Source organism: Nesoenas mayeri, assembly GCF_963082525.1.
Source record: "Nesoenas mayeri genome assembly, chromosome: 2".
Classification (NCBI taxonomy): domain Eukaryota; kingdom Metazoa; phylum Chordata; class Aves; order Columbiformes; family Columbidae; genus Nesoenas; species Nesoenas mayeri.
In genome coordinates, this window is record NC_137543.1 from 16,342,850 (window position 1) to 16,414,938 (window position 72,089).

At 40.3% G+C, this 72,089-nt stretch overlaps 1 protein-coding gene across 1 annotated transcript; it reads right to left on the reverse strand.

Annotated features, from left to right (window-relative positions):
• Positions 1 to 24,954: 24,954 nt before the first annotated feature.
• On the reverse strand, positions 24,955 to 47,022 carry SLC30A8 (solute carrier family 30 member 8; the record flags this gene model as incomplete). Its single annotated transcript, XM_080339319.1, has 8 exons — positions 24,955 to 25,100; positions 26,110 to 26,244; positions 28,502 to 28,607; positions 29,011 to 29,200; positions 29,720 to 29,873; positions 33,819 to 33,957; positions 38,214 to 38,418; positions 46,943 to 47,022. The coding sequence occupies 8 exons, from the start codon at positions 47,020 to 47,022 to the stop codon at positions 24,955 to 24,957; spliced, it is 1,155 nt and encodes a 384-aa protein (XP_080195445.1).
• Between the last annotated feature and the right edge of the window lie 25,067 nt (positions 47,023 to 72,089).

A 72,089-nucleotide genomic window follows, 5' to 3' on the forward strand; every position in this document is an offset into this window, starting at 1 on the left:
GGTTTTTTATGCACTGAACACTTCCAGTGGTGGTCGGATCTAAAAATGTATCAGGGTGCCGCTTCTCTTTCCAGAGGAATAAATCAAACGATACTAGCAAATTTTAGACACTGTAATTTAAGAAGAGATACATTTCCAGGAGGAGAGATAAAAGGGAAATTAATACATTTTCTTCATGTCATAAAATAAATTCTGATCTAGACTTAGAATTGATTGTATTTGGCAGAAGAAAAATACTTGTCTTTGCTGCCTGATTCAGGCAGTTGGACAGAAAGCAGTAAGGATTCTGGATGGGGAAAAAAAGCCACTATCTTTTTGATAGCAGTTTCTGTGCTGCAACTGTAATTATCTGTGTAAAACTGCAGCATTACAAAGAAAGGCATTTGGAAAAAAATACAGGCATTCATTTTCAACAAGATTTTAAATTGAGATCCAGTGCAATTTGGTCCTTTCTGTCACAATAATGTGTCTGTTTGTAGCTTCTGCAATGAGTGATCAGATCCTAAAATTGCTTATTGCTATCAGCCAAATTTGTGGTTCATATTATTTCTAGAGAGAACCATGTTTCCCTGAGGAGTTTGTGACCATACAGGTAAAATAAATATGTCCAGGACTGTACTCCAGCAGTGAGGGCAACTGGTATGCCATAGCCTGCACCCATCAGCCCAAACCAGGTTAGTCATGTGCAGGTCACCCATGGGATCGACTACTTGGCCATAACAGCTTTTGAATGTTGCCTTGGAAATATTTAGGAAAGAACTACCTGGTTTGGAGCAAAACCATGCCGCAGTTTGTTCTAAGAGTTTACCACTGTAAATGAATGAGTTATCATTCCCAGGACCTTTGGTAGAGTTTAATTTAGCAGTATAGACATAAACAATGTGGACTAAGTTATTTGAAAAAATACAACATATCTCAGCACTTAGAGGCAGAGAAGGGGAAAGACACTGGGCTGTGTCCAGATGTATTTTGTTTAGATATTTTTTTCTTTCTTCTCCATATCTGCTTCAGTTATATTATTTCCAGAGTGGATATAAGAACATTTACTCTTCCTTTTAACTTTCTTCCAGGAGATTATGTAGGTATTGTTTAGATAATAACTAGATTTTCTCTAATATTAAATCAGACCAAATGTTACTAGGTATAAATTTGATTTTAATAAGAAAATATTTCTATTTCATAGATAGAACCAGCTAATTAGCAGAGGGAATAAGATAGGCAGTACATGTGAGTCCCTTCCTCAGATTTGATTAAATGCTAATTGCAGGACTGCCATTTGCTTATGACAGCTATTTAACCTTGCATGTTTCCTAAAACATTAGGCTTTTCTTATTTTGTTGCTGCTGCATTTCCTTCCAGGCTGATCCTTAGCTACAGGCAGTTAATCTCCATTCGACTGCCTTCATCATTTAACAGAGAAACAAGTGGATCTGGGATTTTTCAGATCTGTATTTGACAATAATTCTTTCTCTGGTTGATAGCCCAAAAAGTGTCCTGAGAGGGATTTGGAGACAAAGGCAATGCTTTGCCTGGGACTGGGGAAATAACGTCTGTTTTCTTTCTTTTTAAATTCCTTTTGTTAATTTGGTCTTTTTAAACGTTCACTCATCCTAAATCACAAATGGGTGGTATTACCGGACTTACGCATCCTTCTGTCTCCTAGTGCCTCGAACAGTTCATAGATGTGCTTTTTAACAGAACAAATCCTTGTTTCATGGTAGTTTTCCTCCAAAATTCACAACATCAGCAACAATGAATGCGTAAAGTACATGCAATTACTAGGTTCCTGTCAGTGATGGGAGCAAAAGGCTCCACGTGTGTGGCAATTAGAACAGCACTAGAAAATATGATTGGCTATAGAAAAAATCTGTTCAATCTCTTCGAGCCGTGTGAGCTGCCAGATATAAAATAACTAATGCAGTTGCCAAGTTACCAGGATCAGGTCATGATTCATACAGCAGACAGCCATATTAGGAAATACCTTTAAATATAAATACCATTTGAAGGAAGGCTGTTTTTATCTATGCTTTCATGACAAAACAATGGGTCTGATTGTTATTTACCCTGAAAAAATTGCTAAAAGACTTCAGCTTTCTGTCAGAATAAAGCAGAATTAATTATGAAGTTATATACGTAGTTAGTTCACAACAGCCATCCATGAATAGAAAACTGACATTGCACAAGGAAACTCAGGTGTCCGAACAAATCTAGTGGAATCCAGCACCTTCCTATTGATTCTTCTACGTCTGGTAAGATTTTTTTGCATGCATATAGATACATAACATCATGGATGTGTCTGCAGACTGAGATTCATTTGTACAAGAGGTACAAGAGAAAAATAACAAACCATTCTGATCATCCTAAAACAAAAGATACATATAGTTAGTCAAGGATTTATAAACAACATGCCAATTCAGTGATCACGTACTGGGAAGCAGATCCATAGCTGCAGTAAAGAACTGCTCAGCAACCTCTTGTGCTGTGGTGCATTAACTAGCTCGAACGCCTGCTGTGCTCAGCTTGGGGATTAATGGCCTTTTGAGATGGCTTCTTGCACTGGTTTGCTGCAGGATCGATGGTGGGTATGGTGACTGTCCCGAAGGTAATGCAGTGGAAGGGCTTGTGAAGTTATGTTTTGAGGTAGCTGAATTAGTAACTGCCCAGACTTTGTAAAAGCAGCTCCCCAGCTACATGGACACTGCCTGGTGAGAAGGTGCCGAGCACAAACAACTGACTGAAGCATTTACAAATGAGGCATTTAGGCAGCTGTTTTTCCCATGGCAAGAGAGAAGCATTGGAAGAAGCTGAGCTGTGCCTTTTTGGTCCTCTCTTGGAACCCTGTCATTGGAGGGAGGAATGAGATGCTGCTCCTGGCCTTAGAGCTGCACAGTCTGCTGGCTGTGGGGTTTGGGGAGGACTGTGGGGAAGTTTGACCACTTACTTGAGCTGTGCTGGTACTTTCCACGTGGCATCTTATGCTGACCACTTCTGGAAGCACAGTACACAACCAGGTGGTCTGTCTGCCTGTGCCTGTCCTTATGTTTTCATTCATTTCTGAATTGCTGCTGGTATTTCTATCTGTTTCCATTGATTTTATATGGCACTGAAGTCACTAGCTTAGACTAGGTGCCTTAGTTCTAGATAAAGTCAAATTATACAAATTCTTCCTTAAAGTACTAACATTTCTACCTCAGGAAAAGCAAACATGCAAAAGGTTTTCACTCCTTGTCCTGCAAGTAAATCTATCACGTCACTGGAACTCAGCATGTGTTTAAAGGTTCATTAGTGCCTTAATAACTAAAATGGTACTGAACCATTTTGGCAATTACGATAACACAACTATGCATGAATAGAATATTTTTCACTACACTGTGGTGTAAGCTACAATATGCTTGCCAAGTAAAACTGCAAATACTTGCTGTTTAGCCTTTCTTATCTCTGAAATTCATAATTAATTAAATCAGAGGGAGTTTTCTGTTTACTTGAACTGGCTTTGATTTGAACAGTAGTTAAGATAGCACTACGCAAATTCATGGCAGATGTGCAGAATATGACTTTTCAGTTGTTAATAATTTTGTCCAATCACTGTCTTCCTAGCCAGTGCAAAAAACCTATTTCCTTTTTAAAGATTACCTTTCCTTTCCCAGCCCCCCAGATACATTGGAAAAGAGTGAGAGGATTTGCTTTTTTCCCTCCCCTACCTCTCAAAACACCTGATATGCTGGTCCCCCAGGTCCCTTTAGAAAGAGTGGGAGATGGAGCCCTCCTTCTCAAGATTTTACACATAAAATTGGCAACTCCTGCTATCTGGTTGTCAGAGACCTGTGCTGCTTCTACAGTTACAACAGTGATGTTGTATCCTGACAAGAAATGTCATTTTCTATTTAGAGCTTGAACAAAAGGTCTAAATTCTGAGTTAGTAATCAAAGAGAGTAGGTCAGAAACTCCTTCATATGATTAGTTTAGGCAGGTAGTCTTCATGGATTTATGTGCAGTTCATACTTACACTACTTAGTATAAATTGTCAGTCAAGGGGAATTAATTCTCAACTATTACTATTAATTGGATAGTTTCATTCTTTAGCTATTTTTTAAATGAATTCCCATATGTCTAGGTAATGAAATGTCATTCTGCCAAACAAAGCAGTTGTTATACTGCAATGCGGTGGAGGAAAAATACAACGTGCTGGTGTAAGGAAAATTTATCTGGCTTCACCTTCCTCTTCCCTCAAAGTTTTGAAAAAATTGCACAACAGTTCTAATAAAACTCCTGGGTCATAATACAGACATAATACCTCCAGGGGTGTTTTCATTTCAGTGTTACAAGTATTAATACATGTGAAATAATTGGAAATCTTGGAAAAAGAAAAACAATTGAGCAGAGATGTGAACTTATTTTGCTTCTATTGGACCTCTCCTCTATGCAAACTTGTATTTTTCGTCCTGCTTTTTCCATGTACACCACAAGAAAATGCCCCTGCAGGATAATCTTTTTCACTGGCCTATTTTCTGCAAGAGTCCTAAGAAGATTCTTTCTGATGTTTCTTCTTTTTTTTAACAAAAATATCTTTCTAGTACAACAGAAACATTTGTGGAAAACATCTGCTTTCCCTCAAAGCCTGTTTTTTGTCCGGAAATGAAATCCACACTCAAAAACCTTTAATCCAGAAATCCAAAGTTCATCTGATTTATGCTGCCATATATTTACACAAAGCTCATATACATAGGTTTAAGACACTGCATAAGCACTCAATATTAATATGTCCCATGAAATTACCAGCCTCATTTCTGTTTATTCATGACACATGGGAATGAGGTGTCTTCACTTCTGCAGCTTCTGTCATTGTAAGCCTCAATTGCTGCTTTCTGCCATATCTTCTTGTTATTTTCTTGCTGTCGTCTATAGTCAACAGTCCATCCATCACCGTTGCTTTGATGATTGCCAGAGCCCCTGCGTCAAGACCACACTGTCAGCTTGATATCTTGCATGTGTAATAACCCTCCCACTGCAGCAGGGATTTCTGGCAGCTCGAGCACTATGGGCACAGTCTATTCTTTGGAGCTGATAAGCATGCAGATGAAAAAAACCTCTTGTCTTCCCTGGTTTTACTATTCTATTTTTGTCTGTTTTGGTTAGTCTTTTTGGTCATTCTGGTTTCTCTTCTATGCTTGTGTTGCTGCTTTGACACAATCCCTTCACAAGGAATACCTTTTGAAAGAACTGAATATGATTTTATTTGCTCCAGTTGACCACAGTTAGCAGGAGTGCAGCACACCATCTGTATCAGGTCTGATTTCTCAGTAAGTACCAGCCAAGTGGTGCTGTGAATGCACTCTCCTGAGTTTTCCTTAGTTTGCACCAAAGCAGTTTTAAACAGCATGTTTTGAACTGGGAAACAGCATGTTTGCTTTCGTCTTTTCCCATATGTGCAAACAGATGTATACCTGCATGTATAAAACTATTGGATTATATACATAAAGGACAGGTTCAAGGCATGAATTGAGATGACATGAAGGTAACCATGCCATATCACATGTCATAGTTTAGCTTTTGAAGTGTCTGTGTGTCCTTGCGTAGCTGGGAATTCCTTGGTGAAGGTAGGTCATGAACACCATCTCTCTACCGTGTTATGCAACCTGGAACTTGCAAGCAGGCTCAGAGGGTTTCCATTTTAATTAGTCATAGTCAGTTAGTATGCTTCTATCTTTCATTACATTATTTGATGAAAAAAAAAACAAACTAGACCTTTTTTTAAGTTATATTTTGAAACAAATTGTGTCCTTTTTCTTCTCCCCAGTGCATAATTGTGCTCTTGAGAGTCTTATCCTGAACAGCATTTTCTTGCACTTAGGGCCTTGTACTACTAAATTGCCTAATTGTTCAGACCCACAGCATGAGAATAAAACATCCCAGAGCACAGGATCCTGCAAAAGATCTGTTTCAAGAGCATCTTCCTTTGTTGCGTATTTATTGTATTTCTCACTGATGTAGGCCATGACTGTTAAGACAACACAAAGTTCCTGTTTTGATGTTTGGGGATATTGCCACAAAGGATTTGCACATTCCCCACTGTAGAGGAGGTTTTCCTGGTTGCAGTTAGCACGATGCTTGCACAACGACGAGGAGTCCTACCGCTTTTCTTACTTCAGAGGAATCAGCTGATGCATGTGAAAAGCAAGGAAGCTTGAACATCTGCTCAGAGATGATAAAAATAAAAGTTATATTGGGATAAGGCTCTGCTTTCTACTTTCTGTTATCAAAAATAATTGTATTTTCAACAAGATATCAGAAGAAAGTCACTCTCCTCATAGTGTTAATGGACAGTATCATCACTAGTGAATCAAATAGTTGCTCATTTTATGGTTTTCCAAGTACATCTGCAAATGAAAAGGACGAGTCCTCCAAGTAACAGAAAGTTTTAAAGAAATTAGTAAGCAGCTTCTGCACAGTCTTGAAGACCATGTTTGACATAGTATAAAGATTAAAACGACCCCAGAATTGGATGAAGAGTATTTTGGAAAGGAGCTTCAATCGAAATGTTGAAAGACACTGTATTATGCAAAGTGCTAATGAAAACAATTTGATATAACTATCAGAAAGGAAAATTGCATTTAATATCTTCATGGGAGAAAGTGCACCAGAAAATAAAGGAAAAACTGCACTTTATTACTGGAAAAATGAGCAGCCATTATTTCCTGAAGGCAATCAGTTCCTGATAACTGCCAGTAGATGACCTACCTGTGCCCATGGCATCTGCTCATGTCAGGAATTCATCAGTTCCTCTCAGAAAGTTTATGACTAACTCTGCCATTGCTTAGTCAGATAAATTCCAATTTTGGTAAATATGTGTCATTCAAACACATGAAATCAACAAAAAAATATAAGCAGCAATAAATTTAAACATGAATATCCAGGATCATAGCTGTCAGTTTTCAGTAAAGATAAATGTTGGACTCTCACAAACCTAATTATGGGCTGCTGTGTCCAATATTGGCTAAATCACCTGTTGTTCTGTGAGGATGGTTCTCAGAATAGTTTAGATGCTTTTTTTTTAGAAGCATGTAAAATACTCTCAAAGGGAAAGTGTTACACAGCCCTGGAGCAGGGATCTACATAGGTGCAAAGGGTGGGAGCAGGGATAGAAGTAGCGAGATGAGGACAACCTCCCACACCACAGCAGAACCAGCCGGTTGTCCCAGCCTGCCCTTGTGTGTAAGCAGAGCTGTGTGGCTAATCAGAAGAAGGAAACTACAAGAAGAGAGGAGAAATGAAATCAGAAGGAAAATGGATACCTCCAGTGCAATTGGCTGGACTTTCCTGGTTCTTTTTAATATAATTGTTACATTAAATGCCTCATGGGCCAAGGATAGACTGCCAACTTGGAAGAGAAATGGCCCTCAGAAGAACCAAAAGGACAGAAGGGCACCACCTTTTTCAAAGAAGACAAGAAGACTTTATTATTGCCCATGCCCAAGTATTCAAAGGTCATGCTCAAGCTCCAAATAGTATGAGATTGGCTTGAAACTCACAAGATTGAATGAAAGTTTAGATTTATTATATTTACTACCTCATTTCCGAGCCTGGTAGTAGGGAGGTATTTGTGTTACATTTTCAAATTTCCCGATGACCATTAGGGTTGGACCTTGTGGCTGTTCTTTTTTCTTTTTTTTAAAAAAAAAAGAAGCTGAGATTGACACTGAGTCATTTATTTCCAGAGGTAAATTTCCAGAGATAAACCATAAACTATTGCAAGAATCAATGAGATACTGGCAGTTGTCAGCTTGAGGTATACTAAAAAGTCAAAGTAATTTGACTTCAGCTTTGCAGGAAAAACAATGATACAAAGTACAATTTCAAAGCAAGCAGGACTGGGGGCAAGACCAGCTTTTGTCAGATTCATGTTCTCATTTCCCTACTGGTCACAGGATTTTTAACGTAATTTGAAGAAGAAAATTCTTCTTTATCAGCAAGTTTTTCTGTCCTGGTGTCTTTCACTGAAGAACTTTTGCAATCTAAAACTTTCTCTGTGTCTACAAAAGTTATCTTACAGAGGAAGATGTTCTGTTTAACATAAATGCTACCACAAACTTCAGAGATTAGGCTTAATTTGGTGTCTAGTAATACAATAATAATGACATTTCCTGGCCTCTAGGACAGCAAGCTGTCATTGTAGAGTAATATCTTTTCCTATTTCCGATTATTTGCCAGATGTGGGCCAAGGTCAGTTTTCAGTGATGGTGGCCCAAGCCAAAAATGGTTTTGCTGAAGTGAAATGCAGTGATGCGCTGATGTGAAGGAAGGCAATTCAGCTCACTTTCCATTCACCTATTAATCTTTCTTTGTTTTTCTCTTTTCAGATACTTGTCAGTGTGTCTAGGGCCTTGTGGAATCCTGCCAATGTGCCATAGCAGGAGTTTCACCAGAGTAGTAACTCTGTATGGCAGAGCCTGGCGAGGCACCGAGGTTCACCCATGTTCCAGCATCAACACCGGCTGAGCTCCCGGCTCCTGTGGACAGGGTCACTCGAAGGGCAAGGCTGAGACAAAAGGTTTATTAAAGTTTAAACAACCTGGTTGCTGTGAAGGTATCTTTCATTTGTTCTGACATCTCCACTGTCAGCTGGAATGACAAAGTGTTTATCACTCGCTTTCTCTAGGACTGAGGGAAATGGAAATCTGGAAGGGTTTAGCTGGGGTGTCCAGCCAAGATGAGCCATGGGGACTGGTGGTGTGATGGCAAATGTTAATGAACAGGCAGGGCAAGTGTTGCCAAGAGGAAGTTTGAAGGACACCAAGACATCTTAATTTCTGATGTCTCCAAGATACCCTTCTTAGGGAATCTGCAGCATGTGGTGAGAGCCTCCAAGCAAGAATCTGTTTTGGATCTGCCAGGAGAGAACGAGCTCTTCAAAAGGCAACCAGATTGGTAATTCTCATTGAAACCTGTGGCTCTGAGGATCAAGACCTGAACCCTCAGTGTTAGGAGAACTTGGAAAGACTGGTTGCATCTGTGAAAGTATAAAACAACATCATTTTTTCATGTCTTCTTCATGCTTTCCCAAATACTCGGTTACCCTAGTGTTACCTCTCTCTCATCGAGTTCCTTGCAAAGAGGTTTTTCTGAGATGCTCAAACACATTCATCAAGCTTTCTGAGGTAGAAATATAAAACTGAGTGTCATCAGGATTCCCTTTAGGCCATGGCTCCTCTGAACTAAATTGAGCATTTGTAAAAGAGAAATTAATCTGCCTTTGTGTTAAGGCTCAGGGGCTGAAGAGGAATTGTCCTGCCTTACCCTCAGGCTTTCTGTCTTCAAGATTCTGCAAGTCAGTAAGTACCACATCACTCCTGGCTCAAAAGTTTTTGCTAGATCAAAGTAAGGACATCTAAGGATTAATAGGAGTTTCCTCATCTCTAGCAAGTGATGCTTCTTGCTGTCAGTCAGACAAACTGACTGGCAGAAACGTGTAGCTTCAGTAAATGGCTGATGACCATCCAAATACAGATGTCAGAGACTGGGACTTGTAAGGCAGAGATCTTCGTTATGAGCTGCTTTTGCTGTGTTTCTCACTAAGTGCCAGTAGTGAAACTACAGCCTTAAATTGATCGATATTTTGCCATCACCTTGAGGAAAGTAAAGATTTCACCTGCAGAGTTTGAGACTTTTCTTCTCTACTAATGTGTGCAGAGAGGGCAAGGGCAGGCCTCCCAGGGAACCGAACTGAAGAAAGGCTTTCCATTAAAAAAAATAAAAAGCTTCCTTTTATAAAGCTAATTTTAGTCTTCTGCTTAACACCCTGTCCAAGGAAAGGACAAGACAGTGACTACTGTCTCTTTAATGTTACTAGTTTAGGACTGAAAAACTTTTGTTAGAAGTAAGTGACTTTAGTCAAGGATTTTTATAGTGATAACAGAGAGTTGTTTGGGATGTATTACAACATTAGGATAAACTTGGATGTTGGCTCTAGATATTTGGCATTGTGAGAGTTAAATAATTTGTTTTTATTCTTTCCTAATCAATAACTAATATTTTGGATTGCATCACAGTTACTGTATGAGCATTGTAGATGACCGTTTTTTCTCTTCATTAAGACTCTGGTCATTTTTTACTGTAACTGATTGAGATCAATAAAAGCTTAATGTGTTAACTTCTCTGTCTAATGTTATGTGACACCTTGCTGAGCCAGTAAAAGGAGTGGAGGACAAATTGGGACGTGCAGTGACATCTGAGAGGTATTTACATACAACAGCTATGGATTTGTGGTGTGCTTGCCAGGATTATTTAAATATTTCCACATTGGTAAGTCCTCTAACTACCTGTCCATAAAATGAAGAAAGGAACATCTTGCAGTTCAAATGCAGAACTTGGTTTCAATAGGTCAGGATTTAGTTCCTATTCATGCCATAGATTTTGACCGTGACCTTGGGCAAATCACTTACTCTCTTTGCCTCTCACATCTCTGTAAACTGAAGTAGGGACAGTAACTCCTTAAAGGTGAGAATGAACGTGTCTGTGTCCATGTGGCAATCCCACTGTTACTCAGCTCAGGGTCCTACCTCTGCCTTGAGCCAAGATGGAAGTGATCAAGTTGTATTTTACTCACAGTTTGAAACAAAGTTAATGTTTTTCTCTTTTAATGTTTAGACAGAGACCTAGGTGGTGACTGGGCTGAGACTGTTTGAAAACAGTTGGTCTCTACCCTGACAGATTTGAAGACTTTGTTCACTCTGTCTTTGGTGCAGACTCCCTTGTCCTTCCCCAAATGTTTAGTCAGATTCTGCTTTGATCTAACTCATTTCAGAAGCTATAGGCTTTCTGGGTACCCAGAATTGCCACATAGTCAGTGGCAGAACTTTATCAGTGTAATAAGGCACAGTTGGAAGGTAAAGAGGACCCTGGATAAAGAATTTTTTGTTTTCCTTTGGTATAAGTTATACATCGATAATGGTTTACATAATTCAGCCTGATCTACAGCATGCTAGGGGCATGATATCTGCCTATCTGCACAGCAGTTAGCCAAGGTAGCCAGCAAACATGTCATTCAGTTGTGTTTTGTTAACAATGAAGGTTTAATCATCTTGCAGAACACTTCGGATACCCAAAAGTTTTCTGTTGAAAAGATTGTCAAAAGGCCTTTGCATAGCTGTGGTGCGTTATATGTAATCACCACAGTGGTGTGGTTCTCTGCCATTTACAGCTGTTGTGAGCTCATCATCTGTCTTCCCTTTACACAAAGTGGTCTTCATGATCCTGTGCATCTGGCGCAGGACTTGTTAAGTGTCAGTATGTCACAGGGCATGGAAGTGGAAGAGACATCCGAAAGTTCATAGCTGTGCCCTTCCCTCCCTTTCTTTTCCCATAGTCAACAAATGGCTCACACAGATTGCTTCTTTTTTCCTTCCCCAATGAACATGTTTCAAGAGTCATATGGGCAAAATCAGCAAATTTTCCCCATGGTTCCAGGGTCCTAACCCCCTTTTGCGTGATTACTGCAGGTTACAAGGCACAGCAAAGCCCTAGATTTGCCATATGCCATTGCCTATCAGTGATGGTTAGATGCAGTGATAAAGCAAAAATTACGATGTTAAGTGTTCTTCATTTAAAATCCCAGAAAGCATCCGCAGCAGTAGGAAACATGCCACTCTGATCCTGTGCACAAAGTAATTGCCATCTCCTCTCCATCACAAATGCCAAATCACTCTGGCTACCCATTGTGTCAGTCCTCATGCGACCTGAGGTGCTAGCAATTAAAATCACCATGCTCTGAACTGCAGTGAAGTTGCCTTTCTCTTAATGCCAGAAGAAAGAAAAAAGAAATAAAAAAAATCAGAAGTCATACTGAATCCACCAGCCAGCCTTTGAATATAAGTACACAGAAAACTCCCAATAGATATGGGATCAGTGCAGAGAACAGAACTGGAATTACTGAATATAGCTGGCAAACTATAAAAAAGAAAAATAAGAATGAGTTCCGTCTGTGTTATCTCAGATGAAACCATCTTTTCTATTGAGAAACAAACTATCTTAAAATGAAAACAAAGATAAAAAAGATATATTGGGCGAGAAATGGGCACCATTCTTTTAAGTTGTGTCAAGCATACTTCATTCTGAAATGGAAACCATGATAGATAATTGTTTGTTACTGGTAGCTTGAGTTTTTAAATTAGAATCAAAATCCCATTTTGTTGGATTTATAAAGGGTAGCAGAGATCTTAGAGCTGTCCTGAGGCATTGCTGTGGTCTGGAGTGCCTCTGGGAACCCTTTAAAACTGCCCTTAACATTAAAGAGAAAAATACTTCCACAGAGAGTGTTTTTTACGCAGGAGGGGACAAATGGCATGTTGAAACTCTTCAAATTTAGAGAATACAGTGTAAAAGAAAAGGCCATGAAAACCAAATGTGAACTAACAGGCACAGTTTACCAAGGGGGAACTAGATGTTTGGTCAGCTTCAGCCTGTGCCAGGACCCTCAGAGAGGCATTCCCTACATCCTTTTGTGTTCCTGAAGCCATCACACATAACAGTGACCTTGCTACCTACATGTAAGCTGCACATGGATGAAATTGCTAATGGTATTAGTGAGAAAAGTCAAACCAGCATCCTCTGAACAGGCACCCTTCAAAATCAGCCTTTGGCTTACAAAGCAGACACAGCACGTACACTGCATCAGGCCCCTTCTAGTCCCTTCAGCAAATTTGTGACTGGAAAAGGCTCTGCCCTCATCTGTGAATAGGTTGCCTCAGTTGAGCTTGGAAGAATAGAGATAATGAAGCTCTGTGTGCATGTTGTGTCCCCTGAGGGAGAAGGGCCGATTCATATAAGAGGATTAGAGAAACAACTTCAGTTAATTGATGTGGCTTATGTTCATCTTTATATTTAACTTCATATTAAGACCCTAATTTCAGCTCCCGATGAGAATTCATGGGTAAGATTGTTGTTTCTTGAAAGTCTATGCTGCAAAGTGACGAACATTCATCTTAACCTGTAAAGATCTTAGTCCTAAAATGTATATGACTTGATATAAGACTAAAGAAAATTCTGACACTGGACCCCAAAGTTCCTGCTGAAACTTCATCCTTCTTTAGAGGCTCATTCCTTTGGTGAAGGACTTGTTTGTGATTATGATTTCAGACTCCTCCATACAAGAAGACATTGACAGACTGGAATGAGTCAATGCACAGGCCACCAATACCTTCAGGGGCTTGAGCATGGGTTGTAGGAATAGAGGCTGAGGGCTGGATTTGTTGAGCTGGGAGAAGAGACAGCTCAGGGAGATCTTATTGCTGTCTGCAACTGCCTAATGGGAGGATAAAGAGAAGACAGAGACAGGCTCTTCTCAGAGGTGCACAGGGACAAGTCAGAGGGCAGTAGACCCAATAAGAAATTCAGGAAATTCCTCTTTGATATAAAGAAAACTTTTACTGTGACAGTGATCAAACATTGCAATAAGTTGCCTGGAGAGATTGTGAAGAGATCTAAAACTCAACCAGAGTTGAGCAATCTACTCTAATTAGGCCTGCATTGAGCAGTAGGTTGGACTAGGTGACCTCCACAGATCCCTTTCAACCTAAATTATTCCGTGAGTTTATGAGTCAGGTCAACAATATGTTTTCATTGGTTGATTCAATGACTTGTGATCTCTACACCTTGAGACAGTCTCTTTCTGAAGTGTCAGCAGAGAGGAAATGGGAGGGGGGAGAAGCAAGCCTTGCTCCCAGCTTCTGCTACAGTGACCTGCTTGGCTCTTGTTAGCCTTGAGCAATACCCAGACCACACTCAGGCAAAAGGAAGAGACTGAGCGGCCAAACCACTGGTGATGGCTAAATCCAGCATTTGAAGCATAAAAGGTTTGTTTCTGTGCTATGATCCTTAAGGTTTATGGGTTTTTTCAAGTGAAGGGGTAAGGTCTTTGGAGGTTTTGGGAAATGCTGCGTGTTTCAGCTGCAGCTGCTGGTTCAGACCCCTAGGAGTAATAGAGAAACCGGCTAAGGCCATTTCGTGCAACCATAAAAAAAAAAAGAAAATTATAAAAATTCTGCTGCCACCAATCCTACTTCTTCTGAAGTCAGAGGGAAATATATCAATGAGGTAAATGGGGGTAGATAAGGCTTGAGAGAATTTCACCTGGATTTTCTTTTAAGAACTAAGCACTACTCTGTTTTTCAGATTAATCTCGGTGCAATGTCATTCCACACTGGCATGCTAGCAGCTGAAGGAAATATTTATACAGCAGAATAATTCACAGCACTCTTTTCCCTCCTGTATGAACCTATTTCTTATTTTATTCTGTTTCTCCACACTACCCATACACGTTCACCAGCCCAAATTATGTTTGTTACATAAGCTGTCAAGTTATCTGTGCAATGTTGTGTTAGGGATTTAGCTAGAGAAACATATTCCCTTGGTGTGCAAGTAAGATTAGAACACCATGTGTATGTGATGGATTTGTGGACTGAAAACTCATTCAATTTTAGTTTGATTATGTAGGCAAGGTTAAATGAGAACAATATTAACAGAAGTATAGGCCTGACTCTTCAAAAACCCATGAACTTCAAAATCTCTGCAAAACTCCGGTGCAGGAACATCTCATTAAAGTTGGCATGTCCCTCTTTCGTTTCTATATCTTCCCTTAAGCAACAAAAATTGCTAAGTACTTCACTAATCGGCTTTCCTAGCACCACTTATTTTTCTCAAGGCCAAATCTTCTGGATGCCCTTATAAGAAGAGTACTCTCAGGTTTATGAGTGCTTTCTGCAAGAGCACAGAGACCAAGACACATCTCTCACTGATGCTACAACTTGGTGATACCGTTGCCACAGAGGCACACTGAAACAGGCCCAGGAGCACTGCATGCTTTGCTATCTCATCTGGACATGGCAAAAACATAGAGCCAAGCTTGGATTTGATTTCAGCATAGAAAAAAGTAGGTATGGATAGGTCATTTTAAAGAGACCCTTTCACACAACCATCATCAATCAATCCAATCTGATGGCTGTTGTTACTGAAGTTACTTTCTGCTAGGTGTTTACCTCTAAATAGCAGTATGTATTTCACTGCTAGAGAGTAATGCTAACAATTCAATTGACTTCAAATATCTTCCACATATTCCACTACAAGAATAGTAAGTAAATAAATCAGAGCTTATGACCTGACCATGGCTTATTGCCTTTCCTGTGTATACACTTGTTAGTGACCAGCAGAATCACAGATACACAATCAGCGAGCAAGTTGAGTCCTGAAGTCTTGTACCTGCAAATCTTCTCCCTGGGTTTCTGTGGGGACTAGACACACAAACACTACATTGAGCTCTTTGGCTATTGGAATAAAAGCCAACATCATTTGAAGGTGCAGTTCTAACCATGCCAGTCAGGGGAGTCAGAGAAGTTGGCAAGACTACACTGAAAGGTTAGATCTGTTACAATGCTTTTTATCTTCTGCTCTTGTGGTGCAAGGAGTTGTTTGTAAACCAAAACTGAACATTGGCAGCCCCAAAATTTCTGTCCAGTATGCTAAATGCTTTGCCTCCTATCTGTGTCCAGTGATGGCAGAGATTTCAGTCTCTCCTGTTTGTCAGAAAGTTCAGTCGTCTACAGAGACAGAAAGACGTGAGTTACACTTCAATGCAGATCTACTGTTATTTCATGTGACAAAGCGCTGAGTTTTGAAATACCACCTCTATGTCCTGGAGGTTGAGGACAGCTTCGCACATCTTCATATTACAGACTGTGCCTAGATAAAGAAGCTTTGTTAAACATGGTATTTTAGCAGAGCATGTGCAACTGTGACTAGTACAGATGTTCTACCAAGTGGGGTAAGTGCTGAGCATCAGGGGAGCAAAGCCTGCACTGAAACAACTGTCTGTCCCCAAGAGATGCGAGTTTCTTCAAGGTCTGTTACACACCTGGGAGATGCTAAAAGCAAGAGAAAGTTCTGTCTGATGTCTCAGATACTGACAATTGCAAGACAGATGAAACAGATTTTCCAGGTCATCTGACTGAACACTGAAAGGTAGCTTGGCACATAACTTGAAGCTCCAGTATCATCAAAAGTGAAACTACAAAAACATCACTTTGAGAACCAAAGACCTAGAACGCAGCCCCACTCATCTGTATGGTTTTTCCTTGTTACTAGCGAAAAATAGACTTAGTTCCTGTAATGAACTGATCAAAGTTTAAGAAATGTTAAAATCTCAACAGCTGTTCAAGATATTAGTGTATAAACCATAATAAGTTGTCCAATTTCAGTCTCTTCTGGTCAGCCTTATACTCTAGTAAGACTATGAGAATTCAAGGACTCATGAGCAGAGCCTGTCAACAGCACGCAGGGGTTGTTTTTGAGTAGTATGACAGAATTCAGAGACGCAGGCTACTTTTGGTTCGAGAAATAAAAGCAAGACTAGGTTATACTTTCTCAGTTTATCAGAGGGTTTATAAACCTCCAGAGAACTAAAGGCAAAGGTGCTGCTGGAATGCAGAGGACGTTTCTCTGTATTGTATGTTTTAATACAACAAAGCAAAGCCCCAATCTAATCAAAAACTGCAAGTAAAAAAATCTCTCCCTTATTTAACTGAAGGTGCCTCCCGTGGTACTAGTAATGTTATAGTCCTGTTTATTCTCCAGTGAGTTTAATTTGTAGATTATTTTAGGGAAGAAAAAAAAAAGGAAAAAAAAAAGGAAAAAAAAAAGACTTTTCTAAAGTAAAAATAAAACCCAGAGGGAAAACTCCACCTTTTTATTCGCTAAACAAAAAAAGATAACAGATTTCTTTCCTTTTGCAAATCCTCTTTGAAATAACCCAATGAATTCAAATGGTTTAATTGTTCAAACTGAGAACAAATATATACCCATTTACTCTTCTGAAAGAACATGTAAAACATAGAGCTATGGTGATACGGTAAGGTTACTGAGGCATTTTGTACTTACCAGAGCTTTAGTTTCTATTACTTGAGGGACTCCTAACCAGCTTTGACTTTTCATTGACTTTCCTCACCTTTAATTTAAGACTGCATTGACTTTTCTTGTCACCTTAATCCATTTCTAGCATTAAATTGCTGCACAGCTAGCTATAATGATACTCAGTATTGATTATATTCTTTCCTCTCAATAATGTTTTGTTACATAAATTGAAAAATAATCAAAGAAGCTTCCTAGTGCTTTGCCAGTTTTTAGTAGTTAATAATTCCACTGATTTTTTTAAAAAATGTTTTCATCAGTGCTTCATTGCTCAATTAACCCTGTTTTGGAGAAAGGAAGGCTGTAAATGAGATGCTGTGCAGTGGCTATGCAGAACATATTTGATCCCTGGTGTTCGCTGTAAATGACATCCTCACGAGAAGGAATCCTTACCAGGTGCCGGTGGAGGCTTTCCAAGGAGCTGAAACCTCATCTCATGGCTGATGCTCAGGTAGTTTCCAAGCAGGGTAACCACAAAAGGAGAGGGGTGACAAGGAGGAATAAAAGCTGCTGTGCTCTCAGGATTTCCCAACTGTACAACCACTAACAGGGAAACACAACCCCCCTGGGGATTTGAGGCTCAAAGTACAGACACCTGACTGAGCCCACAGCTAATGACCAGCTACAGGTGAGCTCCTCAGGGACATGAGACTTGGGCCATGAGTGATGTTTGCGAAGACAGGATCTGGAAAGCTAGGACTAATTTCCTCTATGCCCTTGTCCAAAAATGGTGGGAATATTTCCTTTTCATGCACTCCTCTCTTGCAGGGAATGTGGGGATTTACGCCAAGTTGGTCAGCGGGGATTCACCTCCATTACAATAACCCAGGCCTGATTAAAAGGTTTTTCTGTGTTACAGAAGAATTGGAATTACAGAAGTGAAAATATGAAACAAAATATAGTATTGTACAGGCAAATATTGTTTGGAATAACACTGTGTTAGCTGAGCCTTAAAATACTCTGGGGAAATTTAAAAGTTACTTGAAGAATTACATCAGGAAAGATAAAATCTTTCTTTCTAGCCTTGGGATTTAAGCTTGAATTTATTGTTCCATGACAGGGTGTGTCCTCTCACCATTTAGTGAATCATAAAAAGAAAACTTCATTTTTCTTGTTTATAGTCAAAAAAGTGACTAATATTTGCAGCCCAGGCTCAGAATATGTGCCTGGCTGGGTAGGTCTTCAACACTTTTTTTGCTAGAGGAGGGAAGGGACATAACCATGATAATATAACACGGTTTTTATATTGTTTGGATGAAGACAAATACCATGTTTGTTCCTCTCTGTCTCCCTGACTAGCCATGTTGTCACTATGCAGGCTCACTCCTTTGCTTGGACATTATATTGGAGATGTAACACAGCGATCGTGGACAGTAAATCTGTTCTCCTGTTAGACTACTTTCTCCTCCAAGGCAAAAAGGCACACCTTTGGTTGTCCTCAAAGTCAGTCTGCTGAAGTGGACATGTCACTAAAAAATAGAGTTTCAGGGCAATTAAGGTCATGTTGTCCAATACACACTTCTAGCAGCAGCTTTATAAGAGGCTTTTTCTTTTTTTTTCCTCCACGTGTCTTGTGTTTGATGTCTTTTTTTTTTCTTTCTTTTTTTTTTTTTTAATTAAGGGTATATCCTCTCTGATTTTCCTGTCTTCTTTCCCATAATATTAAAGAAACTGTTCAGTGCAACCCAGTCTGTATAGGTAAGTGCTAATGGGTATGTGATTGTGTGTCTGTTCCTGGGCAGGGCATTAGAGCACGCACAGAGAAAGGTGGTTTTCCTAACAGCCTCCAGCATGGACCTCAAATGTGACTGTAACAAAATCACTCTGACTTTCCCCATAATTTTTCCTCTCTGGTCCCTGTTCTGCCCAGTCCAGGTAGAACAGACCACCCCTTTCCATAGGAACCTGAGCTGTGCCTGCTACAAACTCTGTGTGCTAGGAGAATACATATTAATGACATTAAACTACTGTTGAAAAGCCTTATTGACTCACGTCTTTTATACAATATTGAAGCCTATATGGTTCTTAAGCCTCTCTGTCACAGCTAATACCAGCTTTCAGTCATATCTTTTCAACTGAAACTCAGTGGCGGACTAATGGATGACCAACTATTTTCTGCTAATACACAGTAGAAATGAGTGTGCCTGATCGATTCTTAAGAACACTCACAGTGAAGAAAGTACTTAGAGAATGTCAAAACTCTATTCTTTTTAAGAGAACATTTTTTTTTATGATCCCTGATTCTACATTTAATTCTGGAAGTGTAGTTTAAAGGGCAGAGGGAGCTGTTAAATTTCATTTCACATTCCTGCTCCTCTCCCATTGGCACTCCTGCAGAATTGTTACTGATGCTCATGCATATTGAGGGGGAAGGCATCCCTTTGCAGGCAGAGTACCGCTCTTCAGCTCGTTCCCAGCCATTTCCCAGGTGCTTGGCACAGTGATAGCATTGAAACCCACAGGATTTCCCATTCATGTTCTTATCATTCTTTTCTTGCTTCCTACAAAGGATCTGCTTTTGCAAAAGCGTCTCTATGGCAGAGGAGGGCTAGATGCGATGTCCTCATAAGCTAAGTTTCTGCTGTTCCTTCAAAGTGCACCACATCCTTCAAAGCACAGAACATCCTTCAAAGCATTTCTATCACTTGTCTGTCAGCAAATGAGAAAGCAGGGCAGGAGCCAAAAGTTAAAGATCCAGGTTGAACACTGCTGCTGGGAAGCGCACCAGTTCCAAGCGGTTTGACATCAGAATTACTGCCTAGTCCAGGAGCTAGCCCAGAGTGCCTCGTGCCTTTCTGTGGACTAGCAAGTTGTGCCATGATTAATGAAATCCTGCTCTTTCTCTTTTAGACAGAAGCTCCACAAACTGTTCCAGTCAGCTTCGGTCTCCAATAAGAAAATTAGTACGTAATATAACTACACAGCAGGAAAAAATAAATGCTTCACTGAAAGCTGGATAATCATTCTGCCCATGCAATTCAGGAGGAGTCCCCATAGCTGATAAGCTCACAGCTATAGCATGCAACGAGTCATATGGCATCTGTCACAGCAGGACACCTTACATTGCATGTCATGGCAGCTTCTCTGGTGTGTGGTAAGGAGAGGCAGCACCTCGTGGCAGAGCATGAGGCAGGTAGTGAGCCCTGCTGTCAGAGGAGAGTGCAAGCCATGGGGTAAAAGGCCTCTGATGCCACCAGAAATATTTCACAATGCAAACTTTCTAACTTCTATTCATTCATTTATTTTCATACTTTTTTTTCTTTTTTTTTTCAATTAAATGTCAAACCCCAAGATTTTAGTGAAAAGCAGACATGTTTCTCATCAACATAAAAACTGTGATGGAAAATTCTGAACGATGTGAAAAAATCCTCTGTCGTGCTTCCATTCCAGCCACTGTTCTGGTTGGGCTGCTCCCCAACGCTTCCTCCTGCTGGACACCGATGGTCTGAGGCTAAGTCCAAGCAGAGAGAAGTCAAAGGAGGCAGTTAAGCAACTGGATGTCTCTAATTCCTTGCTTGCTTAAACTGTGTATACTCAGGTGGGAAAGGATTTTATTTTTCGTAGCTGAAAGAGATTATCAGCAGGCTTGAGAACATGAAAGAGTACCTTAAGCTGGAGCTAGCTCAGATAATTTTTTGGCTGTGAAAGTTCTAAATAACTTTAATACAAAGTAAATATATAGTAGTGCTTGACATGGGCCAATATGTGATGTTTGGAATGGCTGTTTTTTTTTTTTTGTTAAGTCCCTGTTATTATTGTAGAGTCAAACGAAAAAGATGGTTCATTATACCATGTTTTCAACAAACATGGAGCAAAAGGCAGTTTATTTCTGAGGAGCTTTTATCTAACCACCCAGGCTGAAGGAGAATGGGAAGGGCTGTAAGCAGAAAGGATATGTGATAAATATCATGCTGGCATTGAAATTTGAATAGGCAGCCAGTTGAGGCATTGCTGAAAAAAAGACAAATGGGGAAAAATAGGAGAGCAGAGACTAGAAGGGGAAAATAGTCAAAGGGGATGAAAAAGCTACAGCTGAAGGAAAGGCACTGAGGAAGCTAGCTTTTACAACAGAGGAGAAAACAGAGCCAAAATTGTTTGATACAACCTCATGACACTGTTAAAAATGATATTGTAGGCCTACACAGTCCTTGTTGCTTAGGCTATCGTTTGCTGCCATGGGCAGGACTTGCTTGGCCTTCCTCTGGAGATGCTGAATTACTGTCCTGATGTCTCACAGTAAGCAGGTAATATAATCCTCATTCTCATAATCACTTCCCATTTCAGACAGGAGAACATAGGACGATGTCTACAACTGTAGTTACATTGAGGGATTATTCTGTTGATGTAATGACATATTTGTGCCTTAACTGTTTCTAGTTTGAATAATTATAAATATTTCTGTCATTTTTGATGGTCATCTCAGCCTAATATTGGCACTTAGGCTCTTAGTGCTGAATGAGGAAAGTCTGGCTTTGCATTTTCCTGTTTCATGGTTTCTACTCCAAAGGTTTTGAGCTTCTACAAACTCCTTATCCTCATACTCTGATCAATGTGTTAGATTTTGTGTGGAAAGTGAAAAAGAGAGAGTGCTTTTTGGGAAATGGAGAACTATATAATTTACAAGCTGCAAAATGGCTACATTAAAATTTAGAGGAAGACAAATATACTTATGTACATAAAATTCCAGTGTTAGCCAGTAAACCCATGTGAACTGAACTCCAGCGAAAAATGGTCAGATGTGGAAAACAGGTCAGACATGGAAAACAGACCACTTATGTGACAAATATTTTTCTGTTTCACAGAGTGAAACAAGAATGATTTAGAGATAGCAATTTTTTGTCAATTTTCTTATAGTTATTCTGCAGAAAATCAAAAGGATGTAAAGTTAATAAACACAGAGAGTTCTAGAAGTTTCTCAGCTCTGGCCTCTGTATATCGCAGTATCATTTCTGCAGAAATCCTCAACAGCCAGTCAGACAGTATTCTGAAAACAACCTCATACCAAGATAATATCCCCGAAAATCAGACTAGATGGGGATGAAGAACAAATATACATTTTATATTCATATACATTGTGGAAACATTAAAGAGTCAGCTCCTTATAGCAATATTTGTAACTGCAGGTAAATATTTGCTCTAAATTAATCTTCAATCTATCTTATTTAGGTAAAATTCCCTTAGGTTTTCATAAGCCATTGCAGTGTTTTTGCTAAAGTGGCCTGCTAGAGTAAATTCCATGACAGAAAGTAGAGACGCCTGCACGGTCTCTAGATTTTGCTAAAGATACATGGTTAAATTCTTTCACCTGAAATACAAGGTCTACTGCTTCTAACAAACCCAAACTTCTCCCCTTCCTCCTCATTCCTGCTCTGACCTCTACTGGTTACATACCCAAGATACTTCTCTGAGGGTCTCGTGGATCATTGGGATTACTGTGGATGGCAGCTGCTACCCCACTTCCTTCTTAAATCTTCCTTTCTTTACAACATTCCCTCCCTCCCTTTTATTAAGAAACATTATTTTAGATTCACTCCTTCTTTTCCCATGTCTCTATACTTCACTGTTCCTTTTTCCAAAATGGAACGAAAGACTTCCCCATCCTTTCAATTCATTTGGACAACAGCCTTATCAGTCCTGGTCACGGTTGCTGAATCTTCTTTCTTCCAGCCCCTCTTGTGTTGTTCTTTCCATCCAGCTTTTTCACACTCTGCTACTCAGCATAGATTTCTTGGTGGACCATGTCACTTATCTGTTTAAATTTCTTCCACGATCAATATTTACTCTTAAATTTCTGGTCTTTATCTTCACCTCAGCCTAAATCTCAGAACTGAATCTGTGTTCTATATGGATGCTTCTGTTACCCACTCATTATCTTTTAAATTGTCCTTGACCATAAAACTGTCCCCCAAAATTCCCTATTCCCTATTCCCAGGTCTGTCCTCATTCAAAACATTTTGAAACACTTTTTTTCATATGAGGGCCACACTATCAATTTGTCCTCTCTAACTAATGAAAAGGATGCTCAGGTTACCTAACAAGTACAGCTGAATTGCTTCTGGTAGGGTGCAACTGTGCTAAATTATACCATCAGAGAAACTGGCCAAAATGCAAGTTAATTTATTCATTTAGGGTTTCTTACAGTGCTTTGATTTATTGGTGTCTTGTCTTCTGGAGTTTCTGCTGTAAAGGGCAAGAATTGTGTTTATCACTGTACTGAACACCACTGCTATGTTCTCAGTTCTTTCAAGCCAGTAAATAATGAGATACTCATGAAATTCTTAGCGGGTGTTGTGCTTTAATACCTTATCTGATTTCAGTGGGAGGTTTACCTGACTAAGATCTTCTGGGATGCCTTCACAAGGCAGAATAATTTCTTGTTCCCCCTACCAGGTAACAAATGCCAGCTTAATACATCAATCTATCATCGCATAGTTATGTATTATCCATAGCCAAAAGCCCCTAATATAATAATAAATTCTAATCTCCTTAGGATGATAAAGTAGAAAACTAATGTGAACCTATTGCAAATAAAACTGAATTCCCTAAAAAGCAAGGCCTCTTTATAACCCTAATAACACAATGCTCTTTCCAGCTGTCAGCCTAGAAACTCAGTACCGCTCGGTATCACATACTTTATTCTGTTCTAACAAACCTGTTAATAAAATATGCCCTACAGCTGTGGGAGTGAGGAGAGTGGAGTGGGAAAACATTACATCTAGTTCTGCATGGAAAGTGAAGCTGCACTATTATGGCCAAGGGCAGAACTGAAGCTGTTTTGTGCAGAAGCAGTCAAGCACACATTTTGAAGTGCAACCCTTGGTTTTGTGAACAGGTGAGAGTTTAATTCTGTTGGTTGGGCAAAAATAGAGGCACTGCAGCAAGGCCTGACTCTTTGTTCCCAGTTCTGCAGTAACCATTGCCAGATATGCAGAAGAGGAAGATTTAAATCATCCTATTAATGAATCTGGGAATTAGCTGGCTGAAGAAGAGGCATATCCCTTCCCTGTACAGTGATTGACTGTGTGATATGCCAAGGGGTTTTTTAACTATCTGATATAACTCCAGGGATGTAGCATTACTGGGTTACAGTCCACAAGCCATACTACAAAGGACACTAGATGTGATGTCCACAATGGCCCACAGTCTTTCCTTGTCCTATTTTGTTTTGTTTTGGTTTGGTTTTCCTTTTCTAGGAGTATCTGATCTATTTTGTCAGGATCCAGTGGTACTTTGTGACACAGAGACCCAAAAATCCACTACAAATGTTCCATCACAACTTATCATGCAGTGTGATATGATTTATGGGTTGTCTTGATAGTGGAGAATTCTGCCCGTGTCTGGTAGAAAAGGGTTTGGCTGAGGGCTAGCTGAAAAACAGATGGGGCTAGCTAAAAACCAAAGACCTATTTGCCAAATGTGAACCCTTTTGTGATTCACACAGCAGAATATGGTGCACATTGGATATTTCCTTTAATATGCAGGAGGAGGAGTGTCTGCCAAAAGGCAGGGAAAGCACAGGCCACCATGTCTTTCTTTCCCAGATTCCTTCATCCCTTGTACTAATTTAAATTTTCTTTTATCCTGAGTAAATATTGAGCTTTGCTAACAACTAACTTACATTTCATTACATTTTGTGATAATTGGTCTGCTGGTAATCTGAAGGTTGATTAGTTTTTTGTTACCTGTGATTACAAACAGGCACTCTTAAGTGTTGCTTTAGTGCCAATCTGCTGCTCTAGTCAAGAATAATTTGGTACTTTCTCTTGTAATTGAAAGTAACTGTTGATGGACAGGTAATCTAGCTAATGGATGGGCCTAATATGTGTTCTTTCCTGGTAGATGGTTCCAACAAATAAAGGACCATGCACTGCTCCCAGAGGCAAGGCCTTTCAGTTCAGTTAATTACCATTTGTTGTTAATCAATTACATGCAACCAACTCGTACAGTCTCCATTGACCTGTAAGAGGGGTGATCGTTATTTGGCACAGCAAACTGCTCCCTTTAATCCCTGGGTTCTTGGCAGAAGACACAGTCTTGTTTCTGATCCTCTCCAGATTCAATCTGAATGGTGATGGAGTGGAAGCTGTAGTGCTCAAACAGGGCTTGAGTAACGTCTTTTAAAATCTTCTGGCTGTCCGCTGTGTTAGCTATAGATAGCAAGCAGAAAATAATCAAAATGCATATGATATAATACAATACTTTATAGAATAGTAAGTGTTTACTGGCAGAAATGATTTGTAAACTTCAAACGAGAAGTTTGTTTAGAGAAGTGTTTCTTGTCCTTTTTTTCTTCCTTTTGGGAACCTGCATGTCAGCGAGAGTTTGTTCATTCAAATGTGGTTGGAATATACAATTTTGGCAAGAGCTGAGCTAAGATCAGTCACCAAATAAGTGCAGTTTGGCAGAAGACTGGAGGAAAACTATAATACTCAATGGAGATTAGTTCATCCAGTCAGGCAGTAACAATGCCAAGCGTTTAGCAGGGCCAACAGACCCACTGTATTTGGGAAGCAGGAGCTCCATGAAGGACTTGGCCTCTGAATCTGTTCTTGGCCAAATACAGGTGGATTTTTTTCCTTAAAAAAACCTAACATGTACAAAGAAAACAGATAAGAAAATTGATTTGAGTAGTGGACAATTTGTCAACAGGGATAAGGACTACATTAAAAAAAACCCCTGAAGATGAGCTGTTCCCCTGGAGTTACCTCTACCCTCCACGCTATGCTTTAAAGATTGTTTTTCAGCTAGAGATGCATCAGAAATGAAGATTTTTCCTGCATGGTTTTCTCATATGGGTCAACAGTTTTCAAGTCTGACAAATCCGCTCCCAAATTTATTTGATAGCATGAGAAAAGTCCAGACTGGGTCTAATTCTTCTAATGTATTTAAAATATCTTGTAGTTTACTTCCTTGCTTCACAACATTTACAGTTTTCAAGTTTTGGGCTAAGTAGAGGTATCTGTTTTGTTGGCAAGATTTCTGAGAGGAGGATTTGAGAGATTTTGTTGTTGTTGTTGTTTATATTGTTCCAACAAAATGATGACATTTGTTTTAACAAGCAACAAATATACAGGCAGTTGTATCCCAGTCAGGAGAGACTGACCTTTACTCGGCAGCAGCTGAGTACTTACTCCCTATTCACAGAAATTTACTGACCTGTGGCAACATGAGCAGATAGAATAGTTTGATTCATTGTCAGAGACCAAAGATGAAGGTTGTGAACAGACTCCACCTTCTCCACTGCTAAAATTCTTGCTTTCACTGCATCATAAGCAAATCCTTTTGATGTTCCTTAGAAGGAGAAATTGGTGGAAAAAATATTTTAAAGATATAAGAATTAGGATCATTAGAGTAAAATGCATAATGAACCTTTATTTGGTTATAGTATAATTCTTATAAAAATACTCAATGCTTTGGAAAGCCTCTCTATTTCAGAGTTCACTGTGAAATGTAAACTTATCCCTTGTTTTATACTCCTCCATCGAAGAATGAGACTCATGCATGTCTTAGGATATATTCTGAAGGTCCAGTTTACACAGGGAAGTGAGCTGTTTAGCCAGATCACATCCTACTTTTGCACCAACATCTTTTGTGAGTGCAGATTTTATAGCATCACCTGAGCACCTCTGAGAGATTATCCTCAAAACATTTACACAATACAGAAGTACCTGTTTAGCAGAGGGAAAGACAAACATAAAGATTAAAATTATTTGACTCAGGAATCTTAGATGAGATCAGATCCCAGACCTAATTACTGAGCAGATCGGTGAATGTGTTCCTAGGTAAGCCTTCTTACAAAAAATTATTATGGTGATGACCCTTATTCAGAATGAGGACAATTGCAATAGGGTGAGCTGCAATGTGAAATTCAGAGTTTAATCTAAATGCAAATTTGACCCGGGAGTGGGATGTGGGAGTTTGGAAATGCACCTCTATGCCCACCTGAACAGCTATCCTCATCATACTTCACTAGGATCAGTAAACCAAAAAATCATCTTTAATACCACCATTTATGAAGTATAATAATGATAAGCACAGTATTAGTTAATTTCATCTTTGATACCATAACTGATAATTATTTGTAATAGTTAATGACCTCAGTGTTGTATGCTTTGTCCTATCCATTTATTACAAGAATGATATGCTATATGGAGTACTGACTTAGTAGAATATGATGCTGACATGCACACACTTTTCAGAGAAAACCATGGACAGTCAATGCCTGTGTGACACAGTCAGCCACAGGGGCAGTGGGGCTGACACCCCGGGACAGACGGGATGCACGGGGTGACAGCCACCTCCAATATCTGCTCCAACATCCAGTTTCTCTTTAGAAAATACTGGGCAGAATATGCTACCTAGGAGGCAGGAGACTCACTTCAGAAACCTCCCCAGCAGGACAGCGTGACATGGCTTGTGGCAGAAGGGAATAGAGCATTCCCGATTTTGGCACGTCAGCACCGCCTACAGAATTTGGGAATCACCACTCTGAGAAAGAGACCCCTGAGTGCCAGGGGCTGCCAGGCCTTCTTGGTAGTTTGATGTTTTTTCAGTAATCAAGAGATCTTATTTTTTCAGCAGCCAAGATACAGTCGGTTGCGGTGTTCTGTCTAGGTACACTTCCACACAAATGTGTCTCTATCTCACAATCACTGAAAGCAAACCAACTCTAGAATGAAGCCTTACTGTAAAACAAAACTGGAAATTTTCTTTCTTGAAACAGAAGTAGGTGCAAAGAGAGAAGTAATTAGCCATGCAGTTTTGCTATGTAACCTGTATCTATTCAAAACCTACACTCTTAGAGCTAGTTTTCATTTTAATCCTTACATCTTCATAGCTCAGAAAGAGGTTGCACTATATTATTCAGTGTAAGGAAGGCAAGAACATGTATCTATGACTGCTCAAGTCATTTGGCCTTGCAAATCAAATGTTCAGGCCTGCAGCTGACAGGATTAAAAATTGCTAAGCCCAGTTCTTCTTGCCGCTGGTGTCCTGAGAACTGTTTATTCCCTCACACCTGAACACAACTGGAAAGGTCCATTGGCTTATTTTTCTGGATTGGCATAACTAAAAATCTTTTAAACTTCTGCTTCTTGCACTCAACCTATTTCACAGATACAGTTCAACGCACAGTCTTTTCCTTTTTTTTTTTTTCTTTTACCTTTTCTTTTTTTTTTTTGGCAAAGGCTGGTATTTCACATGGGTAAAGGAATTACACAATGAACAAAGTGAGTAGACTTCTTATATGTGAAAGGGGTGATAAAAAGCAATGCTACACAGACAAAAAACAAAAGCAACTCAGTTTTAGTTAACACAGTACATAGATTTTTATGAAAGCTGGCATATGTATAAATCTCTTATTGCAATGGTAGAAAACAGTATTGATTAAAATTGTGATTAGGTTTAAAGTATGATCAGAATTATGAAAATATTGGAAACTGATAGAGAAGTGTGCTATTATACTTCTGTCATTGAGTATAAGCATTATAGAATAAGACAGAGATAAAAACCAAAATATAGCTGTACTGATTCTGGAATCAGGTCCTACCTTCCATTAACACAATCAAAATATCCCTTAAAATGGTGATGGTGGTTGCCAAAACAAAGATGGAAAACACAAATGTGCAGATTGGGTCAGCTATTTTGTATTCTGGCTAGAAAAATATGAACACATCACTTTGTTAATTTCAGTATTGTTGGTTATTGCCATTTGTAATTAGTTAATCTCAAAGAGTAACATATTCATTCCTGTAGTACAGAATGAGCACTGACCTCCTTTGCCAGTGAGGGAGCCTCAGCACAGGGAATGAAGGGGCTACAGACAAAGAAATGGAGACACAACAAAGTATCCTCCTTGCCGTTGAAACATCAAGAGGCAAGTGTTACACTCCCACCAGTCATTTCAGTTCCCAAGAATAAGTATAATTGTCTTTGACTCAATTATAATGTTTATCATTAAGACCGAGAAAATATTTACGTGGTACATAGTGTCACAATGCTATGAAAATAACCGTTATCCTTAATTGCAAGGAAGACGAGTAAACTAATAAAACTAACCTTAAAGAAGATGATAAGCGCACTAATTAGCACACTAATACTCTGGAACAGATCTCCGATGGCGTGCACAAAGGCTGCCCGCAGACTGGCATTGCTCAGAGCTGCTTTTTCCAGAGGGGCCATCACATGTTCCCTGGCTTGTGCCCCATGGCCGTGCCCATGGCCGGTCTGGTGCAGAATCAGGCTTAGTCTGCAAGAGATGAAAAGCTGAAAATATCAGTGGGGTTATTGCATTCCTGAAAGCAGTGGTGTCGCACGCGTTGCCAGTCCTCTCACTTCTGAATGCTGAGCAGTATAATCAGAAACATTAGGTAAAAATACAGGGTGACTAAGTCGATAATTCCTAGGTGATTTAGTGTTTTTTATACAAACAAAAAGGTCTGTGAAGTGGGAAATGAATGAGGCCTCACTTTCTATAGAGTTCTTGAATGTTCTGACACGTACTAAAAACTGAGATGGAGATTAATCTTCCTGGAGTTTGTGCATTTATAATTTCCCTTCCCAGTGTGGCAGCTAACAGAAAGAAAGAGAGCAACTGCAGCCTTGAGTGAGAAGCAGAATGTCTCTTCTTTACCCCTTTCCATATTCTCATGAAACTCATAAATACTTAATATTTTTGAGGCCAATATCTCTCTATCGTATCTTATTGAAATGCAGCAGCTGGTTCAAGGTTCAAAAGTTATATGGAGAGGAAAACAAAGTAACTTACAGGATGTTGGCGAGCACGGCGCAAGCAGAGGTAATGAGCATCACTGTAGCATCAATATCATAACCAGGGTGTAGCAGCCTCATGCTGGCCAAATACGTCAACACACCAGTAACCATCCAAATGATTATCATAGATATCAAAGCTCCAAGAATTTCTAGAAATTACAAAATCTGATTTTAACAGGAGTCATAACAGAAATGCAAGAAATATTAAGGGATTGATGGTAATGGTTCCATCTTCATGAGCTTTACAGCCAGCAGAATTATTTCTTGCATATTGGCAACCTTGATGCTTACAAAGAATGAGCAAAATCCCTTTCCGGTCATAGCAAATCCAGTGGCTGCCCAGGGCAGCCGTATGCATGTGGTAGCCTGACCCTGTTCTACCTGCTCCTGCTTTTGTGCCCATTCCGGTCTTGAGTTCATGCGGCATTTGGAGAAATTCAAGAGATGAAAAAGATCATTTTAGGAGTTTTGGGAGGAGCAAAAGGAGTTGTAAAGGTAAGGGAGGATAAAAAAGCAATTCTTTTACACCTTACATAGTTGACTGGCCCTGTCAGTGTGGTTTGAAGGCCCAGGAACCACCCTCCTCCCCCAACAAGATTATCTTGGTCACAGGAGCAGAGGCTGGAGGGAATAAGAGAAGCACAGCTCACCCAAATCTGCTGGCAGACATAATCCCTCTCTAATTACCTCCCTTGTTTATGCACATCTCTCATCACATCACACTTCATAAGGGTAGTGACAGCCCTTGACGAGGTCCTGCCAGCAAAACCTCTCCTTCTTCACCCCTGGGACTCATCCTGCCAGTGCCACAAAATATTTTTTGTGCCACCAGCAGCATTGAGGACAAAAGAAGATGTCTTTTCCTGGGGCAGCAAAATCTAATTTTGTCTCTGTTGGCTCTGAGTTGGGCTCAAATAAATCCAGTCCCCAAGGCCACCTTTTATTGCACTGCCATAGGCAAGGTCCGGAAATGTTCATATGAATGTGCAGCATGTTTTTAATAGGATGTGGGACTAGTAATTGTTATGTGACTTGAATGGGTAAATGTGGCACTTTATGAGTATGACTGAAACAATACCAAGGAAAATGATAGGTCACAGTAACGTGAAAGGCAGTAGATAGCCTGAAAGAGCAAAGCACTTGCACAGACCTGCACTGCCAGTTCATGCAAGCAGCTGAAACTCAACATATTATTTTGAATATATTTTTATGTGTGCCACACATTTAGCTGCAGCCCAGGATCCGGATGCTTATCAAAATAACTATTTTGTCTAAAACTGACAAATAATGAATGGAAGTGCACTGACAGGGAAATCCAGTTCGGCTTGAAAGTAGATAGAAGCTAACCATGGTGTTTACATTGTCAGATAAACCTGGTGTTTATATTTTCTGCAAGTTACAGGTCAAAACCCTGCAAACCTGGCCCAGCTGAAGGTGCTGATGGCTGTGCTGGCATTGCTATGACGGGAGCAAACAGATTTTGGCACGGCTGCATGAATGTCTGTGTGAGTGCGTGCATATACTCCACAGCTGAAAATGTTAGAGATCTTCTTTACCTACATAGGTGAAAATGCATATTACTTTTCAATGCAGTATATTTGTAAAAGTTTAGCTAAGCTTACAGACCAGTTCAGCAGTAGTACTAAATGTTTTACTCAAGATGCTCTCAGCTTCATGTCTTCGGAACCTCTAACACTAACAGCACAGCAACCAATAGTACAGGATTGATTGGGAAACTCCGAATCATATCAGAGATAAAGAAATTGAGGTTGAAGAGACCTCTCCTACCTGGAAGTAGATCTGGCTCATTCTATCAGTCTCCTTCAACATTACATTTCTAGCCATGTTGCTGAAAGTAGCTGCACATCCAAAGGATTGTGTTTAACTGCTGTCTTGACTGATTCCGCTGCCTGGTTCTGGCTTAGGAGACAAGAGGCATTCAAATGGCTCCTGCTAAACCTGAACCTGTCACACACAGGCTTCGTATGACAAACCCTATCTATCAGTCTGAGAAAAGCAGGGAAAAACAGCTTCCAGTGTCATGGAGGGCTGCAGCTGCAAGACTTCGGTAGTCAGCACACGATGACTCTGCCACCCACCTGACTGCCCTCAGCTACTCTGTTAAGGCACCCACCTGTGTATTAAACTGGAAATATGGCTGGAGAAAACTAAACAATCCAATACAAAACAAGCACACAGCCAACCACCACCAAAACCCAAGAAACCGGATAACTGTCATGGAATGCAATTAAATAGCCACTGACCATTGATGCAGGGCTCTCTTTGCTATCAGGATAAAAGGCATTTAAAGATTGGGTTTGAAGTTTTGCATTGCAATGGCAAAAAAACTAAAAAACCGAACACAGATCGAGGGTGAAATTACATGAGATACCTGAACCTGCCTACTATCTTGTCAGTAAGAGTCGCTCTTTCACTTTCATTTATTCTCAGACTAAGAAAGCATAAACACAAAAAGTAATTATGCATCAACTGATGGTAAGTAGTAGTTTGCTAAGGCTGCAAAATTCAGCTGTGTGTTGGCAACATAATGCTAGCCACACTTCAGTCATAATAAACCTCCCCCTCATCCAGCAGCCTGTTCCCAGCAGAGCTGGTAGAATATATTCAGGGAATATAAATAGAAAATAAAGATGGGATGAGGTTGGCAAATGTCTTCTCTGGTACATTCTGCAGCTACAGGCAACCTTGGCCTGCAGACATACCAAGTCAGAAGCTGCTTCTGGACATTCGTGCTCAACATCCTTGAAGCTTTTATCATTTGAGTCCTCAGTTCAGGTGGTAGGTGATTAAAGCCATCTGAGATACACTGACAACTCCATGTATGACTTGACACAAGATGCACAGATGACTCATAGACTTGTAAAGTGGCAGTTGGAGACTTTGTAGAATACATTATGACATTTGAAATAGCACCGATTCCTTACATATGAGCAAATAAATGGAGCCTGAAGACATCCAGTGTGGGATTTGTTTCCAGACAGAGGTAACTAAATTAAAATGTCTACATGTAGGTGTGAGCTAGGTGTCTAAGCTCCCCTTGTGGACAGTGGACATCAAATTAATGGTGATTCATACAGGCCCTTCTTCATTGACTGACTGGAAACACATCTTAGTTTCTTAAGTACGAGTGTCTGGTGGCATTTGAGATGCCCTGATCTTGTGCTGGGCATCCTGTGTGGTTTCCTGTGGGTCTTGTGCCATAGCTGCCGTTCCCATGCATAAGTGTCAGACACCCTAGCATTGTAGCACTAGACCTCTGTTTAGATAGCTGAACATAGCCTAGATTTCTGTTGAAAGTATCAGAAACTTGGACCCTGTGCTTATATGCACTCACTTATGTGTAGACATCGATATTTATATTATGTCTAAATCTTGAACAGAATCATACCACCAGAATGTTTTTCCCATAGTTAATCTTTTGCTGATGTCCTGTCTTTTGTAAAAGCACTTGTGTTTGATTTTAAGGCTTTTGGTATTAGGTGTCATCTGTAAATATATGGATTTTGGTTGAGGACAAAGAACTTTCAAAACCTACCAGTGCTTCCATCTGATAAAAACCAACATTGATAAAGAAATATATAGGAAGAGGATTTAGAAGTGGGTGAATCTTAGAGGCTCTCACTTTTCTGCAAATATAATATGGCTGTCTTTTAAAAATAATTTACTTATTTGGTTTATCATTCTATAAATGGAGTACATCCTCATTTTCATGGGTATTGCTGCTTTTATATAAACTTATATTTCATAGTAGATTGAGTACTCAGTACTTCTCATGCTCAGGTGACTGAAGAACATTACTGTTATCTATTTCAACCAAAGTTAGCACCAGTCCTAAACCATATTAGATAATTAACTGTAAGACACGTTTGTAGCTCAGAGATTAGTGTGATTTTTATTTCTTTGAAGCTCAATGGCTTGATCAGTTTGTCATGTGTCCTGGGGCCTTTGAGAGCATTAGTGTACTGTCTCTAGACTTCTGTAAAATACATTGGACATTGGCATGTTTTGCAGTCCCTGTCTACAATGACTCCCTTTTCCCCTTCTACATTTTCATACTGTGACATGTTTCCTACCTGCTCGGTGCCACCCAAAAGTGAGCTGCTTGGTGGGAGGTTTGGAGGCAAGCCACAGCGAGAAAAGGCTGATCAGGAAGCTGGTCAGGTCCACCAGGATGTGCGCCGCATCAGTGATCACCGCCAGGCTCCCGGCGATCTGCCCACCTGTGTGAAACACGTGTCCACATCATGGCTCTGTTCGGAAGTTTGAGCTGATCAAATCAAACTCAAGACTTGCTTTGCTGCGAATCAAAGGGAACATTCAGTTTTCAGTGGTAATATACGATTCAAAACCCTTCAAAGTTAGTTTCATTAGTACCTCCCTCATGCAGTGAAAGGTATGAATTAATAGAAAGAAACAAGTTAAACTTCTTTGTCTGACAGAGCCCTAAGGACAATAAGTCTTGTGATATATTAGTTCTGAGGTTATACTTCTTTTGGACTGTTTTATCGGAACTATTTTAATATCAAATTTCTTGATGAAAAGCAGTATTAGTGATCACATTTCAGGTATCCTCCCACTATTTCTTCACAGATCACTAATATTTTAATGTATGTACAAATACTCAGACTCTTAATTTATGGGATTCATTTCCTATTTATTATAGGAAAATATGCATGTTCTTCCTGAGTTTTAGATGGCTGGATGCCCAACTTTTTATTTGTCACAGGCAACACTAAAACAGGAGTAAAAGGAAAGGTCCCAGTAGAAGAGCTGTGATAAACAACCAGCCATTTTTGTGAAGGCATAGAGAAAAATGTGCTGTTTGCAGCACTAATCTATCATTTTGCATCTGTAATGCATGATTTAATTTTGTTGCTAGAGCAGGAAAAATGTAACTGAATATCAAAACCCTACTTTGGAGGGGTTTGGTTTTATGTGAAATCTAAAAAAAAAAAAAAGAAAAAGAAAAAAAAAGAAAAAGCGCACCATTTTAGACTATCTGAAACTGCAATATCGTTATTTTGCCACATTCTTGTAACCATGATGTCTCAGGGCTAAAGGCAAATCCAAAGAAACTTAAAGGTTGCTCTAAACTACCCCAGCTGCTGGTGGCTGGAGGAGAAGGCAAGGATCACAGGCAGGAAGATGTCCTGCCAACTTCTTATAGCAGGGGAATCCTTTCATCAGAGTGGAAATGTAGAAAAATGGGGATTTGAAATAACAGAGCCAAAATATCAAGCTTTTGTGTTTAGCAATATCTTTCCCTCCTTCTTCAGTAATTTAATTAATTTCAGCTCACCTGTTTCTTCTGATTACAACCCATATGAGAATGAATGAATCCTGGAAAACATCATAGATGTCTCATTAAAGCCTTTGGCAAAATACTACTGACAAAGGGAAATGTAGACACATCTTTTGTTTCCTTTTAGATGGAAAGTCTTCATGCCGGCGGGATGGACTCTTTGTTTAATTTCCTCCCATATGTAGATTTTACATTGGAATACCTAATACTGCATGATTTGTCACTGCAGGAAAATGCATATTGCACATTTAGGGCATATATTATTTTTTTCTGTTGCCATCCCATTTACAGCTGCCTGAAAGTTACTTCCCAAAAGGGAGCAGGCGTGACTGCATAATTTGGAGGCATCTCATTCCTTACAGTAGAACGAAAAATTCAACAGAATGGGGATTTTCCAGAACATAAGCGAGTGTAAATACACATACACTTTTTGGTCATAACATAGCTTCTAGACCTTCACTGTTTGCAGGGTAGCTGTTTCCCAAGTGGGACGCAATTTTGCACAGCAGAGGGAAGCAGGCTTGTCTGGCAGTGCACAGATGTTAACAACCAAGGCATCAGCAATCTTTCAGCAAACAAATATGCAGAGCACAAGCTGCCTACAAAAGCCTATTGCATTTTAGATACTGTATTTCCATGTTATGTAGGACAGCATTGTAAAAGCTTGTTTCTAGCCTACTCTCCTTGAAAACTTTGACAGATTAATACATATTGCTGGCATAACTAATGCCTTGGGTGAGTTTCTGAGACCTCAGCCTGCTTATCTTAGCAACATGGTCAAGTTTCAGCCTGGAGAAGGCTCTGGGAAGACCTTAATTGTGGCCTTTCAGTGCTTAAAAGAGGCTTGTGAGAAAGACAGGGACAGGCTTTCTAGCAAGGTTTGTTACACAGGACCAGAGGTAATGGTTTTAAACTAAAAGAGGGGAGATTCAGGCTAGATGTGAGGAAATTTTTTACAATGAAGGTGGTGAAACACTAGCTCAAGTTGCCCAGAGAGGTGGTAGATGCCCCATCCCCAGAGACATTCAAGGCCAGGCTGGGCAGGGCTCTGAGCAACCTGATCTGGTTGAAGATGTCCCTGCTCATCGCAGGCGGATTGGACTAGAAGACCTTGGAAGGTCCCTTCCAACCCAAACTATTCTATGATACTATGTCTTCATATTCCCTTTGACATGATGACACATGCTGGGTTTGTCTCTCTTTCTAGTGCCCAAATGAAAATGAAGTACTTTGAAATTCACATTTGGTCCTTAGCCACTAGAAATCCTTGGGAAGCACTTTATATCAGGGCTGTACATAGGGTATCATCTGTTTGACTGATATCTCCAAATCTATGGAGATTGTGATGGATCTGCATTAGAAAAGGAGAAGATCGGAGACAGTTGGTGTATCAGACTCAGCCAACAGTACCCCTTTTGGGAAAGCACTGAAGGCCAGCACAGATGGTTTGAGCAAAAATATCACAGGAAAGATGTACAGATGCAAAGAAGCACAACTTTTGAGAGTGATGCCGCTTGGTTTCTTCTGTTTAGCATAATAATGCCCATGGAAGCTGTTTGCCCTTAAGAGGAGAAAGAAAGAGAGCATGTTCTTTATTTGCAAGAATAAAGCCTCTGTAGCAGTTATAGGCTTTTATTGCTCCGTATCAATACTCTCAACAAGTGGCCTTTATGACTTACCATTACCCACAATGGATGTCTATAGCTTTGCCTACCACAAAGCAGTAGAAACTGTCAGTCACTCAATGGTCAATCATCAGGCACAGTCTGTCTAGCCTGATGATTAAAAAAATTAAATGTATGGTTCATAATTACAAAAATCTCCATAGACTGCTGTCTGTAACTGCAGTTAATAACTGGTTTGTCAAAGTTTAATGGTCTGAAGCAAAATGGTCCTCAAGCCTGTTACTTAAGCTGTCACTGCAAAAAAGCTGTATGATTCATTAAGCAAAATGAAACATTTAGTTAACATATCATCTGTCCTTCCAATTATCCTCTAGCACTGCTGCATTCACCGGGCTTAAGCCTACTGATTATACGGTTTCGTTAATAATGCATTACTTCTGGCTCTGGAAATCACTGCATGGAGATTAGTGGTTTGCACTGATTTTCGTGGGGGATATGCACGCGACCTACAAACAATGGGGCTTCACGCGGATAAAGTGCTCAGGAGGAAAGAGATGGAGAAGTCCTTGCTGGGTTTGGCAGCCAGGAAAGAAGGCAGAAATGCAGTGGCTCTTTCATTGCCTCCACTTGTCACCTGTGGGGAAGACAAAGCCTTTCTATTTCATTTTCATGGGGTTCCAGAGATGCCAAAGCAGGGAAAACATGGGTTTCAGAGGCCTTCTAGGCTAATTTTTGTTACATCCCCTGGGGCACATATGGCAAAAGCTTGTGGGGTTCCTCATGCCTTACCTCACCTCACCGTAGAGAAAGGGAAATTAAAGAGCCAGGAACTATCAGGTGGGTACAAATACCATAGAAGCCATGCAGAGAGCAGATTGGTAGGACAGAACAAAAGCTAATGCTCTATGAGTGAGCCAAAAACTTATATTGGATATTGTAGGATGGTTCCAGAAGTGAAGGCTAATTAGGCAAGGGAATAATCTTCCATTGATCCAGAGACACACCAGCAGAACAGCTTAAAAGATAAACGTGCCCTGGTATAAATACATTGACTTAACTGAAGAAAAGCAGATGGTGATTCTGGCAGTGAATTTCCCTGGATTTTGTAAATGCCATTGCATTTAATATCAGATCTTGCTGCTAGCAGCCTTCATCAGGGCTGAGGTCTCACCAGCCTGGATAAACATGTAAAATCTTTTAATCTTTTCCAAAAAATGTAACATGGTTTATTAGAAACCTTTTGTGACATGACGCTAAGACATGCTAGCCACTTTTAGCCAAGCTTAAAGACCTGGGAGAACAGACTATTAAATGATCCTTGTATTCCTACTCAGATGCAATCGATAAATGAATATATGAAAATATTTTTATGATTTCACTTAAAAAAAAACAAACCCACAATTCTTTTAAGGATTGCAGAGAGAGTTATTTTACCCCAGGTGGGTTCACCTCTGTGTGTCATGGGTCACTGCGCTCAGAGCAGGTGCAAAAGGACATGAATACGGCTGTGCTGGGCACCAAACTGAGATGTCTGAGCAAACATACTCCCCTGTAATCTCAGCAGTCATGAAGAAGATGCAAATTACTGAAGCTACACAGAGCTTCCTCCTGGCTTGATGCTGCTCCCTTTTTCTGTCCTCGTAGGCCTGTGAGTAGCCGTGACAGTGATACGCTGGATTAGCTTCAGTATCTTCTACTTCCTGCTGCTGCCTCAGTTCATTTAAATTCTTCTGATGTCGGCTCATCCTTCAGGATTGAAAGAAACAGAAGGTCAAAAAAGAAAAACCCTGGTTATTTGGGAGTCTAGCCCTGCAGCCCCAGAAAGTATGTAATTAATGTTTTCGAAGTATAAAAGCAGCATTGGGAGCAGTGGAGCAGGTCGTAGAAGAGGTTTGCAGACACAAGCAGGGCTCTGCAGGAGGGAGCTGCAGATGAAATGACTGCTCTGGCTGTGTTTCCCAACTCTTTGGGCTCTCCTACATTATTTAGCAGTTCTTGAAGCACAGGGAGACTTTCTTGGGCTGTGTATTTTAGGCACACTGTATGATTTTCAGAAAGTCATATCTCATGCAGATAGTAACCAAATTCAGCATAGCATGGACACAATTCTATAGAAAATTTCAGTTTTTAATTCTCAGCAGCTTTATCAGAAACACTATTTAAAAAATCTTGTTTTTCTTAAATATAATTGACTAAAGATTTTTCTGTTCTCTCTTTGCATGCATATGTATAAATTCTATTAATCTCCCAGCAAGGCCTGAGCATAGAAAATAATAGCCCTGAAGTTTCAAAGGCACTTAAAAAAAACAAAGAAATCAGTTCTCTATAGTATTCTGACCCCTTTGTGCCACTGATTCCATTAAAAGGTGAGAAGTTCGGCAGAAGAGGCTCTTTGAGCACTGCTCCATCACAAGATTATTTCCCAGCCAAATCTGCTGTGTCACAAAACCTCAGTGCTCTCCTTCTTGGGGTTCCTGCATAGACAACGTGGGATGGGTGTAGAGAGGTCCAGGACTGAGCACATTGCATTGTAAGTGCGGGAGCTCCCGGATGACCACGACACCTGGTGCTTTCAGTAGAGAAGCCAAAAGACTCCCCTAGGGGAGACCTCAAGGTGGTTTGGTAAGAAACAACATTCCCTCCTCCTTCCCTCTCAACTGAAAAGAGCCCAAACGGCAAAAATAACCCTTAAACCCTGCCACAGGAGACTCAACCAAAACCAGTTATGTCTCCCCAGACACAACATTTGTTGCCACAACCGCTCCTAATGTGTTATCCCCATTGGTAAAACATCCCCTGCCAGGTACTTGTGGGAGCACACTGTGGCATCAAAAGCCAAATTCTTCCCAGGTGCAAGTGTGTAACATCTGTATAACCACGTTACAGTTACTTGATGGCTGTATGTGCAGGGCTATAGTTTGCAAGCCTGTATGGGAACACAGCAAACCCCACTGCTGTTTCCAAATCTGAAATCAGCCTGGGGGCAAGATGTGGGGTTAGTTATCCCCAATATAACAGCCTCTTTTCCTCACTCTGGCTAAGGACTTTCCTTTTGGACCAGGAAGAGTTGTTTATTCAGTTGCATGAAGGAGAGCTGTGCCTGGGGAGGTACATGTATCTTGGAGTAGGATTTGTGCACTGTTTATGGAAGTGTCAAGATGCTTCAAATCTTGCTGGAAAGAAATCATGCCAGTGGCTGCCAGCCTGCAGCGGCTGGTGTCAAGAAAAAAAAATGCACTGAAGACAGAAGCTTTTTCCAGCTGCCTTTTTGGGCAGCCAGAGGGGTCTGCAGCTGCTCAGCGAGTCCCAAGCCCTACCAGGTGCCCTGCTCCCCACTGATGGGAGAGATACCTCAGCCCCTCGTTGTGTTCATCAGCACCACAGAGGCAATGGCAAAAGGAGAAGAGCTGACCCACCTTGGCAGTCAAGCCTTGCAACTGTAGATAATCAGTGTGTAAATATTATTGAGATGTTCCAGGGATACAACATGTTCCCCTGAGTCAGCTTGTTTCCCAGCCAGGTGAGCATGTGGTCTCTGTTTGCTCAACGGTTCCTCCTGTACGTGAGGAGCTTGCTTGAAAGAGCAACTGGTCAGATTGAATACCTGATGCCTGGAGACAGTGAGTTTTCTAAGTCCTTTTATCAGTGTGTTATTTTCATCACAACTACAAATAAATGGGAGCTGGACCACCTGGGGAACGGGCTGCCCATCTGCCTGCCGGGGTACCCGCTAGCCAGTCCTTCTCCAGTCCTTTAGTTTTACATTCATCAGGCTCCTCATGTGCACTGTGTCACTTAGGTACAATATTTTCCTGATGAATTAGACTCAGAAGGTACCACAAATTGATTCCTTCCAGATGGCTGAATAAAATACTGTAGTTCTCTCGCTCTGCCCTGGACATGAGGGCATGCAAGTTTTTCTTCCTTGTGCTCCCTCTCCGGAGTTAACATCCGATGTTTTTCTACAGTTTGCATGTAAAATTAATTTCCCTTTAACTCAATTTTCATCAGCTGCCATTGAATGTTAAAATCACCTTAACAACGTGAGTCATGATCAGCTCAACAGCCTGTCAGGGCAGGGATACCAAAATTATCCCTGCAGATTTCTGAGCCACCAAATCCTTTCCTTGCTGTTAACAAAATAGGTTGCTTTGTGACCCCCCTCCATTTTTTTAATCTCAAAGTCTCTCCATCAGCTAACAAAACCTCAGAGTACCGCCGAGGGATACGAAAGCACTGTCCACAGATCTCATAGAACAGATGCAAAAGCAAACAGAGACAATGTAAACCCACAAATGTCACATTTTTCTGTCTAAAGGGTACCTAAATAAAAGTGGCCTGGTTGTCAGAGGTGGTGAGCATTCACTACTCCCTTTGAACTCACAAAGCAGCATCTGCCCCAATCGGTGAGGAAGACTCCTGCCAGCTCCTCTGCCTAACCGTTTTTTTTCCTTCCAAGAGCAGCCTGCCACTAATTAAAAGAATCTAAGAGACAGTTTTATAAATGTGTGAATCAAAAGCTTAAGGTGCAGAGATCAGCTCTGTCAAACCATAAACCCTTTCTGAGTGTGCTAGAGCAAGATGTAGCCTTTGAGCATCAGACGTCTGCACCAGCACACTGCAAGCAGAGTCCTAGATTAAAAAATAATCTTTTCTCCATTTCAAATTCTCTTTCCTTTCTAAAAAGACAGTCGGGGGAATGTCACAGAAAGGCTCCTACTGACTCATGCCCAGAAGGGGGGAAGGAGGAAATATTAATATATATTGCAGGTTCCACACAAATCATTAGCAAAAGCTTTTGATTGCAACTTCCTTTTGTTTGTTTTCACTTGATCTGTTGGGTGCCTTGATCTGCAGGCTGATGGGAATAACTGCCATCCTCCTAGACCATTATGAGATCCCCAGTCAAAAGAGCAAAATGCAGAATCACTGCACTTCCCACAGGAGATCATCTCCTTCACAAGGGAAAATAGTAATTTTTCTGGTGCCTGAAAGGATAATGAAACTGCTTTCAGAGAAAAAAAATATCAAAGTCATAGTCACGTCCCTTATGTTGGCACCACTCCGATTCCAACTGATGTACCAATCTCGAATATTTCCGAGATGTTTCAGACCCTGTTTATAGCCTGGCTGTCCAGATTCCCCTTTTCCTTATTGTCGCCACAAAACAAAGGCAAATATTTATATATTTGCTAACATTTAGAGGTTTAGTAGATGGAAATTTGTCCTATGGTTATTTTATTTAGTCTCATTTTGAGGGCCTGGCCATGTGTGCATAACTGTATAGTCAATAAATTTCCTTCTGCATAACAGTATAACAATAGATATGTAGAGTTAGACCAAAGTTGCGTGAAGTCAAGTATCCAAACTTCATCATAAGCACAGGGGAATACATTAGAACATGGTACCAAAAAGGAACATGTCCACTGAGGTGTTGCTCACCAGTTGCACAAGTCTGGGGGCTTGGATGTGGCTGAACCAGAGTTTGTTTCTAATAGTCATTTACAGATCTTTCTTCCACAAACCTGGCTGATGTGAAAGTGTTGAGCTCCAAAGTTTAATTATGATTTGTGTAAAAATAATGCATCCTTTGTTACTCTTAAGCTGTCTGCCTGATAAGTTAATTAGTTCTTTTACTGTTAGAAATAATGAATGACCATTCCCTGTTTACCTTCATCACATCATTCACGATTTTATGTATCATTGTTATATCCCTGAACCATCAATTCCCTGTGCTGATGTCCTAGTTATTCAATTTGTGTTTCAGACATCTTACTATCTTGGTTCTAATATTGTTTCGGTGATGAAGTGGGCATCATGGAGATGAGGTATGGCCAGTACTGGGCAGACACAGTCCTTTCTACAGGGTCCTCATGTCACCTAACATGAGAGCAAAAGCAATGGGATGGGTTTTGCTCAGTCTCCGAAGATACTGGGTGCTCCTGGGACAGCTGACAAAATGGCAAAAAGGAGACGTAACCACAGGCCCCACAGCTAAAACCCTTTGGAAGTCACAAGAAACACCTGAAGTTTTCCTGAGTATTGACTTCTACAAAGCACAGTGAGTGGTGAAAAGCCTTTCTTTGATCAGGACTCTGATCCCATCAGAGTTTTCATATCACCTGCAAGAGGGCAGAAAAAGAAGAAAATATTCCCTACATGCTTGTTATAGAAAAATCAATCTCCACCTCAAGAAATCATCTCCCAGGCTCATTTCAAACTTTTTGTCTGCTGGTATGAACCTGTCAGACAGGAATCAATTACAAGCCTAAGGCTTCACTGATAGATAGAAGTAACTACAGGTCACATTAATGCTCCACGTTAAAAACTTTTACATGAAGACAAGCACTACGGTTTTAACACATCTTTCTTGCTTTCAGCATTGCTCCCTCCCCCCCTTTTTTTTTTCTGTTATCTCTTGTCTCAGAGACAAAATAAAACCAAAAACCTCAAGACTAGAAGCCATCACTTGTGTGATGGTATTCAACATCCCACTATAGTGACACACGAAGAACATGTTCAGAAATCCACACTGGACCAAGCAAAAATCTAGTTCACAGTGTAGTTGGTACAATCTGATGCAAACCTACTAATTTATGAAGTTAGTTATTGAATATTTCTGGTCAATATTACTCTGATCTACTGTCAGCAAGAAGTAAAATCATCTTGCCTGTCTTCATTGGTGGCAACTTGAGCAATCTGTTTAGGATACTCCCTAGTCTTTGATAAATGGTTATCTCAATCACTAAACAGGTGACAACAAACAAAAAAATAACAAATGATTAATCATCTGAAGAATTCATCCTCTCATACCACCACCGTTGACTGTAAAAAGACCATATAAAACTATCTTAGACACTTAATTCGGACCTAAGCTAAAGAGAAGTGTTATGAATCACACTTGATATGCCTTACAAACAACATTTTTGCATAAGGCAGGAGGTTCTGTGTGCTCAGCTTCATACTGTTATGATTATGATGCATACCCTTCCTGGAGGCTGCTGAGAAGCGATGTCCTGTCATGGGACCACACCTGTGTACTATCTTTGCCCATTACCTGGAGGAGAAGGTGGTGAAGTGCACCCTGATCAAGTTGGCAGATGATGCCAAGCTGAGGGTGCAGCTGATATATTGGAGGGCAAGGCTGCAACAGGCAGGCTGGAGGAGGGGGCCAACAGAGACCTTATGAAATTCAACAAGGAATGCAAAGTCCCGCACCTGGGACAGACTTCTGAGACAACATCTATAATATAGTGTCCAGTTTTAGAGCCCCCAGCAGATGAGAGATCAATAAACTGGCACAGGTTCAGCAGAGGGCCATCAGGATGGTTGAAGGCTGGAGCCCTGAGTCCATCCTAGAGAAGAGGTAGTTTCAGGGTTACTAAACAGCAACCTGCCAATAATTTTTAGGAGGTTGTTGTGAAGATGAAGCATCCTTGCTGTGCATGGAGGAAGGATAAAGACAATGGTAATAAATTGAAACTAGAAAGGTTCAGCTTTAATACAAGAAGAAAAAGATTGACTGTGAGAATAATTCAGTATTGGAGCAGTTTGCCCAGATATGTAGTTCAGTCTCCATCCTGAGAGAATTTTTTCAAGACTAGACCAGACAAAGATCTGAGTAACCTTGTTTGATCTCTTGGCTGACCCGACTTTGAGCAGGAGGTTGGACCAGAGACCTCCTGAGGTCCCTTCCAACCTGAATTATCCTACAAGCCTACAGCTGACCTGATTTTCAGAGAGCTCAGCTAAAGCCAACCCCCTTGTAAGCATTTCAAGTTTGGCATGGGAGACCTCAGCACATCTAAACCTGCCAGTGACTACAGACCAACTTGGCATGATCAAAACACTCTCCCCCACAGCCTTGTGTGCAGGGAATGGGGCCTGTATTCAGACTTCCTACTCACATGGTGAAGATAAAACTAGTTTTGTTCCCTGTGTATTGTAATAATGGCATTTATTAAAAAGAAAGAGGCTGGGGGATAACAAAGAAATAGGCAATCTGTGTGCATAATAAATTCTGTTGAAAGCATTAGAGCTGTTCATTAAGCCTCCACACAGGGAATGGAAAAATGTGGTAATTTATACCAAAGGCTAAGATGAGCTTATTGCTACTGATCGGCTTAAGACACCTGAAGCTGTGCATGCAGCTGGTCTGTGCAAGCCCAAGCCCAGCAGGCAGCGTCCCCACCGCCACACTGGCTCTGGTCCCCATGCTGGCTCTGGTCCCCAGGCTGGCACCCCGGGTTGCTGGGCTGGCTCTGGTCCCCGGGCTGGGGGTTGCTGGCAGTGGGGCGAGGTCTCCCCTCGAGCTGACAGATGTTCTGAATGGGGGAGAGACCCCAGCTCTCGACCCCCATTTCTGGTCATTGCAGGGACGGAGTACTTAGATCGAGCAGTTAATAAAACTTCACCTGGCAGGAAAAGCTGAGAGGAGGGGCAGCACAAATGCTACATGTCTGGAAGACAAGTCCTCCTCCTCTCGGTGAGCTGTGTTACCAACTGCCATAACTCAGCCATCTCAGGACCTGGCCTTCAAGCTCCGGGGCTGCTGGGTATATCTGCAGCAGTCAGCCCAACAATTGCATTTGTTGCAGTGATTCACCCCAAACAACTTTGATCCTAATTCAGACATTTTAGCAGGGCCTGTTGTGATAGAATAAGGGGTAATAGTTTTAAACTAAAGGAGGGGAGATTCAGGCTAGACATGAGGAAGAAATTTTTTACAATGTGGGTGGTGAAACACTGGCCCAGGTTGCCCAGAGAGGTGGTAGATGCCCCATCCCTGGAGACATTCAAGGCCAGGCTGGATGGGGCTTTGAGCAACCTGATCTGGTTGAAGATGTCCCTGCTCATTGCAGGGGGTTGGACTAGATGAACTTTGAAGGTCCTTTCCAACCCAAACTGTTGTATGATTCTAAATCAAGAAATAATTATTGGAAAGAAATTGACTCCTCTAGGAGATGAGTCAGCTCTTAGATGGGAGGATCAGCTGCTGGGTATACTTGCCCCCAGGGTGCATCCTACCTCTCTTCTCATGGGGAATATTCCCTGTTCCTGGTGATCCAGGGAAAACGAGGGCTTCCTCACAAGGCAGCCTAATGACTATCCCTGTCTCAGGACATCCCTTCCCACACCATGTAAAGGGTTCGTCCAGAAATGTTTTTGTGTCCATAGGTGGCAAGGGGCCAAAGGACCTCAGCCACAGAAGCTGTGCCCACAAAATTGCAAACTGTCAAAAAAGCTGTGAGTTCTTCAGTAACTAAAATAATTGTAGAATCAGATGGGATCATTTTAAAATATAAATATTACCACAAAAGTCATTTTGGTCAGTGTCATGTGTATTTATGGAGCCATGTAATAATATTTAAATAATAACCCAGACACTCAGATGACTAAAATACGATGGCAATGACCCCAGTATAAGAACATGGAGAGACAGATTTCCATTTGAACTGACAGTGTTTATGCCAAGTTTCTGTCCGACATGTTTTAAGAGAGCCAAGCAATAAATAACCTGAAAACCAATGAGATAATGGAAATGTCAAGAGGTGCTAAGCTGTAACTGAGCAGCTATTTTCTTTTAAAAATGCTTGCTGGTCTGAGTCAAGAGGAAGAATTAAAATAAGTTCAACTGCAAAACTATTTTGTGATGGACTTTTATATTCATTTTTTAACCCAAGCTACAGCACAACATATGTTTTCAGAGGGTCTTTCCTCATTCAGGCAAGCATCTATTTGCAGGACCTCTGGCACACAAGAGGTACATCAGCTTCCAGTCTGATAGGCTATCTACTTGAATAATTTTGCAGGATCAAGTACTTAACAGCATCACATTTCTTTCACAGCAAATAGATTATTTAGACATTCAAGCATGAAGGAGCCTTGAATTAAACATGGTATCAATAGCACTATTATAATTCAGCCTAAAATTGCAGCATAATCCATGAGGTTTTGCATCCTACAATAAATCTGCAAAGCTTATAAAATACATAGCGGGAGACACTTGCTTCAACAGTAGATTGGTTCAATCCATCACAGATGCAGACATATGAGGCTGCTGTCTAGTAAATGCATCAAACATTTAATAAGAAAGTTTGGAAAGGAAAAAAATAAAACAAAATATTTTGAAAGTAGTGAAATATGTCCCCAGTATGCACTGTGAAACTCCCTGTACTTTGACTCCAGCAGCTCAGCGGCACATCAGGGATCTCATATTGCTCTCAAAGAAGACAAAGCAATGGAAGTGAAGGAAATAGAGTTGTTTTACCTGTTCAGAGCCAAGGAGTACTTCTTGGTGTCCCTCTCACTCACAAGGCAAGCTCTTTCAAGACCCTTTTTGGCAGCCATGAGGAAAGTCGGTGGGGTTTTGCTTGAGTTTTTGCCCTGTTAAACTCTCCTTTCTCTGTTGGAACCAGATGCATGCAAGAGTGATCTCCCAACTTAGGCAGAAGCTTATGCCAAATATTTTTAAATGAAAAGGTTTTAATAATCTTCTCAATAAGCGCACTGGGTGAGAAAGCTGCTTTCCTAGTGCTGGTGGCGTCACTAACATGCCAAACAGCAACCTGCTGAGCATGTCAGGTTGGGGGTTTGGGGCCTCCCTCTCTGTTTTTTTCTTTTCCCCCTCCATGTTTGATGCTGTGATATGCTCTTTGGAAGGTGATTAAAACAGCCTGAATTGCCTGGAAACAGTCACACTCCTGTTTGCCTTTCTGCTTACTGGGCTTGGGAGGACAGCACACGTCCCTTACCACCGCTCAGCACAAGCCTCTTTAATCTAAGCAATGGCTGTAAAGACTTATTTCTACCCCTAGCACGTTTGCTCCTAATGGTTTGAAACAGAAGAGATTGCTTACTATTGCCGTTTGCGACACAGGTTATTGAAATCTTCATTCCACCAGGAAGGACTGCGGGTTGTTATTTCTGCTTTATTCAGTTTGTTAGTTGTGTGGACAGCCGTGGTCCCTGGAGGGGAGGAGAAGACCTCCAGCCTCACCTCTTTCACAGCCTGGCCTCAGACACGCTCTTTGTCACTAATGGGAAATTTTGCATCCGGACTGTATGTGTTCTACTGTATTGACAGAAAAAGACTGTGATTGACATCCCTACCTATGCACTGCCTTGCAGGAGAGGTTAGAAATAGGCAGTGAGGGAATGCTGGGTGCTGCATTTAAATTCTGCAGCTTTTTTAACCATGGGTAGCCTAATATATATATGATAAGCTGGGATCTCCCATCCCTTCCCTGAGCTTGCAGAATATGTACTTTATCTGAGATTCATGGGGGTAGGAGGGTATGTTTGTACATCATATGAATGCAAAAAATTGGTTTTATGCCAATAGAGATCCACATGTTGCCTCCCACATGTCAGCTGTGCAAACACTTCCCTGGAGCCTGTGAGCCAAGGAGCCGATGCTATCTCAAACGTATTTCCGAACAGCCACCAGCAAGCAGCAGAAATACATCTTTTTTCCACAATATGTTGTTATTTTTACACCTCTAATGTCCTTTTCTCAAGAGCCTTTTCCCAGGTGCTTATACCCAGCTATGCACCTTTATAAACTCCTTGGGTGGAACAGATTGATTTTCTGACTCATTCCTGAGACTTTCTAGCTTATTCTGGACATTAAAAGTTGCTCTTCAATGTGTTTTTGAAGTTGCAACCACTTACTGGGACCTGACACTTAATGTGGATGGCTGCCTTTGAGAAGAGACTCGGGTCTGAGGATGAGTAGTATGGACCCAGGGCATTGGCAGAAATCTCACAAAACAGAAGTACCACATCACTTACCATCCCAGAAGTGCCATTAAGTAGCAATTTTATTCTGCAGCCAAGAATAAGGAAGGAAAGACAAAGAAGGCAGCCTTTTCAAATGTACACCCTGGAACCTGACACAGACTTATAATTCATACTCAACAAGGGCTTCTGCTGGCTCCCCATCCCATAAATACCATCATTGTTACAGTGTCCTTGTGTGCTTCTCAACCCATCTTTCCTTTAGAAATTACCCAACATCAACATCCTGTCACAGACCAGGGATACCTGAAGAAATGAACCTGCCCTGGGGCCTGATTTACAGTGGGTCTTATTTTTTCTAAGGCACTAAGCCAAAGTATCATGTCTAAGCACCCTTAATTTAAGGAAAATTCAAAATCCACCTCAGGAGACTACAGGTTAATGCTGTTTCTGTTTCAAATCACTGGAAGCATCTAACTTCTGTTAGTGACATAGATGAGTTTCCATCATCTTGCAAAAGGTTCTTGAGCTTCACGTGCATACCAGCAAACAAAGCCGTAGATCATTCTCAGCAGTTAATCTAGACCTTTGTTCTGTGTTTATTGTTGTCAGTGTTGACGGTTGTGCTTCTCAGCAGACAGGCTGTGAGGCAGGTTAGAAAGAAATCACTTCAGAGCTTTCCACAAAGACTTGGCTTTCCTCTTTATACAGACTCTGAAACTCATTAAGGGAGAGACAGCAGCTGTCTGTGGAATTTCTGCTTCAGAGAAATTATTCAGACCATCTTGATAAATTAATCTTCAGCTTTCAATAATAAAGCAGTTTATTTCTGAGTCTACATTAAAAATGCCCTATATCCAATCATACTGGTTCTAATGTCCCTAGTCAAGGACATTTCTCAAAATTTGCATCCCATGCAGATATGTGAGGCATCACACTGGCTTTCGCAAATGAAAGCCCCTCGTCATTATTATCCAAAATCTCAATCAGTGAAAAAGCATATCCTTGATCCCGTTTCAACCCTAATCAGGCACACTTTAAAAATGAAAAAATAAAAACCCTCATCCTGTCATTAAGGGAGTAGATACTGACAGCTTAAATGTACAGAGGGAAATTCAGTACATCTACTAATTGAAAATGTCAGTGAAGTCAGTCAGTTTTACCAGGCATGAGACATCTTAGAGATCATCTGCAAAGTTCTTCTCCGTCTTCCTCTGGCGTCAGCTCTGGTAGCTCTGTGCTGCACTGCCTGCAACCTGGGGATCCAGACCCTTGTGATTGCTGGGGCTTCATTATTACAGTTCTTGCATTGATAGTGAGGATATGCTTTTTCACCCAATGGAGCTCCAGTGCCTTTGACTGGAACCTCTCCAGACATCTGTCATTTGGGGATCCAAGGCTGGAGGCAAGAAAATTGAGAGAAAAAGCACTTCTCTCTTCTTGCGAAACTAGTAATGCAGTAACCTTTTACAAGTTACTGTCAAAAGGAAAATATCTGCTCTGATTTAGAGCCAGTCTAAAAATCATTAAAAGGATGTTAATGTTCAATATTTTAAAATACTGAATTTTTAAACTTCAATATTTTTACCTTGGGTTTGATGCCAATATTTCAAAAGAACAGAGACTTTTGATAGCCACTGACTATCTCTTTACCGAGGTGTAGAAGTCTTCTGCAATATCTTAGATGGGTATTTCAAATTACACAAAGTAGTTGAGGAGAAAAAGACTTTACTTTTAGGGCCTTTGGCAAAGAAATTTGACTTTGTATTGGATGTGAGAGTGCAGCAGGAACATAGAGTGGTACCATTTTGTGGTGTGCACCATTACCTTCAACAGTAAAAGTCTATGCTGCTATCAAGTGGGAAGAATTCTAAGGAAGCTGGAGCCTCAGGTCAGGAGTATCAGACACCTACTCCCCATGTGGGGAAGTGTTTCTCTTAGGCTCCTGCTGAAGCCAATGGTGTGAGACAGCCCTTCCCAAGACAGGTGGCTCTGAAGGAGCTCAGGACCTTGTGAGAGAACCCAGGGTGCCCAGGCTAGGCAGGGACCACACTGGTGAGTACGTCAAGACATGTGGGATGAATATGGACCACAGCATGTGAGTCCTGAAAGACATCACAGACGTGACCCTTGCACAGCTACAAACTTCACATGGCCTCTTGAAGGTTTTGTTTCTTTGAGGTGTGAATGAATATGGGTCTAATCTGTATGGTCACAGAAAAAGTGAAATTTAGCACTTTTTCTCCTTTTAAAATTTTATTTATTCAAACTTTTCTTTTTTCTTTTTCTTTTTTTTTTTTTTTTAATCTTATTTTCTTAGGGCAAACATTTTGGAAGTACTCTGAATCAGCTTCCCAGCGTCTCAGCTGTCATGGTTGAATCCACATTGTCCGAATAACCCAACTCTCATTAAGTTCCTTGGAGGCACCAGAACTTCAAGAGTAAGCAATGCCAAGAAATGTTATTTTGATACAGCTGCTTTGCTTTTCTGAGAGTCTGGCAAGCTACCCTGGTGTCTGAGTGTCCCAAAAGTCCCGTTCAGGAGTAGCACAGAGTCTACCCTTAGCAGAGGTTTTTCATTATATGCTGTAGCTTCAAAGGAAAAGACAGTACAGTTGAAAAACAAATGCTAATGACTTCTCAAATGTTATTGTCAAGGAGTGTGTCAGCTTTTGTTATAAAAATATATTATTATCTTCCTCTGAACACTTAGTGTTTTTCTGTCTCTTTTCTATTGCAATTGCAAAGGGCTTCTGCTTGTTTTTGTTTTTATGATGTCTGAAGTTGGTTGGGGAATTAAGCCTGTAATTGCATTGCTAACAAGTATTTCTTAGATACACTTATTTTTCCTTTGGGAAAGAGACTGTTAGGAAGAGAGTACACATATTTTGGCAGCAAAAGAGACAGCTATGACATTTGGTTCCTAAATTACTACCTGGATATCATTTTAATTGTTCTCCTCTACTAATAAAATATAGTAACTTTACTGCATTAGTTCCTTTATTATACTTCCAACATACATTTCATTGTCATACTCTTCCTAAGTATATTTGGGTCATGAAGATACATTACAATACATATTGAGAGCCAGTTTGTCAAAGACACAAGGAGTTCTGCATTATTTCTCCCCATTGCAAAACTAATTGTTTTTTTCCCAGCTACTGCATATATATTTCTTTTCCATTTTATCATCCTTATAATTGCAGTTTGAATTAGGAAAAGGACAGGGCAACCTGGTAAAAGCATTTGCAGGGGCACCCTGCGTAAAGGCTTCCCAGCAACCAGGATTTCTCAAGCCTGTCAAATTACAGTCGGTGTTCAAACAGCACTCACGTCCTTCTTGCCTGTGCCATGCAAGCACTGGCCATTGCTTAAGTACTTTTTCTTCCCTCCAGGACTTCTGAAGTTTTCTTTGCACTAGTGCGTAATATTACACGAGGTAGGAAACAAGGGCTTACCAATCAAATGCTCAAGAACTGTGAGACTTAGAAAAGGTGAGCAGGTTTTCTTTACTCCCTTTCCAGTTTCTGCATACATATAATGTGCTGAGGCATCAACACCAGGTGCACCCTAGTTGCAGCACGGGGGTTCCCCAGCCACACCAGCACCCTTGTGTCATGGCACAGGGATGGCATGCCCAAAACTTATGGGTGAAATGCAGCCCACACTACTCTGTCTCCTGAAAACTATTACCTGGGTAAGATTTTCTCTGCAGCCACATATTTTCCCTCTTTTTTCTGCTAAAGAAAAACTGGAAAGTTCAGTATAAGCCCAGAGCTGGGACTTCAAAGATTGCTACTCTTGCACTGTACTCTGACATGCAGTGATGCACCCCTGTAAGGGATCCAAACAGGTCTCAGCAGCTGTATTTCAAGGCAAGCAACACCACGGGATCCTGGATCTGGCATCTCAGAGGTACTGCACATATGTGATCCCCAGGCGGTGCCCACCTGGGCTCCCAGCCACCTAATCAGGATGAAAGGACATCAACCTTGCAGCCTGAAGTTCTCAAGCTGCAGAAATGGTTGAAATGTTTCTGGTTTAGGGAAGTAAAATGCACTGGATAAGCTGTCATTTTAATGGCATTTTCCACACATGATCTGAGCTGCCTACCATAAGCTTGTTTCCTGCCTGAGTTCTCTGGATACCTTTTATATGATGCGTATACAGCATCTGGAAATTAAATGAAGAGTTAAATAATGTCTCTCTCGTGTACAGGGCACAGTAAAAATTGCACAGTGAGTTTTTATAACTTTTTTAATATAATAAAGTTAAAGAGACTGAATGCTGGTTTTATGACATGAGAATTCCAGATTGCTCCCAAGTCAGCAACAAGGTATTAATAATCTTTTATTATAGCATTGTCATGGTGACTGTAATCAAATCCCTGAGCTACCTGATGATACCAGGGGTAATGTGAAGCTAGTAAATACTGATAAGTTTGCATTTAATATGACATTTAAGGAGTCTGGCTCTTGCTTTTTCTAATATTAGAAGCCTACTGATAAATTTGGATCTACTTTCCACTTTTAAAAGTATCTGGGTTTTGGAGGTATATTTAGGTATCTTTCAGGTATTTTTTTGGATATCTTTTTTTAGGTATATATTTTTTTAGACATCTGTAAGTATCTTTAGGATACCAACATGGTTTTAAACTAAAGGATGGGAGATTCAGGCTAGACATAGGAAGAAATTTTTTACTATGAGTGTGGTAAAATACTTGAGCAGGTTGCCCAGAGAGGTGGTAGATGCCCCATCCCTGGAGACATTCAAGGCCAGGCTGGACAGGGCTCTAAGCAACCTGATTTAGTTCAAGATGTCCCTTCTCATGGCAGGGGGGTTGGGCTAGGTGTCCTTGGAAGGTTCTTTCCAACCAAAACTATTCTATGATTCTATATGAGCTGATTTGGCAAAACATGAGTTAGAGTTCCTACTATAAAAACTTTGCCAGCCTCTCACTTCACTCCACAACTGTCTAGAGCTTTCAAACACTAACTAAAAATTTGATCTAAGCAAAATCTGGCAGGAAGACATCCAAGTAAGATCATGCTGGTTATTACAAAGGTTGGTTGCACTCCCCCGCCAGGCTTTTTCCTGCATATAAATACCAGTACATCTCAATGTCATCTGGATCCCAATTCCTGCAGAGCATCTAGGCCAACCTCATACCAAGAGGTGAATCAGAGGCTTTGCTTTGATGCCCTTTTACATGTGTTCCTAATATTTAGAGATACCATCTGTAAAAATAGGCCTTCTATTGGGGTTTGCACACATCAATAAATGAAGTACTTGCTCTGAGTCACCTGTGTGCTAGTGCTACACAGACAACAGCATATCACAGCCGTGAGATTTGCATTTAGAAAGTGTAAATCTTCTCCACTTGCTAGCACCAAAATCAGAACAGGTCTTCCTCCTTTTCAGCCTCATGGCTGGACTGCCTATTTCTGTACACTTCACACACACTTTTCTAGCCTCTACTTATAAGCCTCCAATGATGGATATTCCTCATGCAGTCTATTTCTGTGCTTAATTACCTTTGCTATTAGAAAGCTTTTCCTAATGCCTAACTTAAACCTCACTGTAATTTAAAACATTATTTCATAATGGAGAATTAATTCCTTCCCTCTCTACAGCTGACTTTTATGTGTTAGAAGCCGCAGTCGTGCCTCTCTGTTCTTTTCCTGTTAGCAAATGGCTCCAGTTTCTTCGGGCTGTGGTTTTGGACCATTCTCCCCTGGACACTCACCAGCAGCTGCTTTGCTTCTGAGCGGCAGTGGCTGGGCACATGCTCCAGCTGGGGCCATGCCAATGCTGAAAGGAGAAAGATTTCCACTACGTGTCACACAGACAAAATCCAGTTTATATATCTCATGGCGATAGATACTTCTCTGGAAAGAGTATAATATTGCTGACTTTGGTTCACCTTGTGATTTACTAAGTGCCCGCCCAGCCAGATCTTCTCCTGTAATTCTGGTACTTACCTGACTTTGGCTATTGCATATTGAGTAGATGATTATCACTACCTGTGTATAAAAACCTTTCATTAGATCTGATTGGATTGCATCTCTTTTTTTTTTTTTGTTTTCATCATTTATTCAATTTGTCAAAAGTATTCAGAATTCTAATCCTATTTTTCAGTCCTCCAGGTAACCCTTTCCAGATTGGAGTAATGTGAAAAATTAATAAACATTCTATATGCCTCTGTCCATAGCAATAATGAAAATACTGAATAATGCTGGTGAAGGACAGACCACAATGAAATCCTGACTTGATGAATTAAAGTGCATTGAAGTACACAATTTGCAATTGATTTAGCACAGATGTGGGTGTCTACCTACATTTTCTGTGATCACTATAGCGATGCTGTAATATGGTAATATAGAGTCTCAACTCTGGCAGAAGCAATGATAGTACAGTGAAAAACTTTGGAAGTTATCCTTATTTTCTATCAGGAGTATAAATTATTTCTGGAACCTCTCTTTAACCACAATATTAGATGGTGTCCTGGAAAAAGTATTGAGGATTTTCTTTAACTCCTGTGCCCAAGAACATGGGAAAATGTTAGTCTGTATCTGATATTTTTCTGAAACTTTGCCCTTCACATTTGCCACATGGAAATGACCTAGGTCAAGGCCTCAAGAGTGGATTAATTGTGGGGATTTGGTGGCTGCAGGTCTCCACCAAAAGCCTCCTCAGTAGTGAACACACATTCCTGCTCTCGTGCCTCTGCAGGGTCCCCACTTATACCAGGCTTCCCTCTGCCCTGAAACTCACAGGATCCTTCACCTTTTCTACAGGCTCTGCAGGAAGGTTCATTTGTTTCAAAAGAATTATACTTTAACCAACACTAAAATGCATTTTTTATTTTTATATATCATGAATCATGTTAAATAATGAAAAAAATATCTCTGAAGAACTTTTTTCTGTTTAAATGAATGAAAGAGGAAAAAGAATTGTTACAAAAACCATATCTATTTTTGTTGCAAGGATTTTTTTTTTTTTTTTAACAGAAGTTTCAGAAAAAATTTCAAGTGGTTCTATGCAATGTCATGTCATCTGCCTCTGAAATCCCTGTAATGACCTTTGCTGTGGCAGGTCTTGATTAGTCAACAGCATCTAATGGCTTAACACATGAACTGAAGCAGTATCGAAATCAAGGTGCAATCATCTTTGGAAGGCAAAATGTCACAAGGAAGGCATCAACCAGCAGGAGTGAATTCAGCTGAGGATCAGTGAGATGCTCAGGGTGGGAGCACTTGCCCTGTGAGCAAGTGCTGAGGCGCTGGTTCACCCTGGAGAACGGATGGCGTGGAGGGATCTAACCACAGCCCCACGGCCCACGAGTCGGTCATCAAGGAGACGGAGTCAGGCTCTTCACAGCTGTGCCTGGTGGGATGATAAGAGATGATGGGCCTACAATGAACACAAGAGAAATTCAGACTGGATAGAAGGATAGACTTTTTCCCCGTGAGGACAGTTGGGCACTGGAGCAGGTTGTGCAGAGAGGCTGGACCATCTCCACTGGGGACGTGTTTCAAACTCTGACTTGATATAGCCCTGAGCAACCTGGTCTGAGCTCAGAGCTGACCCTGCTTTGCACAGCAAATTGGGCTACAGACCTCCTGAGGTCCCTTCCAGAGTGAATTTTCCATGCCCGTATGACTTGTACACTTAGCAGGACAAGCCACAGCGGTGATTTTAACTTCAGCTTTGAATCTACTCGTGCCTTTACCTCTGGATCACACACATAGTCACATATGTTATTTAGTGTTTCTCATGCCGTAAATAAACTGAGCAGCACCTTTATCACCCAGTGAGGAGACACTGTTTATAATGTAGAAGTAAACGGCCCACTTTAAGAGAGAGAAATATATCATGCTGTCTGAGGAAACATCTGCAATTAAAATAATTGCTGTGCTGGAATACGGCTTTTATTCAGGAAGAGCCATACGTAGGTACTAATGGTCATAATGTATCGTTCTCCTAGCACCAAATCTACTGTAGTTTTACACTGCAGATTTGCAGTTTAAAACTTTCAAGTGCAGTGTAGGAAGATTTATCTGATCTATATGGCACAGTTCAAATGTTCTGTGATAAAAATGAGCTATTGATCTCAGGAGATTCTAATTTAGATCAGTTCACTTGAAAAGAGTAATAAACTGAAACAGTCCGGGAAGCTTATGTTTCGAATGACGTATCAAGGAGTTAAAAAATTTAGTAACCTGAGCCAGCAATAACTTTAACAGTAGTCAGAGCCCCAGATTTTACTGAGCCAAACTTTTTTGAACTATTCACACAAGTATATAGTGAACAGCTATTTATATTATGCTGATACCCAGAGAGATGCTAATTTGTAGCATCTTATAAAAACAGATAAAAAGTAGGAGACATTCTGGAAAGCTCAAGGCATAACCTTAGCGGTGATACTGATTAATGGCTTTTTGGGCATAACACCTTTTAAGTACAGTATGAGGAGATCAGTCCTATTTTCCCATAGATTTTCTATTGATTTTCCATCACTGAAACTTGAGCTTTTGCCAAAGATTTGGGGAGGTTTCTAGAAAAAGCTCAATTAATGTTTTATTGCTGAAAATCTGACTAAATGCATACTTTGGCAGTCCAGTTCCTCACAATCACAGTTTGGTTTTAACAGCCTGGTCTGTGCAGCTCTGTTGTGTTGGGTTTTTTTTGCTTTATTTTGATTTGTTAATGAAGTTTACAAAATAAGCATGAATTGAGTGGATTAAAACTCTATAAAGATGAATGCACAAATTGGTGTAAGATTGCACTCAGTTAACAATAACTCAGAATAGGCTGTGTCCCGCACAATTAGGTGCACTGTTCAATACCCCCATTAATGAACAGGAAATAACAGGAAAGCACGGGCATCCTCAAATGTGAAAATAACCAGCAAAGGAGGACTGAAAGCACTTGAGAGAGCTAGAATTTAAAACAATACATTGGAGAAGTGACCTGAAGTCAGGAAGACAAAGCGCAGCACAACTAAGTGCAAAATGTGCTACACTTGGAAAGAGGAACAAATTGAAAAAAGAAAAAGAACTGCGTAGCAGCACAGGAGAAAAGATGGTTTTAGGGAATCATAATCTAAACGTGATGTAACTGATGTCATGGTGTAGCCAGAAAGGCAGCTTCTATCCTGCAAAATGGGCAGTAGTTGTCCTCTCATCATTTCTGAAGCTTGGTGATGGGTATCATGTCCTAGTTTAGTTGTTACTTATCCACAGAGATGAAGAGCCTCTGCTTGGTTAATAAAAGTGGCACTTAAACCACCAGAAGTGGGTAAGGAGAGTCCCAGGCAAGATGACCGAGGAGATTGCAAAATCATGATAGAATCCTGGGAAATGAAGGAACAATGTTTAATTATTCATGAAAATATTTGATTCCGTTTTCCCTGTCAGGAGACTGTCTAATCACCACATAACACCTACAAGATGGCAGATCTTTGTTAAAGGCATACCATTTTCAGTAAAATAATAAAATATGCATTAGCACAAGAGCTGAAGTGCAAGCCAGGACATTCAGAAGTAACATAGAGGTTACATTTGCTTTCAACACCAAAGGAGGGCTGCTCCAATGGAGGTGAAATCATGTTACTCTATTCTGTGTGTTGTGTGGTTGGGGACTGCTGCAACGCACATTTTCTGAGTACCCCAGGAGCATTGCACCACTAGTACACTTCTTGCATGCACACTCACAGACAGCGCATTTGATAAAAATAAATAGAACTGGGGGCTTGTTTCCACAGGGTGATGCTCTGGTCCTTCAAACAGGATGGCTGGTTACTGTCCAGATGGTGATGGGAGTCTCTGTTTTGAGAGTCCTTGCGTCAGCATCTTCAGCTGGACCTGGTGAGAGTCCTCAGGCTTCTGCTCACTTGTTATGATCCAGATGGGCCACGGGCCTGCATGACCACTGCAGCACATGCATGATCTGTTTCTCTTTGTAGTCTTAAATTATGAACAAAGCATCTAACTATCTTGACTGTGTACCCATTTCTGCATCTGCAAGAACAGTTTCCACTATTTACAAGCATCTCACCTATATGCAGTATGTGCAGGAACTTCCTGGGCGAGTCCTTTGGATGGCCAGGTTAATCAACACATCTAATACATAAATAGTGCACATCTGTCCATCCATCCAGGCACAGCAGGAGCTTCCCTGGGGAATCTCCAGGCCAATCTGAAACTCCACCTGGGAGGTCCTGCAACAGTGGCCCAACAGCATCATTGTCCAGGAGCTGGGAGCTCAGGCAATGACCTTGTCACGAGGTAGACTCTTGTCTCTGGTGGATCCCTATGCAGAGACTAACTGAGAGCTCTGGGACCAGGAACTGAGGGCAAAGTGTGCCAGGTGCACGCCCAGGTACAGCTCTGATCCTAACTAACTAACTAACGCCAGTTACACCACAGTTACAGTTGTAGGACAACTTGCATTTCAGCCTTAGTTCTCATTTAGAATTGAAATTCTGTGGCTTTTGCCCCACACACATTCACCAGAGCAAAGGGTACATGCTAAGCTCCAGAGTGGAGTCGCACATCTGTTGAGCATCCTCTGTACCAGTTATCACCTTACTAGTTTCTGCGGCAGTGCTTTTACTTTTTCCCAAAAGAATGCAACCTCTTTGCTTTCGCTATTTGTCATCATAGAACTGAAGCTCTTTGTTAAAACCTCCAATTGCTGCACAAATTTGGAAGCACATAAGCCTGATGAGATAGCAAATTAATAATGGCCTGCCTGCATCAGGCAGTAATAGAGACGCTGCAGTTTAAATTACTGTTTCAGGGTTGGTGGATAAGACTTTTCATCTCCTGTATTCAGACTAAAGTTCCTGACCTGATAATAATGGCTGTCTGCAATAAACACAAAGACCTGCTTATATTTCATCCTGATACTCATTTGCCAGACTGAGGAAGTGCACGTTTTACTACATCCTTGAAGATTATTTCCCCATGACTTTTCCTACATATTTGGTGTAGAGAACACAATAATGGTACAAAATCCAGTTCAAAATGGTGTAGCTCCAGCTTTACAACTCTACCAGCTTCATGTGACATTTAATACTTCTCTTAGCATTACCTATGAAATTAAGTTAATTTATTCTCATACACATGACATGGTTACACATTGTGACCGGTAGTTTAAAAATGAACAACCACACTGTATTTTGGAGGTTTATATGGGAAAAAAAATAAGATGAAAGTTATCTCAGAGTGGGGAAGAGAAGAAAAGTGTATGTTATATAAGCAAATATAGAAATGATGTGTATTCCAATGAGATAATGATAGATTTTTGAGTGTGTAGTTACCCTCCTCTTCCAGTTCTTGGTTAGACACAGAGTGAAAGCTCTGAATGAAGGAAAGAAATCCACAATGAGGAAAACTCAGGAATAAAAGACCAAGTAATGCTCTGCTTTGGACATAAAATAAGCCATAGCTGATTTCTTCATTTTTTTTTTTTTCCTAGTTAAACAGCAAGCTGAATAGTGGCTATGACTTTCCTGGAATTAATTTTTCACTTACAAACAAGGATACAACTCCCCCGCCACTACAGTGTGAACCTACTAAGAGTCTGAGGCCAGATATCACATCACCTAGGACATGAGCAACAGCTCTTCTGAAGAGAGAAAATATTTGAAGGAATTAATTTAATATGCATCAACTGGGAAATGTGGTGAGACAAGGGTGTACCACTAAGAGCTTTTCAAAATGAAATAGGCTAGGCCCAGGGATAGCCCATGGCATGAAGTTCTGAGGATTTCAGTTTCTCCATCTATAAAAGCAGAATAATGACACTGGTCTTCTCTGGAAAAAAAAAAAAAAAAAAAAAAAGATAAAAGAAAGCTGATAGCATTGTAGGAGAAAAACCAATTGGGAATCATGAAGTTGCAATACTCAAGTGGATAATTTGTCAATATAAATATCCATTGACTGCTGAGAAGCTGTTTTTAAATAAATAGAAATAATACATTTTTGCAGTATTTTACAGAAAAAAAAATATCTCCTTTTTACTGAACAGCCTTATTCTTTATATGAGCCTAGGGGATTTCTATGGCTTTCAGCATCATAGCATCTGAATGAAGGATTATATTTATAGTCATAAACACAAAGAGCCCCACAAATACCACTCTGCTGCGCACTCAGGGCTTCACAGACACAAGCAGAAGGGAGGTCTAAATCACCTAGAAATGACTGTACTCCTTCCAGTTGCATCAACGGTCTCCAAATCAGACCAGAGGGGCACAGGCTGCTTAAGTTGAAGCAGACCTCTCTTTTGCTACACCATTGTTTGCCCCTCACATTGAATCTACAGTGATTTAGCCCTCACATTATGCTATTAATAAAAGTTCTGTATATAAGACTTGTGTAACACTGTAGCCACAATGCACAGCTCAAAGGTGCTTATAGTTCCAATAAGGATGGGCAGAGAAATGGGTTAACAACCTGCATAAAAGCACTTGAAGGAATTAACATGCCTCTGGCCACACAGGCATCTGCAACAGGGCTGTCACAGCAGAAGTGCTCCGTACTAAATAGACACAAAGACTAAAATGCTAGACTTTCTGAGTTATATTCATCAGCAATCACTATTGTGGATTTTCAGAGTATTTTGGATGCCAGATTTAGAAATCCAGCATATTTTCTGCACATATAAAACTCCTAGATTTTTATAAGTGCACAAACATCAGTACTAATTTTTACAAAGCAGAGGAAAAAAAAAAAGCCATGTTGTTTCCCCAGCTAACAGATTTTTAAGGGAGTGGAGCATCTCCCTTATGAGGAAAGGCTAAAGGAGCTGCTGGGTTTGGTTAGCTTGGAGGAAACTGAGGGGTGACCTCATTAATGCTTACAAATACAATAGACATAAAGGGTGAGTGTCAGGAGGACGGAGCCAGGCTCTTCTTGGTGACAACCAATGATAGGACAAGGGGTAATGGGTTCAAACTGGAACACAAGAGGTTCCACTGGAACAGGCTGCCCAAGGAGGTTGTGGAATCTCCTTCTCTGGAGACATTCAAAACCCACCTGGACTCATTCCTGTGTAACCTCATCTGGGTGTTCCTGCTCCGGCAGGGGGATTGGACTGGATGATCTTTTGAGGTCCCTTCCAGTCCCTGACATTCTGTGATTCTGTGAAATAACTTCTCCATAGATAGCAACCAGATTTCCATATTTAAGGAGGATTTTGGCTACCTCATACATGCAGGGTACGTGCAGCAGATATATGCACTCGTGGCTGGGTGTCTAAATCAGTCTGAATTATTGCAAATGATTCCTAGTAGGAAGGGACCCAAATTCAGTATAGAGATGATGTGAAGTCAGTATACAGTTTATTTGAGCTATGCTGAAGTAGATAGAGAGCCTATCCCATATCCTGCAGTTCCCACCTATTTGCATTTGCGAACTGAATCAACACCACTCTCTGTCACTTGTTTTGCCATATTTTGTCAAATGGCATTTCCCCTGTGCCTTACTTTCTTGTTGCAGACCAAATTTTACTCTTACTAAGAAAATGCCACTGGCTTGACACCCATGCAGGGATGCCAGTATAAGAGGAAGCCGGCTGTGTTTATACTTACTCTTCTGCTGACTATTTAGACCTAGTAAAGGAACTTGGGAAAAGAGTAGGCAGTCCATCAGTTATTAACTTATAGGCTATTTCACACTTCATATGACTTTTCATGAGCTTAGAACTGTGTCGCTTGAAAAGGCTTGTCAGATTGTAGTGACTTTCATAGCTTGTGCTCATGCTGCCTGCATTAGTTCACTAAGTATGGATTTCCAATATCTATTTTACATTCTTACAGTTTTTACAATTAACCTTCTCTTCTATCACCATCTGAAACAGCAAGATATAAATTTTATTTTGGCCTAATTGCTGCTAGTGACTTATTGATGCAAGCAGTTTCTTTCCGTCCCCTACTGCCTTTGAAGCTGTTTATGTGCTGGTCTTTAATGTGGTATCAGGAGAAATATTTCTTGGTAAGAGCTAGGCTGTGGTATAATTTTCTTGATTCTACCTCAGTACAAGATATACTGAATACCTCATGAGATGCTGGAAGTCAGAATACATAGAATTACTAAGGACAAGATTGTAAAGCTGTGGAAGCACCTGAAAATGTACATAGCTGACTGATGACAGTAAAAAATGTCCAGGAATCTAAGCTAAATGGAAATCAGTGACAATGATCTCTGAAGCAGATAGCAAAAGAAAGTAGAAAGTGTCAGAGCACAAGCAAGATACATGTTCCTTGTAGGCTTTTACTTAAATGTATGAATAATAAAAAATGGGAATTACTGTCCTAAGAGGTAACAAAATAGGTCCATTTTTTTAAAACGAGATTTCAGAATGATAGTAATTGGATTTGTGCAGGCAACATTTTTACTGTTCTGCAAAAACTGATATTTCTGACATTTTTCATGTTCTGTAAAGATACAATAGAAAGTCTCTGAAACAATTTTCCTGAATGATCAGACAGATCTGTTCCCTTAGCGTGTTTGTGTTCATAGCGAGTAAGCATGTCAATACCAAATGTGCTGAAAACACATTACACAAATAACATGTGCTACTCTACACTTATGTTCATTGTTGGAATTCAATGTTAATAATGGCATTATAAATGAAGCAAGCATAAAAGGCGACTCAATTTCATGATCACATATGGCTCCTGTCTTACTGTACAGTTCCACTGACTTTACAGAATTGTCCATCAGATCAGGCAAGAACTGGGTCTGTTGTATCCAAAGCCATTCCTATTCAGGTCACTGACCCAGTGATTTCAGGAAGGCAGTTCTCTTATCTCCCAGAGAAGTGAGTTGTTCAGTAGCAGCTCTACAGAAATTTCCACAGCTCCTCACTACTTGCCCACAATCCCACTGCTGGTGCAATTAGCTGTGCAGAAGGTCCAGATTGCAGAATGATGTATTGGAAATCTATGATCAGACTTCTGGAGGACCCAGCACATCACCGCAGAAAATATCACTTATGCTATGACAGGAGGAACGAATGCAGAAAGTAAAGCAAGAATCTGAGATGCTCAGAATAACGCTTGGGTGGTCATGTGTACAAGGGAACATTTTGGATTCTTGTTCTAGACCACGGGATAATCTGTGATAATTATGTTGATGAATGCAAAGATGACAGATCAGACAGGGCACAATTTTCTGCTCTTAAAAGGAAGAATGTGCCTTCTGTTTGCAGAACAGTTGTCCTTAGGAAGGAACTGTTCGGTGATATTCCATGTTATTGGTACAGCACTGGTTTGAAAAAGTGTTTCTAAATAGCTATCTGTGCTTCTAAACAACAGTGCTAAAAGTAGATATGAAACAAGTTAAACTCAATGAGTGGTAAAGAAAGAAAGTGGGGTTTTGACATGCACAGTTAGCACTTCTTTTGTCAGTTTTCTAAACTATTCAATTTCACATTTATTTGGACTAGTCTCTGAAATTCAGCATCCAACACAACACACCTTAAATGCACAATTTGTATTTCAGTCAATTACAGTTTCATTTATAGTTTCTGGATGATTTTTTTTTTACTTTTGTATTTCATTGAATACAAATTCTGATAACAGCTGTTTTTGTCAAATTATGTTTATTTTTTTAATACTGGTTTAAACAAGGACAGTAGTAGCATCTGTCAGAGAGATGCTGCCAATAAAATTCTATGTGTTTTGTGCAGCAGAGACTATAAAAGACATCTCTTACTATGGTGTCGTTCAGAAACATGGTTGTAATACAGGCTCATATCTTCCCGTTTGCTCCCACCTTGAGACTTATTAAAATGAAAGTTAGTGTCATAAGAGAATTCAAGGTTGCTTTCTTCTAAGCACCTCATGCAAACTGCATTGAGCAGAAGACAATTGTTTTTAATGTGTAAGAAACTGGAAGGTGAATTTTGGAAGTGTTTCAACTATTCTGCCATTCAATATTGTCCCTTTCTATCAACCATATGGAAGACATTCCTGATTGAAACAGAAGGGCACAATCAAGTTCATATTATTTTTAATGCAGTGATTGGTACTTAAGCCAATTCTGCTAATAAAAGAACAGGACAGCTCTGAAATATATATATATGTGTGTGTGTGTGTATATCTATATGTAATAATTTCTGGACTGCAGCTGTTCACTGATGTAAGTCTGCCATAGGAGAGGCACTGTTTAATCTCAGACAGCAGAAGGGAAAAAGAAAAAGTTGCCCTTTTGTAGTCACTTTTGTTACAGACACAGCATCCACTGAAGCATCCAGGGGAGACTAGTATTGGCTTGTAATTGTATTTGTTGTTGAATCCCTGACCAAGACATATGCACAGAGGTTTCTCCCTTTTCACATGTTCTGCCCTCCATTTCTGAATTCTGTGTTTGTGATAGCAAAGGCTTCATGAGTCAACTTCAGTTTGGGACAAAGACACCTGAAATTATATGCATGCAAGTAAATGTCCAAGTAAATGTCCAGTTTGGTGCCTAAATCACTGCTGTGGTCAGTGCCCTCAGTGGAGGTTGGGGCAACCCAGTTGTCCACCTGGTGAGTGTTGAATCTCTCTACTGACTCTGTGTCCCCCAATCTAACAGCAATTATGTTTCTATTCAACTAGTAAACATTAGTGTCCAGTGCCATTTGAGATGACCCAAGATACCTACACAAAGCTGACAGATACAGCACAGGACGTAGAGGAGACCCATGCCCTTCTGGACTTGCAGTTGAAGGCCAAATGTGCATCTCAACACATTCACAAAGGCATCTCCAAAAGCACTAGGCAGCTGAATCAATCCCTTACATTTAGACAGCTTAATTTATGTGTCTCAGTTTTGAGCTGAATGCCTGTACTGCATACAAAGGATTTTTGGATCTGAGTGACCTTTAATCACTGAAGAAGTCTGGAGACTCATATGTTCCTCAGAGGGAGGTAGGGACTCCCTCTGTAGTACCAGATTACAGGGACAATCTTTATGGATACTAAATCTTTCCATGTGGAAAGTGCTGCTGTTAAGCTTGAGTGGCTATGGAAATCCAGTTACAGAACTGGGGAATTAACATAGCAATATACAGTTCCATCTGCTCATGCAAGGAGAGGATATTGACTGTTTCTGTTAAACCAGAGATTAGACAAAATATCACTGTCACAGCTATTTTAAACAGCCCTAATAATTTCTTTCAAAATCAGTTAAGTCAATAAGTGGGAAAACAGGTTTCCAGACCACCTTTAGCAGAATATTGTTAGCATAATAATTAACAGCTAACAACCCACATATTCTTAGTGAATAAAGGTTTACTGGAGCAAGACGAATAAAAATAGAAGATGTCTATTTAAATTCCGAAGAACTATGGGCTCCCTTTTCCCATAGGAACTGAGATAATTAGCATCTCTGAAAATTATTTCATTGATTTTGATGGCTACATACAGGTTTAGATACTTCAGACTAAATTGAATATCTTACTGTCTTTACTGGTTTCTAGAAAATACCACCATGGAAATAGAAAAAGACCGTGCCTGACATTCCTGGAAGTGGCAAGATGGACAATTACTCTAATAAACATCTTGGCATTACAATTCACTACTTAACCCGTATTGGGTCATGGCTCAGATCGACAAAGAAATGCACTGGATTTGTTGAATTATTATGCCATTCTTACTGCTTTAACAGTGTCTTCTTCTCATCTTTAGATTGATTCTTTTCTTCTGAGCTCTGATGTAAATCCTAATAAGGCCCCAAGGACAGTAGAGTCTCCAGTTTCAGCCTGGGTTTTGATTATAGTCTTCACCCAAGCTCTTTTCTCCACCAAAGCTGAGAAGTTGCAGTGAACCATCTCTCCGCTGGCATAGGTTGTTGAGGTTATCTTGCAGTCAGAAATCATACTAGTGACTTCAGGTTTCTCTATCAGCAAAAGAAAGGAGAAGACAGCAACTGCTGCCTTTACTTAACTTGCTGCTTCATTTCTTTCCTAAGGGCAACCACAGCCTAAAGGAAGAGGTCACGGTGACCAATTCTCCCACACATAATGCAGAAGAACAGCTGAAGGAAAGGTCTCCCCACCCTTGCTTCCCAGGAGGGTTTTGTGGTAGGAGCATTGAAACAAGTATCTTAGTAGCTGTCTCAGTGTATTAATGCATTTCCAGAGGTGGTTTCTCTTCTCTGAGCCCCCCATACAAGCATCTTTCTCCCTAATGTAGTGGTGAGCCAATGCGTGCACTATGCAATGTGTGCTTAGAGCACTCTGGGTTTGGTAAGTAGCAGATCTCCAGTGGAGCTATGGTTGCTCCATGAGTCAGGAAAAGCAAGGTCATGCAAAGCTCACTGCTTTCTCTTCCATCTCCAGAGGATGGAGAGTTGCCAGAGAGATGAAAGACACATTGTGTAGGAGTATGCAGTGCATTTTCACAGGTCTCTTGGCCATGGCATGATTGACATGAGCTTCACGCACCCACATTGTGGTGGTCTTTCGTTGTCTGAGGAACACTGTCTGCCCTCTGTCATACATATTGAGGGAGACCTGGTGGACCTGCTTCATGCTCCTGCTTAGCTCTGATCCTTTCAATTGCAAGGATTTGAAACCACAGTCATTTTCAGAGGTCCAAGAGACAGACAGGCTCAGTGCAGTTTTGACATCAGACCTGAGGAGGAGAGCTGCGTGAGGGGGTGGTGAGCCATTTTAAGTAAGCAGTCAGATGAATTCCTGTCTTCTTGAACCTGCACAATGACATTAGAAGAAAGAATGTGTTAGAAGTATGCTTGAAAAGGAAAGATAAGTTTTTAAAAACTCTCATAGAAAACAGTCCGTGAGGAATTCTGAAAGTTAAAAAGAATTCAAAGGGAAACTGTAGGAAGGATTTGTGACCTGGAGAGGAGAAACCAAAGGAGGTGAACTTACTCAGCCTTTGAAAGCTAAAGAATATTGCAGAATGGTAAAAATATCTAAAAGATAAAGATATCAGATAATAGCAAGATTTCTAAAGAAATAGTAGGTCATTCCTTAACAACAATATTGAATGGCTGGAGGCTGAAGTTTGAAAATAAATCGGAGAATTAATTAAACTGCCAGTTAAAATAATTGAAAATAGAGCAATTCCATTTGTTTCCTAAATAAATGACTTTGTAAACAAAAAGTTTTCTCTGTTGAATTGTTAATGTTTTCTATCAAAAATCATGTAGTACTCCAAATACTCTATTTTCAGGCAAAGATTAATTTTCAGTACAAAGATGCTGTTCAATGCCTTTGTGGTTCAATTTACTACCATGCTGACCTGTTGTTACGAAGATTATGTCTCTCATTATGCTCCTTTGCAAAAAGCCCTCACAATGTGTAGAGCCTCTCAACAAAAAAGGAGAGACTAATCTAACAAGAAAGATGTAAATTAAGCATATTTGATTATGGTGAGTTTGAGCAGATCACACCTCCTGTGTTGGGAGATGCTTTCAGAAACATTCTGAGAAGAAATTACACTGATTTCAGGACTCAAAAATAATTAAAGGGGAGGGAAATATTTCCTAAATAGTTCTAGTTAGCTCATGCTATGATTAAGTACTTGCTGCTCAGACCCTTCTTAATCAAGATGTTATCTTTTTAAAATATATACTTCAGTTAAGAAATAAACTTGTGTTTCTTTCATATACACGAAATTCTGATTGAAACTACAACCATGCTCTTGAAAACTAGGTGAGTAGTCCATCTGGGCTTCCTTTAATTAAATTATAAAAATATTGGAAAATTGTAGAGCCTAAGAAGGAGAAAACTATTGCAGAACTGACATGACAACTTTTCTGTCAAATATACTTCAGTGAATATAATAAAACAAGTTTGTATATTTGATGATATTTCAGAAAGGCAGAAACAAAGAGTGTGAAGACAAGTCAGTTGAACTTCATGGATTGTAGGTCAATTTGCAAAACAAAAAAGAAAAAAAAAAAGAGAAAGAAAAATAATAAAGAAAAGAAAAAGAAAACTGCCAAAGCAAGGTGATACCAGGTATATGGGAACCTGGTTAGATCTTACTTTGTACTCTGTAAATTCCTTCCTTTGCACAACTTAGGTGCCTTCTTTGACTTGGTTCTTAGTAATGCTCTGGGGAAAAGTTACACAGATGGCAGAAATTTGCTACAAGAAGAATTTACTGTCATTCCTCCCATTAATAGATGGGAATGTAATATTCATTAAAAAGATTCCAAACTTCAGTCATCCCCTAATGATCATGCAAATTTCCTCATCAATGCATAATAGAACAAAAGAGATCTGTGCATTAAGAATTACTTCTACCACTTCCTATGGCATTTCATTAAAATATCTTCTTATTTCAAACGACCTTTTGCAGAAGCTACTTATCAGATTTGCTTACAGGACACATCAGAATAAGTGGGAAATGGCAGATTCTTCCCTGCTGTGCTAGTTTGTTTTGCTTGGCCAGACTTTGATGTGACACAGGTAAAATGCAACATAAAAGCTTTACAGTTGGTGTTGATTTTTATGCTTGGTGTTGATTTTTTATTTCTGCAGTACAAATGAAATATCAGGACCCTTGATCCCTCCATGATGTGGGAGGATTTTGTGAAAATCTTTGCAGACTCAATAACAAGAAACAAGCAATAAGACACTGTACTACTTATGCCCTCCCTCTAGCTTGAGTAATCTTTGAGTGGGGTGCTGACTAGTAGTAATTTCCCTGTCTTCAGGCTGCTTTACACAATATTTTCACTCACAATACTGTAGAGCTCCCAAATTAAATGAGAAATTATTTGTATCCCAACCTTTATCATCTGCCCAAAGTTATGGACAGTAGTGAGAAAAAAACCTGCACTGAGTTACACTCAAGAAGTAAGTGTTGGCAGGGAGATTTTCAAGTCAAAGTTAGGCTGGGAAACTGGGCTGACAGTAGGAGGGAAGGATGAGAAGGATGGACATCCTAAATTTAGTCAAATTTAGCTTCCTGCTCTGAATTGCTCTCAGGTTGCTCTTTCCCTTGATTACCTGCAAGTCTGCAAACTAGCCTCTTGACTTAGGTAAGGTATCTTTAAACCCCTTGCATTGGCCAAAACATCTTCTTTCAAGCACATTTCAGCTACTACATGCCTGGAATAGCTGTGGGAAGATCATATATGACTGTGGCTTTCCTTCTGTTAGAAAAAAACAAAATTTATTTCACCGTGAAATAAGACCATGTGCTTAAATGATGGCTAAAATGGCTGTGAAGCTGTTTAATCTTTGTGAGCTCCAGAAAACCATGAAACTCCTGAGGAGATTAGCAAAACACCATGCCCCTGATGGTGTCTTTCCAGCCAGCATACGATGCTCAGAGGTTAGGAGAGCATCACCCGGGTCACATCACACTGGGAACGACCCACCGCTTAGGCAGGGCTGATGTGATCACTGTAAGAAGGTGTCTGGAGCAGTTCAGTGAACAGTAATAATATTTGTTAGGTGAGACATGCAAGGTAAACCCCTTGACCTTGGGGTGTTTATTTGCCTTTGAGGATACAAATTTCATTTTTACTTTGTCCGTAACAACACGCTGGAAAATAACAAGGCAAGGCTCTGCCTTCATCCTAGGTGAGGTTCATTTATCAGGTACCAAAATGCTCTAAAAACAATTCAACTTCCATATAACAGTCAGTAAGCATTAGATTTTTGGTAACTTTTTGCCAAAGCCTGTGAGTACAAGAATATTTCAATATCAGGGTTTTTCTTTATCTGATGATGACACTACTCAAAAGGGAGCAGGGTTGAAGGGAGGAATACAAAGTCATGCTTGAGTAACTTTAATCATTAATAACTTGCTCATTTATAATTGGCTAAAAAGCCTCCCAGGTTTCAGTTGTTAGTTCAGTGGATTAACAACACAAGGACACTGACCTGCTGTGTCCTTGTGGGAGGAACTTGCTGAGTAGAGATACAGGAGCAACGAGCTCATTATGCGTCCTGGGCAGGGGAGGATCAATCCTACTTCAGAGAGGGAAGACAGAGAGCAGAGAATGTGGTAGAATTAATGGAGAAGCTTAAAAGCCTTTTTTTTTTTTTTTTTTTTTTTTGCTATTCTTTCTCTAAAATGTAGGGGGAAAAAAGAGGGCTCTGTATTAGGTTTGGAAGCAGGACTAGGTGTAAAGCCAGTTTGTACCATTTTAAGGGAAAAAACATCACTCTGAGGATTATTCTAGCTTGTCAAATATGTCAGGCAGAGAAGAGGACACAACTGAATAAGCAGTGGATTTACATCATATCAGATTCGGAGAAAGAAAGGATCACTGCAAGAGTTCTGCACGAAAAGAAATGTTTTGCTAAGTAAATTCTTTACTTCCATTCCTAGTTTCAACAAGCAAAGAGAGAAACTTGATTTTCACCACCTTCTTACTGGAGTTTAGATAAGTGACAAATTGTGGTAAAGTGTTTGCTATGGGGCAACAACACAGCTCTTGTGGATCAGAACCCTTGCTCTCGGAATCATGAGCTAAAGTTCAGCAAATAGACTGCACTAATCCTGGCTTTACTACTGAAGGGCTCAAAGAAGTCAAGCTGGTTACTGACTTCCATCAATCAGGGCTCTGGCCTAGAGATTAATGACCCTACAAAAAATTAAACTATAGTTTGACCAAAGCTCTGCAACTCTAACCCAGTTAGATTGCTGTCAGTTTTTACCATTCCTCTTGGCAGGATCAGACTTCTTAAGCTAGAGCCAGCTGATGGATCAGTTCTTCAATTGGGAAATGCAGTTGTATTAAATTTTGAGAGTACAATTTGATTGCATTTTTCAAAGGGGAAAAGTCCAGCTGGCTTGTTCTGACAGTGTCAAAATGCTTTTTGTATTTATGCTCCAATTTTATTCAATAAATGAGATATTGTGCATTGTAGGAAACATTTTTTTCTAATACATGACATTATCTCGATGAAAAGATTTTGTTGTTTTGACTCGAACTATCTGAACTTCTGCTGAATGGCAAATTTCACCATACTGGCTCCAAGTTGTTGTTTAGAATCAAGAATAATGCCAAGAAAGTTGCTATTTCCTAGACAATAACAACAGAAACACTGTTTTCAGTCCAGATCCACCATTGACAATGATTGGAGAGAAACTGGGGAGAAAATGGAAAATATTTGGAGAAAGTAGGCAACATTAGCAAAGCAAAAATATTTATATGTTTTTATTAGTATGATAGCTCATTCTGCTCTGTCAGATGCTAGGTTGATAATTTGCTGGAAAGTTGCTGCCTAGTAATGAATAAATTTTCTTATCTGCCATATACAGATGTTTTCATCCCTGTTGCCTATTTTAGGCTTTACACCTTGATCTACTCTCTTACATGAGCAATGCTCACAGAAATCAAGACTCAAAGTGAACTCCCTACTGGAATTCAATTTTGGTCCCTGGTATAAAGAGTGTGATGGTATTCTGCCTTGACTTTGACACTCTAAAAGTTACAAGGCCAAGTCTAAGCTCATCAGAGTAAGCATCATTGTCACTGGAGATAAATGGGCTCAAAGGTAGACATTTACCACTGACTTCGATTTCATCAGGAAGATAAGGTGAGTAAATACCGCTCTGTGATAAAAACAGCCTCTGAAATGGTATCATTTTCTTGAGAAAAGGGTGAACAGCTTTTCTTTTAAGCAAATCCGAAACTGTTTTCAGGGTGATGTTTGGCTGAAGGCTCCCAAATGCTGTCATTGAATGCCAC